At 46.1% G+C, this 71,883-nt stretch overlaps 3 protein-coding genes and 1 pseudogene across 3 annotated transcripts; 2 read left to right on the forward strand and 2 right to left on the reverse strand.

Moving 5' to 3' along the window:
• Nucleotides 1-12,584: 12,584 nt before the first annotated feature.
• Nucleotides 12,585-16,034, forward strand: LOC135897985 (uncharacterized). The gene is made up of 4 exons (XM_065426695.2): nt 12,585-12,894; nt 14,736-14,770; nt 15,575-15,649; nt 15,719-16,034. Exons 1-4 carry the CDS (start codon nt 12,729-12,731, stop codon nt 15,806-15,808), a joined length of 366 nt encoding a protein of 121 aa, XP_065282767.1. The 5' UTR covers nt 12,585-12,728; the 3' UTR covers nt 15,809-16,034.
• A 422-nt stretch (nt 16,035-16,456) lies between these two features.
• Nucleotides 16,457-21,477, forward strand: LOC139054936 (uncharacterized). Its single transcript, XM_070532665.1, has 3 exons — nt 16,457-16,479; nt 17,553-17,619; nt 19,430-21,477. Exons 1-3 carry the CDS (start codon nt 16,457-16,459, stop codon nt 20,891-20,893), a joined length of 1,554 nt encoding a protein of 517 aa, XP_070388766.1. The 3' UTR covers nt 20,894-21,477.
• Nucleotides 21,478-23,727: 2,250 nt separating this feature from the next.
• LOC139054937 (uncharacterized) lies at nt 23,728-24,735 on the reverse strand. The gene has a single exon (XM_070532666.1). It carries the CDS (start codon nt 24,733-24,735, stop codon nt 23,809-23,811), a length of 927 nt encoding a protein of 308 aa, XP_070388767.1. The 3' UTR covers nt 23,728-23,808.
• Nucleotides 24,736-60,638: 35,903 nt separating this feature from the next.
• Nucleotides 60,639-61,818, reverse strand: LOC135897995 (uncharacterized; annotated as a pseudogene).
• Nucleotides 61,819-71,883: the final 10,065 nt, after the last annotated feature.

Genomic DNA, 71,883 nt, shown 5'->3' on the forward strand with positions numbered 1-71,883 from the left:
CTGTATATAATGTATAAAGTCCCTTTTGTTATTCTCATCGACGCCAGGCTCGGAGTCTTCGCTACCAACGCTCTGTCACGAAACGGGTGACGAGCGCTACGAGACCACAAAGCCGTAATCGTGGTGCAGCGGTGCAAAGTTCGTAACACTGGCGGCACCGGTTGGATGTCGTAACACTGGTGGCACCGGTTGGAAGTTCGTAACAAAACCCAAACGGCTGAAAACCCAAAACCCATATAGCGATAAATACCAACTTAGCTGACAGAACACTCAAAGTAGTGCTTGCGTCTTCTACATCTGCGCGTGTAAAAGTGTTCCCCTTTTTCCTTCCTTTTTCTCATTTCTTCCTTTCACTCCATGGTCTTTTTTGGCCGTTTTTATCTCTTTGGCATAGATTTAGGGGACAACCCCGATTGAGTGACCAAAGTCCCGATACTTGGCAGCTAATAAACAACAGGTAAACAAACATGTGGGCACATGGTCGATGCTCTATGAGAAAAAAGCCTCATTTTTCTTCAGACAACGTTTGCTCACTACGGAAATCTTTGTAATCTGTGACCTTTTGTCAGTCAGCTGTGTTTGTAAACGCGTGTTTTTACGCGCGAAGCAAGATATTCAGTCCAAAAAGCTGCATATGGTTGGTGGCACCGATCAGAGGCACATGTTGAATTTCGTTGTTTCTGTCGTATAGGTTGTTGGCAAATACTCAGTTTACTCAGTTTGAGACGATGATGTGATTCTCATGGTGCTACAAAGTCCACAATTTCTCCTAAGCATGTTTCGTGATTGCTATTGTGTCATTGGGCTTTTACTGCTGACGTCCGGTAACATCGAACTCAATACAGGGCCTAGCTCAGACTCTGATTTTGACAGCAGGCCTATCTATGCACTATTGAAGAAGATTTTAAGGGAACAAGCAAAAACCAACAAAACTTCGAAAGAACTTGGCACATTCCTAAAGCACATTGAAAAATCGGATGATAATATGAATCTAAGAATTGAAACAATCAAAAATGAATTCGATCGACTGAAGAAGTGCGAAGACTAGATGAAATTCAGAGACTAAGCAAAAGCACGAACAGACACCTTCAGGCTACCACAGCGAAAATAAATGATTTAGAAAACAGAAGTCGGCGCAACAATTTAGTGATTTACGGTGTGGCTGAGAAACAAGAGAAAGATGCTAAATAACTTGAAGAAAATGTTAAGCAAGACATCTTTAGAGCGAAGCTGGGCCTGGGAGTGAAATCAATGGAACGAATTCACAGGATCGATAATCGTAACAGTCAAACAACACGTCCTGTCATAGTTCGGCTCTTACCAAGAACATTATATCAAAATCTAAGTTTATTTTATCGGGGGACCTTAGTCTGCCAGGGGTAAACTGGGCGGACTTCTCACATGACGGAAAAAATTTCCAAAACGCGGAATCGCTTTTATTCACAGCACTGAGTTCTCGCCTAGATCAGCTGGTTACCGACATCACCCGAGTTATCTCGGCATCCTCCTCGCTCCTTGATTTAATCTTTGTCAGCCACACACTTTCGGGGTGCTCAGTGCGCATCGAAGACGGCATATCTGACCACAAATTATTAGTACTATTATGCCCCATATCATTCACATGTAAAAGAAAGAAGCCACCGCCGACCCTTATCAGGGACTATGAATGTGCTGATCACCTTGCAATTTCAGATGCTCTTGCGTACAGCTTTGCTAAATTCAGTGCACTGAAGGATGTGCGCGAACTGTGGCCTTATCTAAGAAATATTGTACATGCTTGCGAAAATATTTTTGTTCCGCTCCGAAAAAAAGCGCATAAACAGTGAGTACCCGTGGATAATGCGCGAGATAATTCAACTTAAAAGGAAAATATTACGGCGGCGAAAGAAAAGTAGACAAGAACGACATTGGAAGTCTTGTCAACAGTTTACAGAGTAAGGTCCAAGAAGCAAAATCCTGTTTCTTTGATGTGACATTACCTTCCTTTATGGCCCCCAGCACTCAAAAGTAAGCATGGTAAAAACAGGAAGTGTCTTGTGCTGTCTTTTTTCCTTCCTGTGTCACGTCAGTATTGGCGCTTAATCTTATTGAAAGCATTCATAAGTTCTGGCGCTACTTATCAGGAGACCACTCAACCGTTTATACCATTGCAAATTCTGATGGAACTATACCGTGAACCTGACGTTGCAAGCAAATTCAAGTTTTTTCAGTCCGTCTTCACTAGAATAGCTTCCCATGCTTCGCTATCCGCACGCACAATCGAACAGCCCTTGATGGAACTCACTTTGAGTAAATCTGGGATCCTCTCTCTTTTACATAATCTTGACGCAAAAAAAATCATCTGGCCCGATTCCATCTCAAACACAATTGTAACCCGACATGCTGACTGCATGTCTAGATACTTGCATGTAATCTACACAAAGTCCTTACATACACTAGAAATACCGGATGACTGGCGCGGTGCAAAAATAATTCCAGTACATAAATCTGATTCTAAAACTGAACTGAATAACTATCGACCAATATTGTTAATTCACACAAGCTGCAAAGTGATGGAACACATTATTTTTAAAGCCATCATCTCACACTTAGAAAATAATAACCTCATTTATGAAGAACAGCATGGTTTCAGAACAGGACTTTTTACTGTGACGCAGCTTGCCGAAATTACTTATGACATCGCTAACACAAATAATGAGGGCAGTCAGATGCAATATTTTTAGACTTGTCTATGTTGTTCCTCACGATGACCTTATAACAAAATTATTAGCGTTTGGCATTGATTCTACCATAGTGTCATAGATTCCCTGCTATCTGAAGGACAACAAACAATTAGTTGAAATAAGTGAACATGTTTCACAGAACCTGGATGTGTATCCAGGTGTACCCCAGGGTTCAGTTTTTGCGCCTCTTTTGTTTCTCCTTTACATAAATGATATTCATCTCAGTGTCCCTTTGTCTATTGAACTTCGACTGTTTGCAGACGGTTGTGTCATTTACAAAACCGTGAAAAAACTTGAAGACCAAATTCTCCTTAATAACTCCATAGATAGAATTTATGCATGATGTAAGACTTGGGGAATGCAGTTAAATGCGAGCAAAACGCAAAACATCACATTCACCAATAAGAAGCATCCTCTAAATTTTTCGTACTTGATTGCCGACAGAGCTCTTAAATAATACGATCAAGTGAAGTACTTGGGGCTCACCCTAACATCTAACCTTCATTGGGAACCCCACGTCAAATCCATTTGTTCTAAGGCTGAAGGTAAACTAAATTATGTAAGGAGAAAACTGCATACCTCACCTGTCCATATTAAACTTAGTGCCTATAAAATTCTTGTTAGACCTACGTTGGAATATGTGGATATAATCTGGAGCCCCCATCAAAGAGAGAGAGAGAGAAAAGGATGCATAGAAAGGCAGGGAGGTTAACCAGCGGTAGTTCCGGTTGGCTATCCTGCACGGAGGGAATGGTTAAGGGGGATAAAAAGAGAAAGAGAGTGAAAGGGGGAAATAGAGAGAAAGAGATACGAGCATGAACAAACCGCGTACACTATAGAGCGGTAGGGGGCAGCGTTCTTAAAGTCTATTGCGAAGTCGCGTACACCACAGGAACCTTAATAACGCGAGTAAGGCCTTCAGCACGGATGCTCTTTGGGAGCACTGACCTAAAGCTCTTAGTTCTGATAGTGGACGATTGTCCAACTGCTCCAGTACTCTGCACATCACTTGTCTCTGGGCGCTATATCGCGGGCAGACACAAATAATATGTGCGAGCGACTCATCGCTGTTGCATGTGTTGCACGTGGGGCTGTTGGCCATTCCTATAAGGAAAGCATATGAGTTCGTAAATGCAACGCCTAGCCACAGACGGTACAGCATAGGCTGTCCACGTCATGGTAATCCAAGCGGTAGGTGCATCTGTATGTCCGAAGACAATGAACGCAAACGACACATGGTGAAAACGTTCGAGTCCCACAGGGGCAAAGTATAATCACGGGGCATTCTGGCAACATGTTGCATAGATGGTTCGGTAAAACTCAACATCTCTCCTGCTGCAGTCATCATCCCGGCAAAATCTGAAGAAATCAAATTAAAAACTTAATGTGTGACCGCATCGGCGGGTGCAGGACTTGCGGCACTCCGTGCTGCACTTGATTTCATTAATCAGGAACCACTACAACAATGGACAGTCTTTAGTGACTCCAATGCAGCCCTTCAGTGCATACAAAGCCCAATAGCCACGGACCCAATGAACAACTGGCTTCAGAAATTCGACACATGTATCACCGCAGCCATGACAAGGGACACAACATAATCTTTCAATGCCTTCCAGGGCATTGCAGCATGAGGGGGAATGACCAACGCCTACGAAGCCGCCCGATCTGCACATGAAAGTGGTCAACTGGTCTCGATTCCGCTGTCGCGAACAGACGCTGCGGCTAGGCCCGATCAAAAAATATTTATTAACAGGTTACAGCGCATACAGAAATTAGCTGCAAGGTTTGTTTATTTAGATTATTCACATCAAACTAGCGCTACTAGTCTCATCAACTGAGGTAATTTACAAACGCTGTCACAACGGCGAACCATATCAAGGTTAAATTTCTTGTACCTAGTGTTTCACGGTCATATTAAAATCGGAAATTCACGATACTTAAACCCTCCTTTAAAACATTCATCAAGAACTAAGCATAGTAAAATAGTTCGTCAACCAATCAGCCGTGTAAATATACACAAGTACTCCCTGTTTCCATGTGCCATTTCCTTATCAAATAAATTGCCAGAAGATGCGGTACCGTGTATGTCCGTAGATTCATTTGTTAATTTCATTCAGGAAATGAACTTTTCTGTTTACTCATCTGTTTCTTTTGTTTGTTTTTGATATGAGAACATCGACCTTATTTTCTGTATTTTCTGTTTTGAACACAATAATCCTTGTAAACACTACTGCAAGAGCCCGAAAAGGACCTGTAGAATGATTAAATAAATAAATAAAATAAATAAGAACTATACTGTAGTTCATGGGTGAAACTTGCGCCTACTATAAGCCGTCAAAAAGCAAGGAGCGAAAAGCAAAAAGGAGCTATCAAGACAATGAGAAGGGGTCATCACGTTTTCTTTAACAGGCATGCATCTATCGCAATGAGCACTCTCCAGCGAATTCTGCTAAGTAATAGCGACGTAGTGGTTACGAGAGGCCGTAGAGGGGAACTCCAAATTAATTTTGATCACTTGGATTTCTTTAACGTTCATCAGAAGCACGGTACAAACGAGCGTTTCTGCATTCCGCTCCCACTGAAATGCGGTCTGCGCAACCTGGAATTGCACCAGTAACTTCTTGCTCGGCGGCACAGCGCGATAGCCACTGATGTGGATAATTAGGTTCATGAATCTTCGTTGTGCAAAATGTGTCAGTTATCTCGCGTTTAGTAAAAGGCCAATAGTGTAGGATCGTTTGTTTCGAAACAAAACAGGTGTTGCATGCAGAATTAAGATGCACCAATGGCACTAACCTTTGTATCATCGTGCAGAGCATCTTCTGATAATCGTTTGTTAGGCGATGATATAAAGATATATTTTTCAACTGAAGAGAGACCGAACTACAAGAGCATTGAAACTGAAATAGCACGAGTAGTCACGCTTCGAAAAAACAAAAAAAGGACAATAAATGAAGCACTGACACTGAAGTTTTGTAAAACAATTGAAAAACTAAAAGAAATGAGCTGCAGTCCATGACAAAACCATTATATGCCTATGTAAATTAAGAGTTTCATATGCACTACCGACTGAGGTAGTCGGGCGGACTGCATATTGAAAGCTCGATATTTGTGGGACGGGGCGAGCTCTCAGACAGAAAAAAAAAACAACAACAACGGCGGCATTTAGAGTGTATCGTATGACACGCTAGAAAGTCATTTGAAAAATCCATTTATAGATTGACATAAAACAGCGTTCAGATGACCTGACGTCCTCGGAATAAAGGATAGGAGGCGGTGCTTGCCCTTTCTCGGCAAATGAGGAGAAAAAAATGGAATGGAAGAGGCAAGCAGACAAAAAATTAAGCAGAAAGGAGGTCTTGTAAACATGGCGAAACTTTTGGCTAAAGCGCAGAGGCACCATATGACAGCCGTTGGTTCGCCCTTTCCCGTGATGGCTTTCTCTCGCGCGGACTTGCCTGCCCCTCACATCGTCTGGCTGTAACCACGACCCAGAAGCAAAAACCCGCCAGTCGCTGCCAGGCCCGCCAGGAAGAGAAATACGGCAGCCGGCAAGTAAGAGAAAGTCCTGTTTACTACGTAGCTCGGTAGACAGCGCCGACGGTGAACGGCCTACTCGTTCACGTGAAAACAACGAACGGCTGCGGCTTTTCGTTCCTGTCTGGGGAGCGTCGGTGGGTTTGGTGTCCTGCTTCATTTATCCGCCCCGTTGTCCTCTCGGGATGCGTGCAAGATGAGTGTTCATGTCGTTAGGCGTCATCCTAACGGTAGCAGAGGCGAAAAGCAAGCCACGGGACGGACCCGGGTAAAAACAGGCGTTGTTTGACGAGCAGACGACGCAGCGCGTTGCTGCTGCAGCCGCTGCCGGCTCGTTTTTGTGCCGCCATCTCTCGCCAGTCGGTCGAATCGGGCGCGGCCCCCCTAGCCCCTCCTCCGGAGCAACGAACGGCGGCAGTTTTTGGGCCACTTGGCGCGTGTGGGGTATTGATCAGTCTGGCAGACCGGGTTAGGATCCCCCCTTGCGGGAACTGGGGCACCAGCGGAGGAGGGCTTGTCTGCTGGTGGGGGACCCTGGCGCAGACGTCTGGCCCGTATTGCTCTTGGCGCTGGTCACGTGTCTCGAGTCGATCGTCGCCGCTCGCAGCGCCGCCCCATCATTCCCCTTTAGGGAGTGCGGGAAAAGGAGGAAAAAGGCGGCCTCGCTCCTGCCAAGTAAATACCGCCAAAAGCGGCAGCTCGGGGCGCTGGCCCGGTTCAAGGCCGGTCGCTCCCAATGTCGGCCAATGTCAGGGCCGCGCCGCGGCTCCGCGCCTGCCGCTCGCGCGCGCTTGCGACAGCGCGCCGCAGGAATGCCGTGCAATGCAGGAAGCGGCAGAGGAAGAGGCGCTCGGCGCCGCAACCCTTAGCAGCACAGGTGCCGCCATGGGGACTGGACGCAGTCGCGCGACGGACGCTGTAGTGCCCTCTCCAGGGAAGACAGCCGCGTGGTCGGTTCCACTGCCGAACTCGCTATGCGATCAAGACACGGGGAAGTGGCCGAGACGAGGCGGATTTCTCCGGTTCTTGCATTAACGCAGAGTTTCGTCGCGATTGACGCCACCGTCCGCTTGCGTACAGTGCGGAAGAAGCGTAATCACGCAATTCTTTGTAGGGAGTACTATTTTGGGGCTCCCACTTTGAAAAGCACTCACACGTTTGCATACATCTGATCAGCGCTGGAAACATTTACAAATGTGCGCAAGGTTTAGCCTGAACCTAGTGTTCTGCGATTAACTATCAAGTTCCAAAGTACCTGTGATATAAAAATGATCGCCGAAAAGAAAAAAAAAGTTAATTACCCTGCTTTATGGGAATAAGTTGGGCTTTCACTGATTAACCGAAGAAAAGACAGCTTCAGAAATACTGTCTTGGTTGTAATGTTCGCGCCCTAACATACAAGTCGAAGCTTCGTCGCATCTTTCTCTCGAGTAACGCCATCGTGATTGGTTCAAGTGCTACTGAACGCCCCACACGACTAAATGCTTGATGATCTGCTCGTTACATGTATTCGTAACATTTTGACATTAAAAGGCATCTTCATTTTCTCCAGTGAGACGGCGGACTGGTTGCGAGACGGTTGTGCGTCTAGGCGGTTGGACGAGTTGATTCGTAATCGTCAAACTAAACATGGCTACAGAGCTCCATACAATCATATATGCAAGTGACACGCGAGCAGAACACGAACACAAAGAAAGTGGGAAAGTTCTATTCGTAGATGCAAACTAAAAATGCAGTTGGTTTCTCTTCAAAAGAACGAATTTTTCGCATGATGAAGTTCGCAGCAAATACACTGAACCTATGACCTTCCTGAAGCCCAATCGTCCGAGTTTGTTCTTCTCGCTCGAATTATGTCGTTCGGTTTTCACTCGTAGGTTCTTGTTGTTGTAAAGCATACTCTTAACGCTTCCTGCAGTATCGGGGCACCTAGTTTTCCGTGGTGTTGATAAAATATCGGGAATAAGGCGAGATGCTACATTGACATAGCTTTTCTGCGACATCAACGGCCTGGAACGAGAGTAGTTGGACTGAGCGTTTGTTTTAGAGCTTTAAGGTATTAAACTTGTTATGTCCTTCGCATTGGAAGGGGTGGTGGCGCGGCATGTGACATGCTTGAAATTTCAACTAAAGCGTGTTGCTGAGGAAGTACATCTGAGGCAGCTGCAGTGTGCCCATTGCAAATAGGAACCTTTATCTATTGCTGCATCGTTCTCACAGCTACACTCGGCTCATATTTCCACAGACCCCGAGCTCAGTACGCATTCCTTCCCCTTGCAAAATTTTCCTGCGAAACTTTTCGCGACACACGTGCACACAGGTCTGAATGGTAACGCGGACGCCATTTGAGCCCCGCCTCTGACGCGCTGGCATCGCAATGTTCTTGATTCGCACTTTCTTGATTATGCGACACGTGTGCTGTTACATTCCGGTGTACAGCTACAAAAGTCGACCGCTTAATCCAAATGTCAACTCACGAAGCGCAGCTATCGACGCTCCGCTCCGCGGTAAGTGCATGTTCTCATGCTGCAAAGGTTGCCATAACGGACAGAATAAAAAAAAGAAGGCTTATTAGACTCAACTGCACCAGACCACGCATCGGCACTAATTGGCGCGCGGATGCAGCAATGTCAAGAGAGAAGCCGAGTGGCAAAGCATTTCACTTCTCGGAGACGTTGTGGAGCCTCAATGTTCGGTGCTGCGGCGCGCTTACTACGCTCCGCGAGCCAGCTCCGTTTTTCTTTCGCTTATTTTTCTCTTTCTTTCTGGCCACGCGCCCTGGTGACATTGTAACACATAGTGTTCTGCGCCAGCGGCGCCGGTGTAGCACCCAAAGTACTGGGGGACGAAAGGGGGAGGGCGGGCCGCCTGGCGTCTGCACTGATCGAACACGGCGCAGCGCCGCGAGTCCCGAAAAAATCGTGCGCCCGTCGATTTGGCGAGCGGTTTCTCCGTAGCCGGACAGCTAGCGCCTCCTGGACGAGACCTTCACACTCGGCTCCACGTGGTGCAGTGGGAGCCGCTGCCGCGTTGCCATGCGAGCGCCCCGGCTAGCCGCCGCCAGCCTGCCCTGCATGCTGGCCTGCCACCCAGCTCGGCCACATTGCGCTCAAGCGTCGCAGAAAGGCCGTACCGATACACGGTGCGGGTGAAAAAGAAGAGAATTAAATGACGAGAGATATACGCAAGTAGGGGGGGAGACAAAGGGGCAGAAAAATAAAGGCGGCTAATTTTAGCTTTGAGCGCTTGATTGCTGCTGTCACTCAAATGTGTGCGTGTAGAGAAGATTTTGGCATCATCGTGGCGGTGGCCGGCTGCTCCTCATGCAATAAATGACACTACGACGTAGAGAGCATCTGTGGCGAGGTGGCCTCCACGTATTGCTTTCATAATGCATTTACTGTGCGCCTGCTTGTGCACAATTGTGAATACGCAAAACCGGGAAAGAGCCAGATCTTACGCATTGCTCGTCTCATAAAGTTGGAAACAACAAAACACTCCGCGAAACGATGTCGACAGGCGAGCTCAAAGGGCTGAAACATCCTGGTAACGCAACTGCGCAAAATATATCTCGCACTATATTTATTTTAACCTCCTGTGACACTGCTCAGTGGCGATTTTGTCACTCTCTCTTTCTCTGTATTTCATTTATTTACTCACCGGCGTATACTTGTGTGGTGCCATTTTCTTTATTGCGACGTCAGACAAACGTTCCTTAAGGTTCTCATGCAGAAAATCTTCGCATCATTGTGTAATAGTACCAGGTGAGCTCCTTTGACCTTTTATTTGTGACACGTGCGATTCGCTTGTCTCTCGCGCAATGTTATTTCGTATTTGCACACTGCGCAGCGCGATAAGCCCCGAGCGGTGTAATTTCAATTTACTTCTGCTTGCCGCAGTTACACGCCGCAGTGTGCGCCTTTTCGTTAATCTTGCTACACGTTTGTGGACGAGCGTTTTGCCCATTCCGTCCACAACGATGAGCTTCGAACTTCCTTAGGAAGTGCTGCAAACGCCACAATAAGTCGCGTATTTCGGCATGCTCTCCGTGTGCCGGAGGCTTCTGATTCCGAACCAGCGAGGCACGTCTCAATTTCGACATATTTTGTTGAGCGTTGTAAGGCGAACACTGTCTTGCAAGGCGAGCGTCACCTTCCTCTTCGCTTTCAGCTCGCTCTCCCATAAACTGACGAACGCATGTAGTATGGGAGCATGCTAAATAAGAATAATGGGACCACGTAACCAAAGGTGGTGAAGGGTTACGTCATTTGCAGGGAGTTGTGACCCCAAAAAAGCAATGTATGCGTCGAAATAACTTGTTCTTTATATATATATATATATATATATATATATATATATATATATATATATATATATATATATATATATTGGCGTCGATAGATTTTGATTACAATGTAGGATCTGCGTGCATGCCTTACAAATAAATTTCAGCGTAAGGTATCCTACATATAAATTTTTAAATATGTGGGGAAAAATGGAAAATTCGTTATATCTACTGCAGCAAAAAAAAAAAGATCAAGAAGAAATGAACAAGAAACAAATATTCATTTAGTAACCGAAGAACATGGACGACGTGAATAACGGTTTACTGTCGTCACTGCTGACGTCTTAAACACACTTCTAGAAGAAAAATGCAGAAGCATTCTCAGGCGAAGGCCGCCAGATTCCACTTTATCTCGAGCTCTCTTACCTCCCGCCCCGCGTTTATTTCTTTTTTCCCTCTAGCGTCCGACGCGCTGCGATAGATCCCAACATGCGTTTCCAGTTTATCTCGCTGCCCTTAAACGTCCCATATCGCCATGTATGTCAATTGCACGTCGACGCATGTCGTTGGCTACAACGTAATAGGGCCGTATCCTATTGTTTGACGATCCAAACCCCCAGAGGAATACGTAGTTTGTTATCAGACATTACAAACACCCCGAACGAGTGGCTGTCATGGAGATCGTGCAAAGTGGTTTAATGTCACGACGTAAAGTGTACCCTTCGCTTTTCTTCGTCCAAAGTCGCAGAGACTGCCGTTTCGCGATGCTTCCCAGTTCCTGCTGCCACCTTTTCACTGTTCTTTCTTTTTCTTCTTTTTCTTCCAGTTGTACAGAGCGCAGAAACAAAACTGTCGGAAGAAGCATCAAGTTTTGCTACCGCAGGTTTGCTTGGCCACAGTCCCTCGTTCGACAACCTAGGTCGTGCTACCGGCTTGAGGAGGTGCGCAAACAGTGAAATAAAGTAGTATGGATGTGTAATGCGAGTTCTAAGGAAAAAAGCCCTCGTGCTTCCCTTCCAGGGTTACGTGAATGTGGACGTATGTGAGGCCGTCTCTGGCAATTTCGCCTGAGTGGCCGCGAAAAAAAATCTGCAAATGAAAATTGCTGAAGTCTGCTGTTTTATTATTACTATATTTTTCTTTCTAACTGAGTATTACAAAGAACACAGATAAAGAGAGGGCAGCAGGATCGACAGAAGGCTTTGAACCTAAATGGTCAATGGCGTTACCTAACGCTCTACGACAAGTTGGTTCTATCGTAGACGAACAGACCTATATTGGCTGAGCAGACGAGCCTCCCTATAATATAGGAAGCGGTGTCCGTCTCTGCACTATCAATAGCTCGCATAATATCAGTTGTCTAGCACCCGCCTTTACTATACATAGACGCAAAACTTCCCCAATATGCAAGGCCACAAGACAGAATTAATTTTTTTATTAACCCGCTGAAAGATACACGTAAATGTTTGTGCCAGTGTTGGCAGCTTTTTCGATTGCTGCACGTCCTACCTGTACGCTACAGAGAAATATCGCGAAAAAAAGAGACGGAGAAAGGGAGAGAATGTGTTTATTTGGAAGGCAATGTCGAAATTTCAGTGTGTCGGCCCCTTTGCAACCCCCTTCCACCCCGTTTTTCTTTTCTACCATTTTATGACCCTCGCACAGTGGAAAAGCAGCCTCGAAGTCACGCTCGCTGCCGGCGCGGCGGCTTTTCTGCCGCGCTCTGAGCTTGCGGAGAGGAGCGCGCGGCCAGGCCAACGCACGAGGTTCACAGCAGCGCGTCCGCCAGCGCCATGGGAGGCGCAGCGGCATCCCGCGTTACCGCGCTGTTTGGCTTTTCTGAACAACCGCCAGATGGCGCTGGCCAAGGTTTCGGCTAAAACCCCTCCATCCGCGCGCCACCGCCGCTCTCTTAAGCATAGAGTTAGTAGAACAACTCTAGAGGAAAAGCTGGGCCGGAAAAGTGGGAACCTCTAGGGCGCCGCCCTGTTGCTACTGGTCAATGTGGCCAGCGCAATTACTATTGAAAGGGCTAAAAACAAGTACAGGTCACCTTATGCTTTGTCATCTAAAAACGCATACCTGATGGCTTTATGAAGGTGATACGTTAATATTAGGTATACAGAAAGCGATTGCTAAGTCCGTGACTTATGTAAATCACGATGTACGCATTCATGCAATAAAGGATGACACGAATTTCGGTTTCGAATCTGTTTTTTGGATGCGTAGTAGTTTCGTTTAGGTTTGACATGCGATCGCGCGTCGACATCGGACCCTATGGCACACTCGTCATAGCACTCGTGCCTTATGTGCCACCGAAGCCCCGAAGTGGTCTGGCATATACCTTCACATGTAAGTAAACGAATGTATCTCCTTGTTGAGAATATCACGCGAGTAGGCAGCTCTTGTGGTGCATCACAATCGTTTGAGAAGCGTCACAGTAGAGCATTTTTCTGCATGCGGAGTGGTGTTTTTATTTGCAGGTTTCCCTTGAGTAGGAAATTGCTGGACAGGCGGACCAGCACACCGGAATTGTAATGGCGAAGCCACAATCAACTCAAAGAATCTGTTTAATTGTTGCACTTTGAACAATCATGCTTCTACAAAGGCCACAGCAGAAAAACAGCCCGATGCCGAGTATCTCTGTGCCACGAAGTAATCAAGAGTGCCTAATGCGTATGAAATCGAGTGCATCGAGACTTAGAACGACAGAAAGCTGAGCTAGTTGGTAAGGATTCATTATGCAAAACAGAGGTGAGGCGTGCAGACAGGACACAAGAGTAGAGAAGTGGGCGGCGCTCGTGTTGGTTGCTTGTAAATACTCTACTCCTGTCTGCACGCCTCACCTCCGTTTTGCATAACGAGTACATCAACCCACATATTAATAGCGTAGGCGTTTTATTCACTGTGCAATATCTTCAACACTTCCTTGCATGCCATTCCACGTGGCATATTTTTTCTTGCAAAAAATGTGGGCAGCGAATCTATCTGCATGATCGACTCCGGGCCTGTGGGACCGTTCACTCGCACTTGATGCCGAGCCTTTTACATGTATCCTTAAACTGCAGATATGCACATCAGATCCCTGCGAGCATTTTCGAAATTCAATTATTTTAGACAACAGACACATATGCAATACTGACATAATCCCGAATACCACTAAGCAGAAAGGATCAGACAACACGAGAACGACGTCAGGACATTCAACCGTATTCGCAGCGCCGTCGCTGAACACTCTGAAGTCGCCGACCACAAAATTGCTTTCAAGGAAACTGAAATCCTTCAAACAGAAACGAACTGGCGAAAGAGACTACTACTGGAGTCATGGCACATTCAGAATACGGAGAATAACATAAACCGTGTGAAGGGCAACCTACCCTCGGTCTATGTCCATGGCCTTGGCGACATGACGAAAAGAAGAAAAGGACGCACAGCCAGATAGACTCCCGCTCGTTTCACCAACACAGAACGTCGGCGCGACCCTGTAACCTCACCCCCCCCCCCCCCCGCGGCCCATCAAGGGCACCCTCGTGAGCACTCCACCCAGCACCGGTCATCGCAGCACCTTGGAAGCGGTCAACAACACAAACCCCCCTTTCCTTTTGTTCCCCCCCACCTTTCCGTCTGTGGAGTGTCTCCCCAACTCCCGTGTTTCCCCCCCTCCTTTCTTCAAAAAAGACGCTTTAAAAGCGGCACACCGCCACCCCCCGAAGAACAACCCCCTGAAGAAGGAGCCGAATGGGCTCCGAAACGTCGGGCTAATAAAATTCAGTTATTTGGTTGGAGTCAGTCTCAAGTTCTAATCAATTTCCCAACCAGACAGGCAATTCTGTCGAAATGTTTAGCTTCACTAAGCAGCTGGGACACATTTTTTGTTGACCATACTAGCTCGCAGGTAAAATAAGTACATCATGTGGACAGCTCCAGCTTATTTTCCTAAAATCAGTGTGTACAAGGGGCATGCAAAAATAATTTTTTTCTCGCGCACCGATTATTTTGCTGTTTAAGCAAGAGAACCCACCACGTTAGTGTAAGGTATCTTGTAGTACATCACACTAATAGGTGCTTTAATTTACCAAGTGAGATGAGTTACTCTTATGGCTCATTCAGTCATATCACACTGCAAGCTGCATTCATCAATCTTCACTTGGATTTTGCAAATGTTTAATGAAACATGTTTCCCTTTTATGCAGATATGCAATGGCAAGCCCTTCCGTGTGTTCCAAAGGTAAAATTTAAGCTCTAAATTAAACAAGACATTTCTAGTCAGAAACAAGCAAAAATGGTGAATGCAGAGTATCAGAAGCCCAAGGTACAGAAATTATGAGAATTGTGTCGAATGATCTTAAGGAAAGAGTCGTATTTGAAAATGCAAGACTCTTTAGTGGAGGTCAAGCAAGTCAATATAGGTAGAATACTCTGCAAAATTATGCGAGTGAGGGAATGTCAAACAATGGGTCAGGAAATGCGTTGTTTTTTCTGCAAAACAAAAGCTGATTTCCATTACATAAGTCACTTTAGCATCATGAGACTGCTGCTTGATAAATTCAGAAATAAACCAAAAAACAAGACACGCAAAAATAAAAAAACAATTTAATCATGCTCTCTCCACACTGGGATAAATAAAAACAAACACATCACATCTACTGTGGACATATCAGACGCCTTGTGAAACACTAAAGGAAAAATTCAGTTTCGAGCTATGGCACTTGCCGCATAGATGTGGGGGGCCTTGCACTAATAGTGATAGTTACCACTGCATTTGGAAATTGAAAGCATTCGTGCAGACAAGGATGATTCTTTATATTTTTGACTACCACTTCAAATGCCTCCACCAAGTGTTACAACGCTGCACGCAGCCATACTAAGGATCTCGCAGCAACACCTCCAGGTAAAAAGCAGAAGCAGTCAAAGTGCTGGTGTGTACTGGACACTATGTTTGAAAACTTTTAGGCAAGAAGAGTGCAAGAAGCAGGTATAACTGAATTTATTTCCATAATTACCCATTTGAATGGCCTTTCCTTTTGCTTAGACAATGCCTACGCCTAGCCACAGCAGCTCCCTCATACAGACTCCGCAAGCCAAGAGGCCGTGGACGCAAATGCAGGTAAGAGGCAAGAAGCAATAGCACTGGCATCGACATTCATCTTTCTTTCTTTCTTTTTCTTTTGTTCAGGCCGCCAGCACACCCCGAACAGCCACCTTGACTGCAGGTGTCACCCTAGTCGCCAAGGAAACATTTGAGGAAAAGCGACAGGCAATGTGAGGAGCCACTTCTCCATGTAAACGATACTCTTTCTCTCGGATGACTCCTACGCCTCGCCACGCCAGCACACTTGTGCACAAAGATGCCGCGGAGGCACGTGCAGGTCAGAGGCAAGAAGCAGTGACACTGGTGTCGACATTCACACCTCGAACAGCCACCTTGACTGCGGGTGTGTCAGTAGATTCCTGTTGTACATATGCTCATAATAAACTTCAGTAAACTTGAACTTGATAATAAACTTGAAGGCAAATGGGACATTGATGCATTGTATTTTTGAACATTTATTGTACACATACAATATACGTTATACTTTGATGTGCTACAGAGCATATTTTGAAGCTTCCCCCTATATTTTGCACCTTTAATTATGCATGTGTGGTGTGGCCCTCAATGCAGTTCATGTTGTAGCAGCTGCTTTGTCTGTGTATCGCACATTGGCTTAAGCTCGTGATATCCACATACTTCTCTCACATATACAAAATAAGGTTCTATGTAGTCCTCAGTGTTACAACAAAAAATAAAAGTAAACAATCCGATCGTGGAATTGTGTTTATTACAGTGATTCCTATGACAGTTACAGGCAAGTTGACAACTTGAACTGGTCAATTCGTCCATAGCCTCCTCTATTTTTCAAAAATAAAGGAGGCTATGATCCGTCATGGCAAGAAATTGTATGTACACATAAAAAAGGGGGTATGTGTGTGTGCTTGTAGTGGGGGGTATAGGATTAGGGCGGTACACAAAAATGTACCAACACCGTCCTCTAGACCCATTCCGTTAAGGTGTAACAAAGCGTATTATGCATAAAGTTCATACAACCAACTCTAACTACACACGCCAGGCGACGCGAGCTACATTTGTCATGACGCATTCGCGACTGCACCGGATGCCCTCCATATTATTCTCGTTACTCGTGTTCACTGCACCGAGGCAAAAGAAAGATCATGGGTGCAGGTGCCTTTAAAGTATCTCGACCTTGCGAGGCACTGCTGTGCGTGCCAGGGGAGCTGTCCGTGCGAACACTCCCTGGCACACACCTGCCTCGGCGGCCCCAACCTACGTACCGTTCTGCTTCGAGCTTTGATCCCCCCACTGTCCCTTGGGTGCACTGGAGTTCCTGCGCCGCCTGCTTAATTATAATCTCAGGTGCTCTCCTGAGACTTCCGTTTGTCGGTTACATGTGCCCTGCAGCTGGATCAGTACTTATAATAATAAAAAAAACCCGATCTATCGTCGCGACGATAGATCGCGAAAGCGGGTTTTGCAACATACCGCACCCGTGCGAAGAGAATTATGGAACGCCAACGAGGAATCTGACCAAAGCTTCGAGCTCGTAACCTCGTCGAGTGACACTCCTGCATCAGGCGTGACCGCTGAAAACCGCATACCGCCGGAAACTTCAACAGGATCATCCCTCGGTTGCATAACTGCCACCTGTACGGCCAACATGGACCAGACCCACACCTTCCCGCAACACAGAATAAAGAACCAACTTATAAAGCCCAAACACACGGCGGCACGCACACACCACAACACCACAAGCGAGACGCCATGCTGCTACGGTTGCCGGATTAAAACTGACTACTGTCACCAAGTCTAGCAAGCGTCTCAAGAGCTGGCAACCTCGGCGCGTAGCAACATGGCGGCGCTCTTGCGGTTCCCGATTTCAATGCATGGGCCCTATGGGTAGCTTGTCCTCTAGAGTCAGTATAGTAACTCTATGCTCTTAAGTACCGCCACGGAGGAAGGAAACTAAGGAGAGGCCCTACCCCCTCCGCGCGCTAGGAGAAAAGTGTGGCGGAAATGACGTAGTAGGTTCTCATTTTTTTGCTGCTTTTTTATTTTTTTGTTGTATGGCCACGCCTTTTGGGCCACAATGGCGGCGTTGTTTGAGCGCTCACACGTGTTGCTCTGGTAGGTTTCGTGCCGTGGCAAAGGCGCTGTGTGGGCGGGTTTGCGTTAGTCACCGTGTCTTGTTGCGCTGTGTTACCTGCACCGTGCTCTGCCGGATGTTGCGCGAGCGCGCGCGCTCCGCGCGCGATACCACGCGCAGCGCGGCGTGGTTTCGCGAAAGATGTAAACAAGAGAGGAGGCTGGCACAAAAGGCGGAGCATCGCCATGAGCAACGCCAACTTCCGGCTTCACTTTTGCTTCACAAAGAGTGACGTCAGGGCCTCTCCTTAGTTTCCTTCCTCCGTGAGTACCGCCAACCGCCTTTTCCCCTCACACCAAATCCGGTTCCGGCATTTCCGCTTCCGGCGTTTCCGGTTCCGGCATGTCCGGTTTTAAGATTTCCGGTTCCGGCGTTTACGCTTCCCGGAGTTGCGCTGCGAGAATTTCCACTGTGGTTGCAGACGATGGTGAGACGCCCGTGCTTAGCAACCGGTGCTAATTTGAGTAGCTCGCTCTAGCCATTCCACCAAGCGTCATTCGTGTGCATCTACGTGCCTGTTTGCGTACGCTGCGCCCGCACGCTTTTCCTGTCGTCCCCTTTCTCTGACAAAGTGCGGAGAGCCATGGGCTGGGGCACAACACATGAACATAATTCGCCGTACACATCTGCTCGCGTCACAACACTAACACAATTCGCCGTACACCTTTGCACGCGTTACAACACGCGCGCACGCACCAATTCACTTATACATGGGTTGCACGTGACGTCAGTTCCGGCTTGCAAATCGCGCGTGCGCCATCTTTGAGAACGACCGCGTCTGACGCACGCTATTACCGCCTACCGCCGCGCCTGAGCTTGATGTCGTTCGGTTTATCTTTGCGACATGACGAAAGAAAATTTGCACGCGCTTTGTCCATCATACTCTGAAGAGCTCGTAGGACCGACTCGGGCACGTTACAGAGCGAAGATCGAAATGTGTGACGGCATCGACCCTTATGAACTGTGCATCGGCAAGGACGCTACGCCGAACGTCGACTTGCTGCCCACTGTGACGCACGCCGACATCGTCAATTACTTGGTGCTTTCAACAAGTCACGTTACTTTGCAACAGATGAAGGCGTACAATTTCTTAGAAGGCCATAATTATTTTACGAGCGGATGGGTCAAGAGCATCGCAGCAAAGCAGCTGGCATCAGAGCGCGTCATCGTTTTGAGCGAGGTTAGTAAATGATCGATCGTTAAGCTCCGCATTTTTTTCTTATTTCTCCAAATTTAAGCGTTGTGTTCCTGTAGACAGTCTGATTTGTTTTTGTTTTTTGTTGTTGAGCGAAACCATTTTGTTGCCTAGCACGCGTACAGCCGCAACTTGAGAACAAGTGGTTAGAAAATGGTTCATAAATTGTTAACATATGACCAGCAAAGCATCACAACTGTCATAACTGTTATAAAAATTACTTTCACAACTGCTTGCTTTAGAGCGAGCTTTTCTGAACCTTGTAAAGCGCAAGTGAAACCATGGTGCTTTTGCCACATTTTGTGGATACAGTGGCGTACAACCACACAACAAACTGTTGCTGGTGCTCAGCAAAGTGGTCGTATGAAAAAGAGTATTTACTGAGGTGATTTTATTTTGACATTTCACATTTCGAAAACAGTATTGGTGGAAATCAGTTTATTTGACATTTCAAAAACTGTATTTGCTGAAATCATTTTGTTTGACATTTCAGGTCAACCACTCTCAGCGCCTACGGGAGGTACCCCTGAAAGTGTGGATTCTTGCCAAAGCAGATGGAACTGTCAGGACAGCGCATTGCACGTGCATGGCAGGTGTAGGCGAAGCATGCTCGCATGTTGCTGCTACACTTTTTGCCGTAGAGACAGCTGTGAGGCTGAGGGACTCCGTTACTTGTACTGAAAAGAAAAATACATGGCTGCCAGCTCATAGCCGGAATGTTGAATTCCGAAGGCTAAGGGAAATCGACTTTTCTTCGGCAAAAGCAAAGAAGAAAAAGATGGACAACATTATGAACAGTACTATTACTGCACATGTAGCCCCTTCATCACATAGGGTACTGCCAATCCCAGCTGCGACAGATGCAGAGCTTGAGCAGTGCTTTTCAGCAATAGCAGATGCAGGAGTGACGCCAGCGTTGTTTACTCTGCATGAAAAATATAGCTCTCTTTTTCATCCACCACGAGCAAAAGAGCCTTTACTTCTTCGAACCCTAATGTGTGAAGAGGCCGCCTCTGAGGATTTTCCTGCTTTGGTGAGCCGAGCCGAAGAGTTTTTTAATGAAATGGTAATAACAGAAGAAATGGTGCAGCATGTCGAAGCCGTAACAAGAGAGCAGTCAAAATGTGCTAAGTGGTTTGCCTTTAGAGCTGGACGAGTAACAGCTTCCGTTATGAAGAGTGTGTGTAGGACAAATGTGGACTACCCGTCAATAAGCTTGTTGAGAAGAATCTGCTACCCAGAGAAAAACAAGTTTTCATCTGAAGCCACAGAATGGGGACTCAAGCATGAAAGTGCTGCCCTCTCCAAGTACCAAGCAAATGCGGTGCAATGCCACAACAATGTGACACTAAGAAGGGCTGGCGTTTATTTAAGTACCAAATATCCCCACCTTGCAGCATCCCCAGATGCTATTGTCAGCTGTCTATGCTGCGGTGAAGGCATTGTTGAAGTAAAATGCCCTCATTCACTTGCAGTACAAGGACTAGAAGCAGCATTGAGCAACAAAGATTTCTGTCTGGAAGCTAGTTCAGAAGGACCTCGCCTAAAGAGGACGCATGAGTATTTCTACCAAGTCCAAACACAGCTGGCAATGTGTGCGGTGAAATACTGCGACTTTGTCGTTTGGACGCCAACCTCTGTACATATTGAAAGAATAGTGGAAGATGGTGCATTCTTTCAAGGAATTCTGGAATTGGCAACACGATTTTTCACACATGTTGTGCTACCTGAAATGTTTTCACAATACTTCACCCGAAAAGATACACCAAAGGCTGGCCCTAGTGATAAAATATCTGTGTACTGTTATTGTCGAGGCCCAGAAACAGGAAAAATGGTGGCATGTGATGGGGAACACTGCCCATACAAATGGTTCCACTATTCGTGCATTGGAATGAAGCGGGCACCAAAGCAGAAGCACTGGTATTGTGCAGACTGTGCTCAACTGAAGAAATCTTAGCAGAGTCCCTGGAACAAAAGCCCCAAGCTTTCACAAATATGTTACCATGAGTTCTGTGTCAGCAATTGCAGAAGATATTTCAAATCAGACTTGTAGCTAATGAAGGATTTATCGCATGGTGACAAGCTCTCATCAGCTACATACAAATGGTATGGGAAAGATCACATGTGGAAAAGGAAGAAACTCCCAAGAAGTTTGGCCACATAACCAGCCACTGCTACAATGCTCTACTGGTGTGGCGCTATGCATTCCGAGATGGTGTCTTGTGATTGCTGTGCAATTTCTCTTGGAACACACACCGAAACAGAAGGTCATACTCATCCGTCACACATGTGGGGACCAATCAAACCATTCTATGCCCGAGTACAAGCTAGGTGAACGACAGAAGGATTGAAAGACAACTGTAACTCTAAATTTCCATGGACTTTCCCCTTCAATTTGCAACGGTGGTTTCAGCTGCATTTGTCTTTGATGTGATGCAGATTTCAGAGCTCACTAGGCAAGACTGCTTTGTCAGTGCGGTATCAAGAGAAAGCTTCAATCAGTATATCACACTGCCAACAATAAAGAGTTTATGTAGTTAACGCCCGTCCTGTGGTATGTTTCTTGTGTCCTTGTTCCTTAGTGCTGAATGAATGTTATTTATTCATACTGTCAGCATTGCCAAGACAGGAGTTGCGATTACAGAGCAATATAAGATCGAAATACAAGGTGGAATGTTAGAGGCTCGTGTACTGTACGCTGTCAGTGCCCGTTAAAAAACCCCCAGGTGGACGACGTTTCCTGAGCACTCCACTACGGCGTCTCTCATACCCTGAGTCGTTTTGGGACGTTAAACCCCATAAACAAATAAATAGTGTAAAATCAGACATTTGATAATTCAGGTCATAGAATTTAGGTTAAGAAAAGTACAACTTAACAAACATTTGAACGAAATTGGTTTCCTTGATACCATTCACAAATAAAGCCATACTTTAACCAGAAGTAAGATCCAAAACATCAACGTATCATCACATCAGTAGGAATACAAATACTGTTTCAAGCAAAGCAACTAGAAACAATAGTGCTCCCAGACAGGTGTAAACAGCAAACAAACAATTGCAAGATAGATTCGGACAAAATTGCATATTATATGGGTCACAAACATACAAATTCAAAACAGTCAATATTACGCAAGGGCGTTTTCAAAACTTCTAGGTCAAACACTGAACAATCTCTTTTGATAATTTCAGTCATTGATAGTGTGAACCAGAAAAAATTTTTTGAAATGCTCTAAAATCAAGCAGTGCGATGTTTGGAATGTTTTGTTCTGCTAAGAGAGAACTGGCAGCCTCTATGCTGAGGACAGTAAAAAAAATTACAGGTAAAAATTTTTTACAGGTAAATTGCACAGTGTATGCAAGAATTGTGATCATCAGCCTGGTTACGCCCACTGCAGGGCTAAGGCTTCTCCCATACTTCTCCAATTACCCCGGTCATGTGCTAATTGTGGCCATCTTATCCCTGCAAACTTCTTTATCTCATTCAACCACTTAACTTTCTGCCACCCCCTGCTACGCTTCCCTTCCCTTGGAATCCAGTCCGTAACCCTTAATGACCATCGGTTATCTTCCCTCCTCATTACATGTCCTGCCCATGCCCATTTCTTTTTCTTGATTTCACCTAAGATGCCATTAACTCGCGTTTGTTCCCTCACCCATTCTGCTCTTTTCTTATCCCTTAACGTTACACCCATCATTCTTCTTTCCATAGCTTGTTGCGTCGTCTTCAATTTAAGTAAAACCCTTTTCGTAAGCCTCCAGGTTTCTGCCCCGTAGGTGAGTACTGGTAAGACACAGCAATTATACACTTTACTCTTGAGGAATAATGGCAACGTGCTGTTCATAATTTGAGAATGCCTGCCAAATGCACCCCAGCCCATCCTTATTCTTCTGATTATTTCCGTCTCATGATCCGGATCCGCCGTCACTACCTGCCCTAAGTAGGTGTATTCCCTTACCACTTCCAGTGCCTCGCTACCTATTGTAAATTGCTGTTCTCTTCCGAGACTGTTAAACATTACTTCAGTTTTCTGCAGATTAATTTTTAGACCCACTCTTCTGCTTTGCCTCTCCAGGTCAGTGAGCATACATTGCAATTGGTCCCCTGGGTTACTAAGCAAGGCAATATCATCAGCGAATCGCAAGTTACTGAGGTATTCTCCATTAACTCTTATCCTCAATTTTTCCCAATCCAGGTCTCTGAATACCTCCTGTAAACACGCTGTGAATAGCATTGGAGAGATCGTATCTCCTTGCCTTATGCCTTTCTTTATTGGGATTTTGTTGCTTTCTTTATGGAGGTCTACGGTGGCTGTGGAGCCGCTATAAATCTCTTTCAGTATTTTTACATACAGCTCGTCTGTGCCCCGAGTCCGTAATGTCTGCATGACTGCCGAGGTTTTGACTGAATCAAACGCTTTCTCCTAATCAATTAAAGCTATATATAAGGGTTGGTTATCTTCCGCACATTTCTCTATCACCTGATTGATAGTGTGAATATGGTCTATTGAGTAACCTTTACGGAATCCTGCCTGGTAACGGACAGTAAGCTTATCGGTCTACAATTTTTCAAGTCTTTGGTGTCCCCTTTCTTATGGATTAGGATTATGTTATTCCAACATTCCGGTACGCTCGAGGTAATGAGGCATTGTGTATACAGGGTGGCCAGTTTTTCTAGAACAATGTGCCCACCATCCTTCAACAAATCTGCTGTTACCTGATCCTCCCCAGCTGCCTTCCCCCTTTGCATAGCTTCCAAGGCGCTCTTTACTTCTTCCGGCATTACTTGTGGGAGTTCAAATCCCTCTAGACTATTCTCTCTCACATTATCGTGCAAGAACAGCCTTTTCCAAATACCACGCATACTCGGCAAGCTTAGCTACATGGCTCTGGATTTGCAGGAACAACAGATTGACAGAAATTTGTCAGTGCACAGCAAACGTTGACGATTTTATCTAGAGGTGTGAACTGGTGTCCCTGTTTGAGAGTCGCATACTCTAGTGCCAGAACGGATTTCATTATGACATACTTGTTACGAACCAAGCCGATCACCCTCTCAACATGAATTCTGACATTTGCAATATTTCTCGTTGCCTCGACATCCACTGCTGACAATTGTCTTTTGCCTTTGGTGAATGCAGGTATGTGGAGCTTTGCACAGTACAAGCCTACACTGTCGGCAATATCAAAGCCTCTGTCGGCCAACACCACATCACCATGAGATAAATGGTCAAGAATGCCGCAGTGTTCAGTAATATGTTTGTCAGGGGTCCTGCCTCCCCAACCATCGGAAATAAAGGTGATAACTCCCTGAGGACATATTCCTATCAGGTACTTGGCTGTATTGCTAGATTTGTATTGGGACCAAGTCTGACATCTTGGTTGCAGGGATGACGGCCGTTCAAGCTTGATCTCGAAGCAGTCGACTATGACCGCTACCTTTTCTCCGAATGATTCAAAAAAGGCTTGAGGCATTGTCCTCCTTATTGCTTGCCTTGAGGGCCATGACATCAGAGGCTTCATTCTGCAAAATGCAACGTGCAGCCATTTGTCAAATATCCGGCATACGGTCGATTCCGATATATTAAAGCGGTAAGCAAGGTCTTGGTATGGCAGGTTCAACTTAAGCTTCATTAAGAACACTAAAAATTCCTGAAACTTTACCAATGAATTTTGTGGTGTGTGTTTAACAAACTTTTCTATGAGGTTGAACACAGCCATTAAAACTACAAAATTTGGAAGACCTGTGTAGAATGACACTTTGTTGGGGTCTTCACGCAACGACGCTTCCGACATTTCCATTTCCTCTTTTTGCTGTTTCACTGTGGCCAGCTCAACGGAGAGTTTGCGGTAATCTTCTTCCAGCAATTGGAGGTCTCTGCACGTGAGGTCAGTTTGTACTTCTGCCTCTGAAAAAAGAAACAGATCAGCAGAATTGCCTGTCAGTGTGAAACTCAGGACATAATAAAGTTGAGAAACCTTTAGACTAACATGCTTGGGAATCATATGCACACGAACCTGTCGTTGTAGTAGACTCCAGAATGGGGCCCATTGGAGTGAGCTCATCAGGCTCTTGTTCCGAGCCTATGGCGTGCTCAGGTGGCGTTACAGGCCTCACGGGCTGCTTGCACACTGCAGCAGCATGTGGCTTGTTCTGCTGTCGCCGTTTACACCGCATGTAGCGCGCGGACGCAACCACAGTAGTGCGGTCATAACGGCCGTGGCCCAGCCGCAGACTCGGTGCCCAGTCCGGATTTCCATCGTCCATCAAATTGGCAGGCTTCCCTTTAAAAGAACACACATGCAAATGCATTAACTGCACATGTACCGTGTATTAATTGCAATTTAAAGCGCACAGTTGGCAATCTACAGAGCTTTGACTAGCGCTTTCAGAAAAAGCTCGCGTGAACGCCGCGGGTAAACAAATTATTTTGGCAGCAGGAAAGAGAAGCGGCCAGGCGAGTTAGTGTTATAAATGGCGTAATCTGAAAATTCCTTTACCTTTGACGAAGTGAAGACCGCAAACACGGACATACTTGTCATTCTTCAAGTCCTTTCTGTTTATTCTTGTCAGCCAAACGCTCCGGCGCTGCTCAGACAAGAGCCTCGTTCGTTCACACTGGTTCTTAATAACCGCGGGCAAACTAAACAGTCCGACGTGTGGCTGTGCCTTGTCCTTGATAGCAGAAGAATCGCTTCTCGTTCTGCAGCCAAAAATGGCACAAATCGTCATCTTGAATCCGGAATTGTCGCTCTCCTACTACCGCAGAGTACGCGACCCAGCACAATCTCCGCAGCAAGTGTTCTTAAACATGGCGGTTTCCGGTTTCCTGGCTTGCGGATGTGACGTTGGTGCAACCCATGTATATCGCACAAGAAAAGCACACTTGCTTTCACCATGTCACTGAATGCCTTCCACGCAAATTTGAACTTGTTATATTTCATAGCTTCACGTCATTGCAGTTCTTCACGCAGTGCACGCACTTGGGACGTTCGTTACCTTCGATCTGCCGTACGAGACAAGTTCAACCTCAGAATCAACAGCATAAACTCTATGCGTCTGCCGTACAAATTGGCGTCGCGAACTCCTTCACTAAAGTCCCTCCATACGTGCTGGCTGAAGGGGATGTATGCTTCAAAACAAGAAGAATTCAAAGGGGACAAGCTGTTGTATTCCGCTGAAGTAGTAGTTTGCGGTCGCTGTTTTCCAAATGCACGAAAAACGGGAGCGGTCTCCAAGCACCCAGGCACTGCATTCCACTGTACGTTGTCTCTCGAGGCACAACCCGTCGCAGGTTGACGCGAAGCAGCGAACACGACCAGATCGCCGATTACAATAGGCGGTGGTTCTTGGATGGAATCGCATTAACAGTTTCAACCGCAGCTGGTGCAATTAAAGCCTCTCCGTAGACGCGAAAGTAAACAACGCTAAAAACATAGCGTCACTTCCACTCGGAACAGGAAGCTGAAGCTACGTAAGTTCCGCTTGACGCCGGAAGCTGAGGGGGTGAGTGGGAGAGGAGCGTGGAGGAGGAGGGTAGGTTGGCGGTACTTAGCTTGGTCGGCGGTGGCGCGTGGATGTAGGGGCTTTAGTTTCGGCAAGCAGCGAAAGAGGCGCGCTGTTCAACGCTTTTTGAAGAAAGCGTGACTTTTTCCCCCCGCTACGCACTAGCGGAAGGCGATAGGCAAGTTTAGCCGTTGTTGGGCTGGTTGGTTGACGTTGTACTGATAGATTATAGACTATTAAGCACGAAATAAAGACGTGTACCGAGGTAGGCACAAGTACACGGGACTCTCTAACTTGGTCCTCACCTTCATTCCGCGCTTGTTAATGTGTATCATTGAAATCGTAGTCAAGAAGGGAATTAAGGGATGAGTGGGAGGTAAAAGTGAGCAACAAGCGGAGTCTAAGGTCTGTTAGTCATCAAATTTCACCCAATGCACGTAAAGAATAACAACTATATGGTATGCCGATCGAATGTTTTTGTATTTTGAGAATAAATGAAAACGAGATTCTGACCAAAAAAAACTAAACAAGACGTAAATAGATCTTGGCTGCGTCTGTCATCATTCAGTTTCTGAAAAGATTCTTGCGTTATCTGCCCATTCAAGCTCGCACGCACATATGCCCACGTCGGTCTAATTCTACCAGAGAAGGTCGAGGAATACGTGAATGGAACCACCACTACCTTTCCACTCCCTACCCGGCCCATATGATTGACCATATTTATAGGAAAACCAACCAGCCAATTGACTGAGTGACCCAGTGATTAAAGTAGCTGTTTGCTCGCTTTAGAGGGAGGGGGCACCAATCAGCTCACGTATCGGCAAACTCACTAAAAAGCTCATTCAGCCGGGTTTATTCGGCCTTCTGATTGAAGACTTCGTGGAAGAGGGCCATATGAGGGAAATAGATTTATTACTAACGGTCGTCGATACATTGCCGTTTGACTGGGCATTCTCTTGTTCACACACTGTTGGTCACTTTGAGTTTTATGTATTCGGTTTTTTGTTTTTGAGCATTCGGTTCCTCTCTCTCTCTTTCTTTATTTATCTCTTTTGTTTTCTTCTTTATCGTTGTGTACCAAATTAGAAGTTAATAAACAATTTGATTCGAATCAATTATACGTGGATGCGGCCGTCAAAATTTCGGCATCGCACATGATGCAAACGTCTGCCACACACACACAGACGACAACTTCTTTTTAGTTTTTTCTTTGTTTCTTTTTTTCAATAAAAAGGAAGAGAGAGAAAGAAAATGGTTGGAAAAGCAGGAAGGTTATAACGAGATGCACGTCCTGTTTGCTACACTATGCAGGGGAAAATGGGTGAAAGGATGAAAAGAAAGGAAAAAGAGGAAGCACCAATGTGCCGCTTCATCCGAAGGTGCACATCGGAACTACAGTCGCTTACTGAGGTGTATCGACTTCAAGAACTGCAGTAATGCGCGTATCGTTTCTGGGCTGGGGAGGCATGGGGCCACGATTCGCACTTTTGTCACCAAGAATGATCTCAAATCTAGGTGTTCTAACTTGGTGCGGAGCATAAGGAGCTGGTCGTCATGGCAGGTGCACATGCGGAAGCGATGTTCTGTACACTAGCCACACCCGCCACTGTCGCACGAAAGTGTATCACCCATCCCAGTGAGTAACGAATAGGTATTTCTGAATGGCACACTCAGCCGCAAGCGATGCAATAATCTTGCATCGCAGCGGAGGAGGTCTTGCCGTAACTGGAGCTTCAGGGAAGGGTCGAGAATTCGCAGGTGACGTTTCAAGAGTTCTACTCAGCTAAAGTGGCGTTACGAGCCAATGATAGGAGTTTTTTTTTTTCTCGCCGCGTCTCTTCTTAACGGAGGTACCCTAACTGTCTGGGCACTGTGGTGGGCTGACTGAGCTACATCATCAGCGAGGTCATTGCCAAGGATGCCGAAATGACTCTGCAACCACTGAAAAACAATGTTGTGCAACTTTTCGAGACCACGCAGTGATGATCCTCTCGAGATCTCGGATACTAACTGGTCGTAGGTTCCGCGATGTATAGGCTTGACAGCAAGCTCTGAAAATCTCGCTTGGAATTAAAAAAGCCGGCCCGCTTTCTGGGTGACTCCTGAGCCACATTATTAACCGTGTTAATGAGGTCGGTAAGCTAGAGAAAACATCAAAAGTCTTTAGTAGTGAGATTAGTACTGAGAAATAATAGAGAAAACATGAAAAGGCTTTAGTTCTGAGAAATAGTGGAACTTTGATCTTAGCCAAAAGGCCGAGAAGCGATAATAGTGGAACCCTATGGCGAAGGTTTGTGCAATGGAATAATGTTGTAACGCCCCGCTGGGGCGTCTGCGTCAGCAGGCGTTTGGTGTGTTGCGACACCACGTACCCGAGCACGCGAGGGTTGGACCTTCCCGCGTGTAGTCGTGCGCGGCTTAGCTGTGTCTGGGGAAAGGGGGATCCTGGGAGTTGATCTGATGCTGGGTGTTTGGACCTTTAATGCCCCCCGGTGGAGGCAACACACCTCTTTGGCCTCTGCTTCACAAAGACGGCACTTCCAGGCTGACTCACCTGGGGGAAATCGGCAGTCGCCTTTTCCTGTCCTCCTCTCCAATCTTCGTCTTTTTCTCGCCTTTTCATCTTTCCTGTCTTCACTTGTTATTACTTCTGAATTTCCTGCAATTTCCGGCAAGGGTTAACCATGTGTAATATACCCAGTCTTGTGTGCGTGTGTGTGCGTGCGTGTGCGCGTGCGTGCGTGCGTGCGTGTGTGTGTGTGTGTGTGTGTGCGCGTACGTGTGCGTGTGTGTGTGTGTGTGTGTGTGTGTGCGTGCGTGCGTGTGTGTGTGTGTGCGTGCGTGCGTGCGTGCGTGCGTGTGTGTGTGTGTGTGTGTGTGTGTGTGTGTGTGTGTGTGTGTGTGTGTGTGTGTGTGTGTGTGTGTTTACATGGTTTACAAGGTTTACATGGCAAACGCTTATCCCCCCTTGAAGATCGCCCTCAAACAACGAAGGCGCAAGACACCTTCCCAAAGTACCGTGCCCTTCACAGTGGAGGCAACACAACCGTCAGAAAACTATCGCCTTTCTTAGTATCGAAATGCCTATCAAACACGATCAGAGCAGGCTACAAAGCATCAAAGATGGCAAGCGGAGACCTCGTCGAACTGACAAAGAAAGGCGAAGTCGAAAATGATAATTGAACTCGCAAGTGTCGTGAAATCAATGTCACAATCTCTCCACATCGCTCACTCAACACAAGCAGAGGAGTAATATCGGAATGGGATTTATTGAACCTCAGTGATGAAGAGCTCCTTGAGGGATTCCAGGAGCAAAACGTAATCAAGGTATAAAGAATAACACTACGACGAAACGACCAGCAGATCCCCACAAAACATGTAATACTCACATTTGGTTCGAGTGCTGTGCCCAGTTCGTTGGACGCAGGTTACCTGAAAATCAACGTCCGACCATACATACCGAACCCCAGGCGGTGCTTCAAGTACCAGAATTTCGGGCATGCGTCACAATCATGCAGAGGAAAAGAAACATGCGCGAAGTGTAGTGCCAACGACCATCCATCTGACAACAGCAATGCTCCTGCACAATGTGTCAATTGCAAGGGCGATCATCCATCTTACTCACAGAGCTGCCCTTGCTCGAAAAGAGAAAAAGAAATAATCGCAATTACTGTAAAGAAAAATCTCATTCTATGATGCGAGGAAAAGGCTAGGGCACTTACCTCAACCTCTGCCAGTGCAACGAAGCAGAGGGCAGCGCCACACCGGTTTCAGGAGTCTACAGGGTCCACGGTCGGTGCTCCTCTAGAAACTCCAACCGCCCCCTTGGTGGCTGCAGCCAGTGCTGCTCCATCATCATCGAAGACGGGCCGGCAGACCGCAGTGCTGCAGGGCCCAAAGTTGAAGCGAACTCCACGGCCCCAGACGCACGTCTCGGCGCCTGGCTCTCTATTATCCAGCGCCTCGGAGAAGGCGATGGAGGTACACCCGAAAACCCCAGCGTCATTAACGCCAAAGATCCCCGCTCCTTAGAGGACGCCATTGCAAGAAGGAGAAACTTGCTGTGAATGCGCCGAAAAAGGGACAGATAACCTCAATGGTTACCGTCCTTAATAAGAGTAATCAACTTATTAATACACGCCACCTACAACTTGTAAGCTCACATACATAAGTAAATTTTTCCAATTCCATTAAAACGGCTTTCATAATTTATTGGAATTGCAGAGACCTAATTCACAATCCAGGTGACATCAAAGACATCATAAATAAGTTATCACGAGTATCATTCTGCCTTCAAGAAACGAACCTAGGATCCAAATATACCCATTTTCCTAAAGGTTTTACTGTCGTACGAAAGGACCGCGAGCACTCCAGCCGTCTATAGGAGGGGTCACTATTGTTGTCCAAGGCGGCATACCCACTCTGAACGTTATATTAAATACTCCGTAAGAGGCAGTAGTTCTCCCCGTTTTATCGTTTAAGACTGTTACCATCTGTTTACTGTACATTCCTCCCCATACACGTTTCACTACTCGAGACCTGGAAACTTTTGTTTACCAGTTGCCGGAGCCTTTTGTTTTTGTTGGAGATTTTAATGCTTGGGGCAGCGATAACACTGACCAAAGAGGCCAGCTTATTGAAGACTTCGTTTTATCGAATAGCATTTGTGTATTAAACTCAGGTGCGTCAACCTATTTCTCACCTACATCACGGAATTTTAGTTGCCTGGATTTTGCCGTTTGCTCACTATGTGTTTTTACAGATTTTAAATGGGAAGACCTGAACACCTCATATGGCAGCGATCATCTATCTACCTGTTGTCATCAAACTCGCATCATCACTACCCATTGAAAATTTTAACCACGTCACCGGAAAATACATCTTGCTGGCTGGCCGCTTTTCGTGAAACATGCAAAACTCGAGGAAGTATTTTCAAGTGAACTAAGCGTAAACGAAATTAATGAAAAGTTCACTGCGGTTTTAATTTCGGTGGCAAAAAAGTCAATACCGCAAACCTCTAGCCTTGTGCGCAAAAAATCTATCCCTGGTGGACTCATGAGTGCACACAAGGAAAAAAGCATCGAGATAGGGCCTGGGGAATCTTGTGAAGATACCCGACCTATGCCAACTTCTTATGCTTTAAACAGGCTAAGGCCAAAGCATGATTTACTCGAAGGCAGGCGGAAGAATCATCGTGGAAGAAATATATATCCTCAACCAAGAGTTCAGTCACATATAAGCGAATGTAGGAACAGGTGGGAAAATTTCGGGGAAATTACTGATCGACGATTACCTGATTGATGACGTGGATGTGATCCATTGTAGAGTATCCCTTCCTAAAACCTGCCTGTTCCTTTAGTTGACTGAAGTCCAGTGGTGCCCTTATTCTATTGGAGATTATCTTGGTGAATAGTTTATATAATACTGGAAGTAAGCTAATGGGCCTGTACTTTTTCAATCCTTTAACGCCTCCCTTTTTGGGGATTAGTGTAATGTTCGCATTCTTCCAGTTCTCTGGGACTCTTGAAGTCGATAGGCAGTTCGTATAACGGGCCGTTAGGTTTTCAAGCAGGCACGTACCCAGGGGGGGGGGGGGGGGCGAGGGGGCCCGGGCTCCCCCCCGAAATCATGTGGCATAACCACCCCCTCCCCACCCATGCCACCACTCCTCACATATTTCTAAAGCGCCGCCAGATCAATATTGAGAGTTGGCATCTATTAATCGGTCAGCATTATGCTGCCTTTTTCACTCCTTTTAGATGGCGGTAGTTATCGGCATCTCTTGTAATGTGAAAGACAGTTTTCTCATAGATCCCGCACCCGTGCGATTAACTCGAGATGCGTTCAGTTGTCACCATCTATTCAACCGTCACGCGCATAGCTGTTGCTTTTGTTAGTTCAACCTTCATTGTTTAGGCTGATCCTGGGACCAGGAAAGGGATGCGGCTGTTACTGAGCTGGTCTGTACTCCCGTGGAACGAGTTGCGGCCGGAGATAACGCCAGTTGTGTTTAACTTATCCCTTTGCTTCATTATTTCCTTGAGTTACGGCTCGCAGCGAGGCTGGCAGATGCCCGCAACCATATACACGTGATATGGGTTAGATAAGGTGGGAAATAAAATAATGTTAAAGTGCGTCCATCATGAAATCCTGCAATAACCCTTAAACCCATAAGCAAGATGACTGTGGCCCGTTACCTCGTTTGTTTTTCCCCTAATTGTATAGCACTTTTCGTGCAAAATTGGCAACTGGAAACAAAAATCGCAAGGAATTGAGAAATTAAGCGATCTACTAAGGGAAAGAGCCAAGGCAACAACCAAACTGCAAGGAAAAGCGAAAAATAAAAAAAAATTAACCGTTGTTTATGAGAATATTTATGGATCAACATCTTTTTATTTAAAAAGGAAGTAGAGAAAACGCTGCCGGAAGTGAACAATTACTTGCTTTGAATGACGCTTCTACAGTTATCGGTCGAACCGCCTCACGTAGCCACTTCTCTGCTATGCTTATGTGGGTGTTTTTCTAACCTTTCGCGGTAAGCACAGTACATCTAGAATCGCAGAGTCCTGCGCTCTACGCGATTGTGTGGGACAGGCAGCCGCACAGCATTACGCAATTCGCGGAACTGTCAAAACTGATCCACATGGCGAAAATAACTGATATTCGAAACTATAACATGTGAAAGACAGAAGAAGCCGTAAAAAAATGAACGCAGCCTGAAATAAGTAAAAAAGAAACCTGGCATAGGACAAACCTTGATGTATGCACTAAAAGATAATGTCATCAGCAATCTCGAAGATACAGTAATAGCAGCGGAAAAATTCTAAGCTGACCTGTATACAGTACTCAGAGGAGTCACGATACATCACTTAGAAACACTAATGAACAGGATACAGAAACTCTCCTATAACTAGCGATGAGGTAAGAAGGGCCCTGCAAGAAATGAAACGATGAAGAGCGCGGGAGGAGAAGGTGGAATAACAGTCGATTTAATCAAAAATGGAGGAGACATAATGCTTGGAAAACTGGCGGCTCTTTATACGAAGTGTCTATCGACTGAAAGGGTCCCAGAAAACTGGATGAATGTAGACATCATACTAATCCACAAAAAAGGAGACGTTAAAGAATGAAAAAAGTATAGGACCATTAGCTTGCTCCCAGTATTATATAAAATATTTACCAAAATAATCTCCAATAGAATAAGGGCAACACTGGATTTTGTCAACCAAGGGAACAGGCTGGCTTCAGGAAGAGATACTTTACAATGGATCACATCCATGTCATCACTCAGGTTATCGCGAAATCCGCAGAGTACAATAAGCCTCTCTACGTGGCTTATATAGATTACGAAAAAGCATTTGATTCAGTAGAGATACCAGCAGTCATAGAGGCATTACGCAATCAAGGGGTACAGAACGCTCACGTAAAAAGCTTGGAAAAAATTGCTACATGCGTGTGGTATTTGTTTGAACGAGGCGCGTGGGCGCCATCACTCCAGAAAAGAGGAGGAAGAACGAACTGGGCTCGCGGTGTGAATCTAACCGGTCAGTGCTGCAACCGTTGTTGTAAAAAATTAGAATTATGGGGTTTTACGTGCCAAAACCACTTTCTGATTATGAGGCACGCCGTAGTGGAGGACTCCGGAAATTTCGACCACCTGGGGTTCTTTAACGTGCACCTAGATCTAAGTACACGGGTGTTTTCGCATTTCGCCCCCATCGAAATGCGGCCGCCGTGGCCGGGATTCGATCCCGCGACCATGTGCTCAGCAGCCTAACGCCATAGCCACTGAGCAACCACGGCGGGTAACCGTTGTTGTAAATATAATCTGTAAATAGTTTCTCGTCTTACTGACTCGTCCTTCGCGTAAGAATGTCTACAGAGGTTCTACAGCTACCTTAATTCTACACAAGAAAAGCAGGGAGATACCTATGGAGAAAGGGGACATACAGGGAGGCACAATTTCTCCAAAGCTGTTCACTGCGTGCTTAGAAGAATTCAAGCTATTAAACTGGGAAGGCTTAGGAGTTAAGATCGACGGCAAATATCTCAGCAACCTTCGGTTTGCCGATGACATTGTTCTATTCAACAACAATGCAGACTAGTTACAACAAATGATTGGAGACCTTAACTGAGAGAGTGTAAGAGTGGGTTTGAATATTAATATGCAGAAGGTGAAGATAATGATAAATAGTCGGGCAAAGGAACAAGATATCAGGATCTCCAGTCGGCCACTAGAGACTGTGAAGGAGCTCGTTTACCTAGGTCAGTTAATCACAGGGAACCCTGATCATGAGAAGGAAATTCACAGAAGAATAAAAATAGGTTGGATCGCATACGGCAGACATTGGAAGCTCCTGACTGGAAGCTTACCATTATTGTCGAAAAGTAAGGTGTCCACTCAGTGCATTTTGCCAGTGCTGACATATGGGGCAGAGACTTGAGATCAAGTTAAGAAATGCGCAAAAAGCGATCGAACAAAGATTGCTAGGCATAACGTTAAGAGAGAGAAAGAGAGCGGTTTGGATCAGAGAGTGAACGGGTATAGACGATATGCTGATTGACATCAAGAGGGGAAAATGTAGCTGGGCAGGTCATGTAATGCGCAGATTAGATAAGCGTTGGACCATTAGAGTTACAGAATGGGTACCAAGAGAAGGACTTGAGTGTGGCCTGATCCCGGTGACCAGAACCGGTAACGCACTCCCTCACCAGAACAGGATTGGCCACCCTGGTGCAGTACTTGGCCACAACCTCCTATATGAACAACTACGGGGCAGAAACCTGGAGGCTTACGAAAAGGGTTCTACTCAAATTGACGACGACGCAACGAGCTATGGAAAGAAGAATGACAGGTGTAACGTTAAGGGATAAGAAAAGAGCAGATTGGGTGAGGGAACAAACGCGAGTTAATGACATCTTAGTTGAAATCAAGAAAAAGAAATGGGCATGGGCAGGACATGTAATGAGAAGGAAAGATAACCGATGGTCATTAAGGGTTACGGACTGGATTCCAAGGGAAGGGAAGCGTAGCAGGGGGCGGCAGAAAGTTAGGTGGGCGGATGAGATTAAGAAGTTTGCAGGGACGGCATGGCCACAATTAGTACATGACCGGGGTTGTTGGAGAAACATGGGAGAGGCCTTTGCCCTGCAGTGGGCGTAACCAGGCTGATGATGATTATGATGATGATGATGATGATGATGACGGAGGCGGTAGGCCCCCCCCCCCCGAAAAAAAATCCTGGGTACGTGCCTGTTTTCAAGCATTATGTCTCGACCATATTTGATTAAATCTACTGGTAGTCCATCTTCTACTGCCGCTGTTCCCCGTTTCATGTCTTGCAGGGCCCTTCTGACCTCATGGTTAGTTATAGTAAGTTTCTGTATCCTGTTCGTTACTGTTTCGAATAGAGGTATACTGGCTCCTCTGGGTACTGTACAGGTCAGTATAAAATTATTCCGCTGCTTTTACTATACCTTCGAGATTGCTGACCATATTACCCTGCTTCTCTTTCAGTGCATACATCTTGGTTTGTCCTATGCCAAGTTTCCTTCTCACTGATTTCAGGCTGCGTCCATCTTTTACTGCTTCCTCAGTCTTTCTCACGTTATAATTTCGAATATCACCTATTTTCACCTTGTTGATCAGTTTTGACAGTTCTGCAAATTGTATCTGATCTCTTCAGTTGGACACGTTCATTCTTTGTCCTTTCTTTATTAGGCCCTTTTTTACTTGGGAGAGCTTGCCTACTGGTTGCGTTGGGGCCTTGCCTCCCACTTCAACTGGTGCCTCTGAAGCCAGCCTAGTTACGGTTTCAATCATTACCTCTATGTCATCTTCATCTCCCTGTTCTAAGGCTACATATTCGTTTGCAAGTACCAGTCTGAATTTGTATGCTTTTATCCTTACTGCCTCTAGGTTGACCTGTTTCTTCTCGGCCAACTCTTTCTCTCGTCCAACTAAGGTGAATCCTAGCCCTCACTAACCTATGATCACAGAACTTTACCTTCACTCACTTCTGCATCCTGCACTATGCTGGAATCGGCAGAAAGTTTGAAATCAATTTCATTTCTTGTTTCACCATTAGGGCTTTTCCAGGTCCACTTTCTGCTGCTACGCTTCCTGAAAAACGTGTTCATTTTTCGCAGCTTATTCCTTTCTGCGAATTCTACCAGCATTTCTCCTCTAGCGTTCCTTGAATCGACGCCGTAATTCCTGCAGTTGTTTCTTATAATTAAAGTTTCTTATAATTAAATTAGGTAACATGGTAATTAAGAAGCCATGGTTTTAAATGCGAATCATACAATGAAAGTTGTTATACGAAATTTTGTATGAAGGGACACTTTCACTTAAAGGGATTCTAGAGCAAAATACTAAATCCATTTAAACAGATAAAGCGTTCTTTGAAAACTCTGTTGTCATTAATTTCAAAATGATAGCTTGATTATTAGAAAAGTAAATGAATGTAAATGTTTCAGTTATAGAATTTCGCGCCGAATCTCCCACACTGGTGCGTCTCTGTGACGTCACGGATTTCAAAGTAGTTTCTCATATTTAGGCCTCGTTGGCACAGCAAAAGTTCCCGAAACTCACCATGTTCAATCTTTCGCTCCATTAGAATACAATGCCGTCTATCTTTACCGTTAAAGAATGACCTAGGTCCTGAAGGACGTTCTCAAATTTCGTGACGTCACAGCGAGCTTTTGCGGCAACTTGAAGATGGCGAAGATTAAGCGGTTGTACTGATTAAATGTAGTGGCATGCCTGCTGCTAATTATTTCGAAACTGAAACATTCCAGATATCATGCACTGTTTCAAGTAGAAGGTATCCTAGGCTTTAGGCATGGATATCTCATAAAAACTGCTTGAATGCATCAGAAGCAAAAATAAACAAAATAATACAAAAGCTGCACTTCAGCGCATGCAAAAAGTGTTCATTCTGGTTGTCTACGCAAGCCACTTTTGTCCCTACAAAAGTGACTCAGAGCTCGAGCATTGTTCTTTAATAAAATGACACCTTAAAACCAATGTGGACGAACTTGAGCCATTACATATTTGTTAGAACTTGAGACTGACTCCAACCAAATAACTGAATTTTATTAGCCCGACGTTTCGGAGCCCATTCGGCTCCTTCTTCAGGGGGTTGTTCTTCGGGGGGTGGCGGTGTGCCTCTTTTAAAGCTTTAAAAGAGGCACACCGCCACCCCCCGAAGAACAACCCCCTGAAGAAGGAGCCGAATGGGCTCCGAAACGTCGGGCTAATAAAATTCAGTTATTTGGTTGGAGTCAGTCTCAAGTTCTAATCAATTTCCCAACCAGACAGGCAATTCTGTCGAAATGTTTAGCTTCAAGTCATTACATATTTGTGCACTCAGACCGGCACATTATTTGTAATTGACAATATGTGCAAACCTTATTACGCTCATATGCAGGATGTCCGCCAACGTTCCACTAGTGCCCCAATCGAGTGAGGAGGGAAGCGCTGCGGGGATCTTAACGAAGATGTGTCGGTTTTCTGAACTGGCAATGCTTGAAGTACCGTCACTGTCAGGTGAAGAGTCACAAGCGCCAGCATCGACTAATGTGTTTGGCGTCGCGCGATTCTGTGGAGTCTCGGGACATTTTGGAATCTCTTTAATCACCGGTGCTTCAAGAAGTGCTGGTTCCTGAGGCTTCTGAGGCACACCACAGCAGGCCGTAGTCACAAGCATCGCTGGCTTGAGCAGGCACTCACAAGCCGGACACGTTGGGAAGCATTGCTTCTGAAGCCAAACAATGTCAAGAGGGAGGAAAACGAAAAAGAAAGATGAGAGTCAGTTAATATAGGAGGAATTAGGCAATGTTTCAAGTGCAATCGAAAGATGCAAACCCCAGGACCACCTCGAACTTTTGCTGTCTCTCTGCTCAAACACATGAGAGAGGTCAGTGAGGATAAGCATCTCGGTATGAAAATTAAATTGATGCAAGTAGTAAAGTAATTCAAAGATTAATGTTTTTTAATGTACACCTTTTCAAGTTTCTAGTTTATTGCTTCTTTCATTAGTGGTACATATATGCAGTAGAAGTTACACAGAAATAGGTCCCACAGTTAAAAACTGCAGCGAGACCTCTTGTTCTTAGTTACCTAATACATATATAAAAAGGCGTCAGTTGCAGTTATAAACAAAGAACGGATTACACAATTTCTACAGTATTAAAGTAATAAAACCTATGGCAACACATCACAACATAAAAAATTAACATAACAAGCAACATAATACATACTTCGAAGAATAGATTCAATTTACAAGGTACAGTGAACGTTCGTATGACGATAATGTAGGTGAGGATTTCACGTGAGCAGGTAAATTATTCCACATTTTCACACTAGCAAAACCAACAGTTAGTTTGCCATAGTTGCTGCGTGATTTTGGAAGTAAAAGGTTATTTTGTGAAGAGAACCTGGTAGTGTTAAGATTAGCAAGACTATTTCTGCCAATGATATAATGTAATTGTGGGTTTTTAAGAAGGTGGTCAAAAACGATGCTGTGGTTGTTCCAGATAATTCTATTTATTGGAAGGATACTCAACTCAGTGAAGATGGGGGTAACCGGAGCGTTATAAGGAGTTGAAGCACAGAAAATACGGACAGCGTTATTTTGAATATGCTGCAAGGGCGCTAAGCTATATGACAGCGATATGTAAGACCCCAAGAACTGATACAGTAACTCAAATGGCTATAAATGAAGGCATAATACAATATCAGGAGAGTGTGCTTTTGAAAGTACTGTCTGGCCTTTAAAAGCACCCTGATACCACAGGCAGCTTTCTTTTTTATGAAGCTGAGATGCAAATTAAACTTACGAAAGGAGTCTACTTGAACACCTAAAAATGAGCACTCATTAGATGGTAATATTGGGTGAGAAGCTATGTACAGTGGTGGAAGGTTAGATCGAGGTTTACTGTGTGAACTAAAAACCATAAACTTTGTTTTCTGATGGTTAATTAGCAATTTATTTTTTTGCACCAACTACTGACATTATTTAGTTCATCATTGAAACGCTCAGTTAACGTAAATAGGGGTGTCGTCCGCGTACAAAAGACATTCTGTAGAAGTTAGGCAGTTTGGGTAATCATTAATGAAGATAAGAAATAAGAGGGGACCGAGTATGGACCCCTGTGGAACGCCAGTATTAATTATTTTTGTGTCAGACAGCACTCCTTAAATGCAAACCTGTTGCTGTCTGTCGTGTAAATAGCTTCGCAGTAGCTCCAAAGATGGACCTGTTATGCCATATGCGCTGAGTTTAGTAAAGAGAATGTTGTGATTAAGGGAATTGAATGCTTTCGAGTAATCGATAAATACAGATCCCACGAATCTGCCCCCATAAATTTCCGCTTTGATCTTGTCAGTGAGGGTGATTAAAGCTACATTAGTAAAATATCCAGCACGAAAACCAAACTGTCTTGGCGTTAATAATTGGAACTTGTCCAAGTAGTTAGACAGGCGCTGTGCTATTAGTTTTTCTATTGCTTTACTGAAACACGGCAAGATGGATATGGGCCTGTAGTTTGCTAGTAAGGTGACGTCTCCTTTTTTGGGCACAGGAATTAGTTTTGATCTTTTCAAGTCACTAGGAAAAACGGCAGCTTTAAAGATTAAATTGACAATGTGACTGGAAGCTTCACATATGCTGTCAACAATTTCTTTGATATGATACGAGCATATGGAGTCTAAACCAGGACTGCAATTTTTAAAATTCATAATTGCTGCGCGAACTTCACTGGGTGTAGTTGGGAAGAGATAAAATGATTGTTGTGACAAGCGCGACATGCGACTGTCATTACCGCCAGGGATATCAGGCACAGTAGCCAAAAAGTTGCTGAATGCGCATGCAATATCCTCAGGGTTTGTAAGTTGGCAGTCTTTTTCTTGAATTTTCGTTATTCTATTCCTAGTAGGATTCTTATTCAGAAACGCATTAAGTATCTGGCATTGTTTCCGGGAATTGTTCCCGGTTTGATTTATTACATTTTCATGGTAAGTTTTCTTCGCTTAAGTAGATATGTCAGTAAGGTGCCAAACTTTTTGTAGTGAAGCTTAAGAGATTGGTTAAATGGTCTATTTTTGCATTTACGATATAGAATTTTTCTTTCTTGCGCATGCTCTTCAACAATCCTGGTGTAAGCCAAGGGTTTGAAGAGGAGGAAAAATGTTTACGGCACTTAACTATTGTTGTTGCTGAGGATATACAAGCTTTAATTACGCCAGATAACTCATTATAAGAGGCTTCAGCGTCATTTAATGATGTTACGCGGGAGCAATGTGAACTGTTAACTAGCTCCATGAAATGTTCTTTGTCAAGCCTGGGTTTCGTGTACAGAGTTTCCAAGGCGTGATTAAGACGTGGGAAACAGAGCACAATTGGAAAGTGGTTGGTTATGTTGCTTCGTAAGATAAAAGCCTTAGGGGGATAAAGCAGGTTTGTTAGTGCATGATCGATGAGAGTAATCGAGTTAGAGATGCACCTAGTAGGTAGTTGTAACGAAGACTCGATACCGTGTCCATGACAGATGCTAATGTATTCTCTGCTGTAAGCGCAGTCCTCATCCAGAAGATTTATATTTATGTCTCTCATGATAACCATGTCCTTGTTTTCATTCGAAACAGTGTGTAAAATTTCATCTAGAGCGCAGCAAAACGTGTTTATACCTTTTGTATAGTAAAGCCAAGGGACAATGAAACAGAGGAAATCATTGAAAAATTTAATTACTTCATATTGAAATGGTGAAATAAGGAGGAAAATGAAAGTGGATGAAAAGATAACTTCCCACTGATGGGAGACGAACCCACAACCTTTGAATTATGCTTGTATTGCTTTACTACACTCTAAGAACAGTTTACACCCTTTGGCTTGCCCCTTCTGCCACACAAAAATAATCGTCATCTGCCTTGATGCGTTTCCTTTCTTTATCGCTGCAAGCCAAGAACTTTCCAGTGACGAACGGCACGCGCGTTATCAGAAGAGGCACTCCGAAGGGTGTAAACTGTTCTATGCTGATAACGCGCGTGCTGTTCGTTACTGGAAAGTTCCGGGCTCGCAGCGATAAAGAAAGGAAACGCATCAAGGCAGATGACGATTATTTTTGTGTGGCAGAAGGGGCAAGCCAAAGGGTGTAAACTGTTCTTAGAGTGTAATAGAGCTGCAGCAATGGTTATCCCTCTGCAAACTTTCTTGAGCATATATGCGCATGTACAAGGTCTCGCCCTGGTAGTGTTAGCCAGTGCTACTTGTGCAACAGCACTCGTAGAGCCTAATCTACTACACGTAAACATTCTAGGAAATTGATGGTGCAATGACCTCCACTGTAGGTCGATTTGTTTTGGGTTCAGCTCCCTCCAGTTGCAAGTTTACGTTTTGTCCACTTTTATTTCCGTTCTCCTTGTGACCTCGACATTAGAAATAAAACTAAACTAAAACTTCCTCTATGCTTTACTACGTTTCCTTGTCTATTGGTGTCGTATCAAAGCCCATCAGTTATTCTTTGTTCATTTTACATTGTGTTGTATTTGTATTTTTGTGCGTAATTATTTAAGAATTTCTTAAAGGGATATCTGTGGGCCTGGTTGGTTGGCCATTGCTGCTGTAGAGATGTACGAATATGTTTTAGCAACACACCTATGAGAGAGAAACAAGCACTGACTTGCAACTAAAGGTTTGTTGTTACAAGACAGGTGTTCATCGCTTTCATCTGTCCTTACTCATTGAACCTGTCTTGCAGCAATGAACCTTTTTGAGTTCACCACCTGTGAATGTAGAGTTCGTGCATGCATCTACGGGTCTCTGTACATGCCTGTAAAGAAAAAGAAATGTAATGGACCTTCAACCAGTCCCACCGGAAATTTCGGTTATATGCTGCAAGTTGTAAAGCATTGTCTCGGGGTGTTCTAACACCGCAAGCATTTTTCAGCTTGTTTTATTATTAGAAGAGATAGCAGAAAGTGAGAAGTCTTACCACCATCTAGCCAGAAAGCGAGGTTCACTGCCAACATAGACAACCACAGGCCATATTTCTTGTTCTTTCTTTTTTTTTGCTGTTGTATGGCCAACTTCCAGAGTTAATTTTGCATGTTCTGCATTTTATGTTTGGCCAGTCTTTGTACGTAATCAGGGACTTTAAAGGCAATGCATAAATGAGGCATTTGTACATATCACCTTGCTTCTCTGGCAGGTAGCAGGGCTACTTGACAGGAGCCGTGAAGAGCATGTGAGCTTTAAAAAATTCTTAAGCTTAAAAAAAATTTCAGAAATTTCTGTTGCTGTCGTGTTGTGCAGCAGTTTAATACTTTGCAGACACGATCGTCGCAATATGACCTACACACCATTGCGAAGTCTAGCCGTCTCAATTCCCACACGGTAAGCAAAGGCAATGTCTTTTATGTCTTTCCCGAATGCCAAATAGCTGGAAGGCAAGTTGGAAAAAAATTTGTACCAATGTCTCAATTGTTGTTTGCACATTATGATGACATGACTTTTTTGACAATGATTTCCATGGTGGTGGGGGCACTTCTTGGGTGATATTTGTGTAGGTTAGCTACCACCTTTGTTTAATGCTACATGTGCAAGCATTCATCAGTGCATGTTTTACAAGTTGCGCAAGGTCAAAAGCACTGAGGTAGCTTTCGTGCGATGCCACTCGATGGCAATGCTTTTTCATTAAGTTAGCCATAACTGCTACACTGGTGATGCATTAAGTGCAAACTTTCAGTCTCTGTGATCATGTGACAATTTTTTTTCAGGTTTATTTTTTCACGCGCATTGTCAGTAGCTTCATTACTATTTCTCTTGTTTTGTAACAGTGTTTCGTGTCCCATCCTTTATGTTTTTATGAGTTAATAAATGTTTAGTTGTGTATAATGAACTAGATTACGTATTAGTATTTTTTATGCATGCTCATTATCAGTGGCTTCCTTTTTTCTTTTGTTTTGCTTCAATGTTTTGTGACTCCTCCCTGCTTTGACCGCCAGAAGGCGGCGGGCCGTATTATGTAAATAAAATAAAATAAAATAAAATAAATGATACATTAAATGACAAAGAAACGGTGTTCTTTTGTATTCCTCCAATCGCACATATTACTGTAGGGGCAACTATCCTTTACCAACCTCAATGCTATAGAAAGTCGTTCTCCATCCTCCAGGGGTTTCTCGAATGTGGTGCTGCCGTGTGAGGTCCTCTGCGACGAAGCTCAATAGCTCGTCAAAGAGCTGCGGCATCATGCGAAAGAACTTCTAGAAAAATCCGTGGTCATCCTGACGCATCCGGTGCATCTGTAGAAAATGGTGCATTATTACTTGACAGAAGGCCCGTGCTCTACCCACAAACATGCACAGGTGTCAGGAGCTGTACCCTTTTCACTGACACACACTCATAGTCACTAGCCATGATTAACTTTACCCCCTGCTTTGTTCATATGCTTGAATACAAGCCCTGTGTCGGCAAAACAGGAGAGCCAGTCAACGTTATATTAAACAAAATCCGTGCGGTCACTGCGAAAAATCTTCCGAAAGCAGTCGCACAGCATTTTAACCCGCCCCCAGATCACAAATTAATTACATTACACTCCATATTCTACAATCACACTTCCGAGAGACAGAAATTATAGGAACTCGTATCTCGTCCGCATACTTCATATATGACAACCAAAACGTATAAAAAGGTGTTCTCGAATCCATGTGTTACACTAATGGCACAAATATAACTATCAGTCATTAACTTTTTTTGTAGGGGTAGTGCTAATAGCGAATAGTAGATATAGAATCGAATATCGCATCAAATGAAGAAAAAATAAGCAGGATATCCAATAAAATATTGAATATAGTACAACATTTATTACAAAACCTAATTCTTACACATTTTGTGCAAGAGGGTGCTACACAAGCTCTATATAAACAGTATGGTCTATTGTTAATAATGAAGGGAGCTCCAAATTAGTATTCCAGCACTGGTTACACCTCTGTTCGAGTATATGAAGGTTTGGTAAACTTCTTTTATTAACAGATTGTCTGTTGAATGGAATCAAGTGCTTCTTCCCCTCCGAATCTGAAGAATTAGTGGCGGTATGTTCACTCTAAGAACAGTTTACACCCTTTGGCTTGCCCCTTCTGCCACACAAAAATAATCGTCATCTGCCTTGATGCGTTTCCTTTCTTTATCGCTGCAAGCCCGGAACTTTCCAGTGACGAACGGCACGCGCGTTATCAGAAGAGGCACTCCAAAGGGTGTAAACTGTTCTATGCTGATAACGCGCGTGCCGTTCGTTACTGGAAAGTTCCGGGCTCGTAGCGATAAAGAAAGGAAACGCATCAAGGCAGATGACGATTATTTTTGTGTGGCAGAAGGGGCAAGCCAAAGGGTGTAAACTGTTCTTAGAGTGTTGTACTGCATACACGGGTTAGAGAGACGGCTGTTGAAACGGCGTGAAGTATCGTCACCACGTATCCAATATGCGATCTGTGTGCCTCCGGCGGCTAATCAGCCCGATCTTCGCCTATGCTTTCGCGCTTTCCGAACTACACCCTGCTCTTGTCGTTCCCTCTGTTGGCGTTCGTCACGTGATCGTTTAGATCGGTGCTGTCAACCTGGACGGACCACCGACGACGCGGTGCCGTTCTGGGAATTGTGGCGTTCGCGCGCTGCGAGTACGATCCCCGCATTACTATTTTAACCCTTTAGCTTATGTCTCCTATATTTGTGCACTTAAAAACGCTGATAAGTAATTGCTGTAATTCCAAACACCGGCTCCTAGTTCTACCACTGTAGATCATCGAAAGGAAGGAAGTTACTCACAGCTGTAAAGTCCTTCTTTACGCCGTTGAAAGCCGGGCCGGACCCACCAACGTCGCTGCAGACGCCTTCTGCACTCCCACTGTCTTTGCAAGAGCAACAGCAGCAAAAGCTTCTTTCTCATGCGGTACATTGCGGGCTGAGAACGCTGAAGCCGGGGAAGATAAGCGGCTAAGCAAAAGCTCGACCGCAGCGTCGTGCGAGGTCGCGCGCAGATGTCAACTGCAGTCGTGGGCAAGCAGACGCTATTGCGCGTGATGTTGGTCATTGATGTTGCTTTGCTTGCCATAAGGATGCGTAGATATAAAAGGCGCGCATTTCTCGACTTGAAAACAATATACTAGCTCGAACATTGAAAAATTAAATATAAAACGCTAGCTATAATGAAATTAAGGATGAACTTTTCTCAAACCCAAAGACAAACGTTCCCGCCATCGCTGGTCCACTGGTCTGCCAGCCCTGTGCTACGCGCAGTGAAGCACGCATTAAAAAAAAATGGGGGGTTTTACGCGCCAAAACCACTTTCTGATTATGAGGCACGCCGTAGTGGATGACTCCGGGAATTTCGATCACCTGGGTTGTTTAACGTGCACCTAAATGTAAGCACACGGGTGTTTTCGCCCCCATCGAAATGCGGCCGCCGTGGCCGGGATTCAATCCCGCGACCTCGTGTTCAGCAGCCCAACACCGTAGCCACTGAGCAACCACGGCGGGTAGGGTGCGCGAATCGTACGGCGGGCCGTCCTTCCCTTCGTCACCTGCGTACGCACTCGGAGACGCGTACGCGTTGCGAGACGCGTATCCCGTGCTACGTGTGGTTGGGCCTTTATAAGCGCTTACCGTAAAAACCGGACTATAGGTGGGACCAGAATATAGGTCGATCCCCCAACTAACGAATTCTAAAGACGAAAAAAATCTTTTTCAATGGCAAAAGTACCGAAAGACATGACATCCTTACCTTGATACAAATGCGACTCAGCGGGTTGCACAATGGTAACAGTATTTATTTAAACGCTGCTCGCATGTGCACCTGGCCAAGTTTTTAACAGTAACGCGCGACCATCGGCGGCAGCTGCGACGTCAACAGCAGCGTCAACATCGCGACCCGCGTGCTTGTCAGCACCTTATTAACGGCGCTGAGTGGCGAAACAAACGATATACGCGCATGTGTACACATGCCCGCACTTTCGCTATTTCTCCGCTCCGTGCCGTGATGATAAGGTGCTGACAAATACGCGGGTCGATGGTCGCGCGATACTGTTAAAAATTGGCCGGGTGTACAGTACACAGAAGGGCACAAAGTGCGCAAGCGCTACTCCGAATCAGAGCAACGCCTTTGATCAGAGTCGTCCGAACTAGAGTCGGATGACGAGTGCTACTCGCTGCCCAGTCCCTAGGCGCGCGCGCGATTTCTACCGCTTTCAAACGGATGCATTCGGCAGTCACAGGCAGCGATCTTACACGCAGCTCCCGGACGGCCTCCGCAACCTTGCCTTCCAGTTCTGCGGTCCGCTGCGATCCGCCCACGAAATGACGTTTTCTTTGGGCTGCTGCAAGTTGTAATACGCCGCTGTTGCCTCCGCCACTACCGAATGCTCTTTTCGGATAGTCCAAGTTCGTGCTGTGCCGCCAGGTTTCCGTGGGCTTCCATGTACTCAATCGCCTTTTTTTTTTTATGCGAAGCATATTACGAGAGCTCAACCCAGCTCCTCAGGCGCGGCGGTGTCGCCTTCAATACCACGTGACACCGTGACGTCACGACAGCGGAGAAACGGCGCTCCAACTGGCGCCGTCGCTCGCGGCGTCGCCCCCCGCATCGGACGCGGTGAGCGTCGAGCAACGCAGCGTTCGGCGCGACAACGAAATGTGCGCCTGAGCAAGCGCCGCACGCCTGAGCCGACGCCGACGACACCGGCTTTTCTGCGACACGAGCTCCTTAACGCTGTCGCGTTAAAATAAAGGCTTATATGCTTCGCATCCTGGGCTTAACCTTAGCTAAGCCACAGCCATTTTTTTTTTTGAAAGCGACGGTAAATTGACGTCGGCTTCCGCTCATTTTGAAACAATATGTGAAAACGCAGCCTTTAACCAATATAACTTTGCGACAATGGACTCGCAAAATGCCGGTGCCACAATGTCGCCACGCCGCGCTGCTGCTGATGGCGATGGCGAAGGCGGCTGTTTACTTCATCCGCCCATTGTGGCAAGACATCCGTAGTTTTTCCGCCAATGTCCGGTATATAAGACGAGGGTCGACTTTTCGCAATGGTTTTTTGAAAAGAAGTTCGACCTATATTCCGGTTTTTACGTAGGTGAAATGTTTTCGATTGATGTTTTCGACATGCATTAACGTTCTTTCTGCTGAATCGGTGTGTGTTTCCGTATACGTTGGCCACATGCAGGAAATATTCGCGCCATTTTTCTTCAGAATGCTTAATTTTATTTTATGCCTAATGGTAGGTCTGTTGTGACTATATCTTCTTTTGTGTTCCCTTGCTTGGTCTTCTGAGGCGTGCTTCCGTGAGCGACCACGTCTCACAACTGTCGCTGAGGTAGGCGGTTAGCAGTGCATCGCAGTAGACACAGAACCGATGAAATCCAAAGAGCAAGTTACGCGCGGAAGATAGTGACGGAGGCAGTGATGTGACTTGTGCAGTCACGTACGCGCTAGGCATAACTTTGTCAACCATAATCATGGAGCCACCGTGCCAACGGGGAAGTGGGCTACTCTCGCACACGGAGACCGAAATTTGCCTGATGTCCTTTTATAAGGCATTAATTTATTTCATTTACAGATACCTGCATGAATAATTTGCCGTCAATCCGAACATTTTTTGACGTATTCTTACTCTTCGCGCCATCGGCCATTTTTGGTACCATCTTTCGGCTACGCCACCGACAACAACGCTGCACTTTCGCGTAATGGGACATATAATATTTTCGCATTAAAACACGCTCAATCGCGAGCCGAATTTTGTCGCTTTCCGAGAAGATGCTAACAACAGCATTGCTATCACAAATCCTTACCGAAAACTAATTATCTTATCTGCCCGACCTCTGCATGCCTATTATATTTATTCGTGATGTGTTTTTTACAATAGAAAACCTTGTATTCAATAAGTGCTGTCTCAAGATACAAAAGTTTAATGATAAGAAATGTTTAGTAGGATGTCTCTGGTCTGATATGCCACAACTGGGGTAAAGGATTAGGAAGAGCCAGGTAAAGAAACTGGGGACAATGAGGTGACAAAGGTGCGTGCACGGCAGAGCCTGAAGTATTTGAACGGCCGGAAAGCCGTTCAAATACTTCATTCGGAAGGCTCGTAAGATAACGAAGATTCATGTACGCGTTGTAAGGGCTCCACTTCTGCACTGCGATCTCGTGACAGCAGAGAAAGCCACAAAGCAGAGTCGTCCCCGAAACACGTGATTCAGCCGAAGGTTGCTTCCGAGGTGATAAAAAACGCCTCACAACATATTTGCTGTTCGTCTGAATGCAAGGGGATGGAATGATTGCACAAAAGCTTGTTCTGAATTTTCAGGCAGTACCGGCCATCTTGTTTAACGCTGCACCTTGACAGTGTTTTTGTGAATGCAGTCTGCGGCGTCATACTGCGGTTGCTGTCTCCCTACGAGTAAAGCGGTTTCATAGGTCAAAAACATGTCAAAAACACATTCCTCCAAAAGCGAGGAATATGTATAGGCTTGGCTGTAGCTCCGATTCTTTGTGACGTGTTTTTGGCCCATGTCGGGACGCGCATCCACTCGCATGTGCAGGATCCTCGCGTTGTTAACCCTTTACTGCACCTTGTTGCATTTACGCAACATTCTGATGAACGGCGTTAAAAACCGAAGCAAAGTCAGTTTGGAGCTGCCTGCACATGCTGTTGCATATCCGCAACATTGGTCTATAAAATGTGCCACCTAGTGCTGCAATCTGTGCTAATCCTTCGCATCTTCTACCAAAACAAACATGGCGGAGGCTGCACGCGCCCGCGAGCAGTGATATAGGTAAGTTTTACAAATTGTAAATGTATTTCTCCATCAGACAAAGCGCAAAAAAAATTCTTACGCCATGCTCCACATCTTTCTGACTCTGTAGGTACAAAAGAACATTGTCATTTCGAAATAGTTTGTTCCTGGCGACAGAACATTGCTATGTTGCACAAATGCAACAACGTGTACATAGTTTATTTTCTTCGGAAAAGTGAACTAGCTCCGAAACGCTGGTATGGCCCAGCAATTCCTCCTGATAGTGAAGGCAGTGAATATTCAATTAGTCCCGACAGCCAGGAGTGTAAGTCCGTTTCGATTTAATATGTGGACAAGATGTTCTCTGGCTGAATTTCTTTTTTGTCTTTTCAAAAATACGCTGTGCCTCCGCACGTTGCCGTGTCACGTCGTCACGGGCACAGCTTTACGTCTCTGCTTCGATGTTCTACATATTGACAATAACCCGACAACACTGCATTGTTTCCTGGCTGCACGGGAATCTGCGTGACGTACTGCATGAAGTGTGGGCACCACCTGTGCTGCACAAGCATGTACAAGTGCTTCTTTTTGTTCCACACTAAATCATAGGTGCACCAAGGATTGTCTCGTGCAAATAAGCATCTGAGTATGAATCGCACTAAATCTATTTTTGACTTCAACTTCTTCTTTATTTGCACATTGTTGCAAATATGCAACATACCCTTTTTCTGCAAACTGAAACCAGAGACATTCGCTAAAGTAAGCTTCGATGGGATTACAGGTACTGTTATGCTTCCCTACAACTCCATGAATAATATTTTGAGGAAGCAAAAAATTGTGCAGTAAAGGGTTAAAATATGACGGTATGTAGATGATTTTCTCGCAATTTTAAGAAGTGTTTCAAACGATGATCCGGAGGCTGTTGTTCATGAAACTATTAAGATGTTCTCATCCGACAGTGCAGGGCTTATCTTCACTTGAGAAACTTCAAAAAATTGCCAACTATATATGTATACAGTTCATGGACCTATCGTTGTTATTTAGAGATGACCATACATGCTGGCAATATAGCCCGAGGTCTAAGAAGGGGCTACTGCCTTTTAACAGTGCCCATTCCAAACTTGTCAAAGATGAACTGTAATGAATTGCCTTCAATCACCCCTAACGAAAACATCTTTCCACGTAATGAGCGAAAGCTTCGGCCTCTAGGTGACGCGGCTGAAAGAAGCCGGATACCCATCGGTTTTAGTTACTGGGGTTTGAGAAGCGTTGCTTCGCAAGATTAAGAACCCTAATCTAAAAAAAGTAAGCATGGTAAGCAAGAAAGATCAGTGCACCGATATACGGTGATTCCGTATATTCATTAACTGTCACACAGCATCAAGAAGATTGCTTCGAAGCCTGAGGTTCCGATTGTGTTTTCTGCGCCGTGTAAGTTGTGAAAAATTTGTGCCATGACAAACAAAGTGAAGTTGCCGCAATGCACTGCTCAGCGCAGAAATAAATTCACAGACTGTATGGAAAATGTTGTTTATGAAATTCTTCGGTATATACGAAATTCCGCCGGTATATATGCCAAACGGGGACATGTTTCAAAGAGCGGGCCAGGGAGCATAATCTTAATGTTCGTAATAAGACAGATGGCTTTCTGGCTGAACATTACAAGCTGTGCGGTTGCAAGCCAAAGTTTCACGACACTAAGTTTCTGAGGAAAGAAAGGGACACGACCGAACGAGAAATCGTAGAAGCTTTTTTGTTTTTATTAAAAGAACGGCCGACAACTGCGTCAGCAAGCCATCCATATTCTTGAATGACGCTGAGATCCAGTTTCTTAAAGGTTTTGCTTAGGTCTTAAATGTTTCAGCCCCTTTTAAAGGTGTTTTTTTTCGTCACAGAAGACTGCTCAAGCCACAAGGTATCCACAAGTTTGTGGATACCTTGTTATGTGCGCATGTTCCTTGTTTTCATTGTCATTTTTTCCGCATAGTGACTTCGCCTTAGCCCTAAGCAATGAGATACGTGGCGATTGGAAACTATGTTAGTTGAACATATCTTGTTCTTACTATTTCTGTGGATTTAGCAATGTGTTCTTAAACGTTTGTGGTATCTTCTTTTTGGGTCATCATGTGTGACCATATCTGTGTTAACTGCGTTGTTACATCGCAAGCCTTTTGCGTATAAATATGCCGGTTATGACGTAAGTTTTCGCGTCAATTGGGGTGGATATGTGCAGATAACGTGCGAGAAACTTACTATGCAAGTAAGCGGCGCTACTCCCTTTGAATGCGCGTCGCCAGGATTCTTTTTACGGGGAGGGGGGCTAAATTTTAATTTGGGGGAGGGGGGATGTTAAGGTGCCATCATTCTATGTTAAGTTTCCCATGCTTGGTTGATAATAAAGAAACTATTACCTTATTTCGGAATACTGTCAATCTCTCCTTGGGATTTTTACAGGAGAAGGCAAAACATACAAATACAGGTTCAGTGCTAATATATATATGTGCGTGTGTGTGTTTTAACAGTCAAAAATAAAGGCAAAACATGCAGTACACATGACAATAAAAACTGATGATGGCACTTGAATACAATAAATACACTGAGAGGAACACTGTAATGCAATATTATGAACAAGGGTATGCTGAGAGGAATGTAAGCACAGAGCTCTCGGCGAGGGTAATAAATTTGTCTATGGTGCGCTGGGCCGTGAGTGATGGATGCAAGCGATTCCAATCTCGGACAACTTGTGGAAAAAAAAAGAATATCGGAAAGTATTACTGTGACAGAAATACTCTTCGAGGGTGAGTGCATGCTTGTGACGTGTTAGTCTTGTAGTGTTTATACGAACAAAGTCCGTGGGAGACATCTTTAATGCATTATTAAGCAGTAAATAGAAAAACTTTAGACAGTGTAATTTAGCCTGGCTGGACAACGTGTGAAGCACAGCCGTGCGTAAAATATCTGTGGCTGAATACATGCGTCCATAGCAGTTGAAGATAAAGCGCACGGCTTTCCTTTGAGCCATTTAAAGTGTTCTAACGTTGTTTTTATTGGGGGGGGGGGGGGGGGAACCAAGCTATGTTAGCGTATTCTAAGACCTGATGGATAAAGGTGACGTAAGCTAGAAGTTTGGTATCACATGTAGAATGACGAAGGGCTGTTTTAAGAAAAATAACTTGTTCATTGCTTTGCTAGCTATGCTTTGAACATGTGTAGTCCAGTTTAAGTCAGAAGTGATGACTATACCCAACTATGGATATTCAGTCACACTACTGATATTCATGTTATTGCAAGAGTATACATAATCTAATATACACTTTTTCCTTGTAATGGACATAGAGACCGTTTTTTCGAAATAATTACCATCTGCCATTTATTACACCACTCTGCAATTTTTCCTAGAGCATTGTTAAGTTTTTCCTGGTCATTAGAGTCTTTTATTTCTTGGTATAGCATGCAGTAATCCGCGAATAGTCGCATTTTTACATCAGTTTCATTTGATATTGACACGTGTATTTATATTTATCGGGCGACCAGGTTTCACCGCCTAAGAAATCGTATCGCAGAGCGCGGGACGCGCTTGAATGTATCCGAAGTTTCTGGAAAGTTATCGATGCTTCTATCCGCAGTCTGTTGTTGCCGAACCTTGTGTTATCTGATTTATTCGCCTGACGCGAATGATGTAGAACTTTGTGGAAGGCACGCGGGTGCCAACGATTAGTCTGGAACATTCGACGATTGTGTATAAAAGCTGACGCGCTTGAACCGCTGTTCAGATTTTCGACGATCGCCGACCGTGTTCGCCGCTATCGTTGTGCTATAAGTGTAGCCTGTTTTGTGGGCACAGGTTCGCCCAATAAAAGTTAGTTTTGTCTATCACAGTATTGTTACTGTGTTCTTAACGTCACCACCACGTGACATCTGGTGGAGGTGCTTTTGGTCCATGTACCGGACGCCCCCGACAAGCCGTGATCCAAGCCCGGAACGCAAAGACAACACCAACGCAGTCCCGGACCATCGAGCAAGCCGCCGTCTTCAACAACTGCCCCCGGAGCACGGACTTTTGCCTGAGACGACCAGAAATATTGCCACCAAGTCCACCCCAATGGCAGCCCCGGCATCGCCCATCGTGCTACAGCAGCCCAGGGAGCCTCCGACGTTCCGTGGTTCAACTTTCGAGGACCCGGAAGGCTGGCTTGAGACGTACGAGAGAGTCGCTACGTTTAACAACTGGAACAGCGACGACAAACTGCGATATGTCTTCTTCGCACTGGAAGACGCGGCCAGGACGTGGTTCGAGAACCGAGAAGCCACCCTAACGACCTGGGCACTTTTCCGAAGCAGCTTCCTGAAGACATTCGCAAGCGTCGTACGCCGAGAACGAGCCCAAGCGCTATTGGAAACCCGGGTGCAGCTACCTAATGAGACGACCGCGATCTACACGGAACAAATGAGCCGTCTCTTCCGCCACGCCGACCCTGAAATGCCCGAGGAGAAGAAAGTGCGCCTGCTGATGCGCGGTGTGAAGGAGGAACTTTTTGCCGGAATGGTACGAAGCCCACCGAAGACCGTCGACGAGTTTCTTCACGAGGCCACCAGCATCGAGAAGACACTCGAGATGCGAAACCGGCAATTCGACCGCCGCACGACCTCGACAAACATCGCCGGAGTTCAGTCACTGGCCGCCGACGACCTACGCGAGACTATCCGAGCTGTCGTGCGGGAGGAGCTACAAAAGCTGTTCCCATCATCACAGCCTCAAGCGGCTTCGATTGCCGACGCCGTGCGTGAGGAACTCCAACAACAACTTGGAGTAGCCCCTGAATCGCCGCAGCGTGAGCCGCAAGCGATGACCTACGCCGCCGTCGCACGCCGTCAAGGACCCCCTCCGCGACCACGCCAGGGCCCTGTCACGCCACAGTTTCGTCGTCCGCCGCCGCCGCCGCCAGCACGACCACCCGTCGCCCAGCGCGCCTACGCGAGGAAGACGGACATCTGGCGTGCTCCTGACCACCGCCCGCTCTGCTACCACTGCGGAGAAGCGGGTCACGTCTACCGACGATGTCCGTACAGGGAGATGGGACTGCGAGGTTTCGCCGTCAACGCGCCGCGTCCACAGCTTGGCGAGCGCCCACGTGACATCGCCGATTACCTCGCCGCTACTCAGTGGAGCCCTCGACGGCCGTCCCGTTCGCCATCACCAGGCCGCTACCTGTCGCCGCAGCGCCGACCATACACTGGCCCAGCCCGGGGCCGGTCAGCGAGCCCATATCCGGAAAACTAAAAGCAGCAACCGATGGAGGTGCGGTTGCTGTTCGTCGAACTGACGAAGATCCTCCGCCGCCGACGAAGACGAAACGATCTCGACGACATAACAACGACACGCCGCCGTCCCGACGAAGTCAGGAAGGCAAGACTACACCGACGAACGACGACTTGACGACGCGACGTTCCAACTTGAGTTCAACACGACGCAGCCGTGATCCGACGCCACGACCTAACTGCAACGCCAGACAAAGAACCACCGACCTCGACGTGCTTCTCGACGGACACGCAGTCACTGCCTTAGTCGACACAGGGGCTGATTACTCTGTCATGAGCGGACACATCGCCGCCCAGTTGAAGAAAGTTAAGACTACGTGGGAAGGCCCTCAAATTCGAACCGCTGGAGGACACCTCATCACGCCGTCTGGAGTCTGCACGGCAAGAATTACCGTTCATGACCGGACTTACCCTGCCACCTTCGTTATCCTCCAACAGTGTTCACGAGACGTCATTCTCGGCATGGACTTCCTGAACCAACACGGCGCAATCATCGACCTAAAGTCGAAGTCAATAACGCTGTCGGAAGATCAAGCGATACCGCCGGAGAGCCCTCGTAGTCACCACGCCTTGAGGGTGCTCGAAGATCAAGTGAGCATCCCACCTCGCTCCAGCATTGTCATTTCGGTCGGCCCCGAAACACCCGTTGACGTAGAAGGCGTCATCGAAGGCGACCAACGTCTACTGCTCGACCGTGAAATTTGCGTCGCAAGAGGGATCGCTCGACTGCACGGAGGAAACACGAAGGTGTTGCTGACAAACTTCAGCCAGGAATTCAAGCACATCAACAAGGGCACGACGATCGCATACGTCGAGGAATTTCAGGAAACCAGCGATGCGTTTGTCCTCTCGGATTCTGTTGCATCTATCCCGACGACCGTAGTTCCCGAGCCAGACTTCGACATAAATCCAAGTCTCCCCGTGATTAAGAAGCAACAGCTCAGAAGTCTGCTTCGACGATACAAAGACTGCTTTTCGACGTCATCGAGGATTCGACAAACCCCAGTCGCAAAGCATCGCATAATAACCGAAGAGTGCGCTCGACCACTCCGCCAGAGCCCTTACCGAGTTTCGACGCGAGAACGCGAAGCTATAAGACACCAAGTCGACGAAATGCTGCGCGACGACATCATCCAGCCGTCGAAAAGCCCGTGGGCGTCTCCAGTTGTTTTAGTGAAGAAAAAGGACGGAACCCTACGTTTCTGCGTCGATTATCGTCGATTGAACAAAATCACGAAGAAAGACGTATACCCCCTCCCACGGATAGACGACGCATTGGATCGGCTCTGCAATGCTAAATACTTCTCATCGATGGACCTCAAGTCTGGCTACTGGCAAATAGAGGTCGACGAAAGGGATCGCGAAAAGACCGCCTTCATCACGCCAGACGGCCTCTACGAGTTCAAGGTTATGCCATTCGGACTGTGTTCGGCACCTGCAACGTTCCAGCGCGTCATGGACACAGTATTAGCAGGACTGAAGTGGAAGACCTGTCTCGTTTACTTGGATGACGTCGTCGTCTTCGCCGGGAATTTCGACGATCACCTCAAGCGGCTTGCGACAGTACTAGAAGCCATCAAGTCGTCAGGGCTTACTCTGAAGCCGGAAAAATGCCGCTTCGCTTACGATGAGCTTCTATTCCTAGGCCACGTCATCAGCAAATCGGGACTACGTCTCGACTCGCAGGAGACAGCTGCCATCGCAGTTCCCGCAACCCATCAACAAGAAGGCAGTGCGTAGGTTCCTTGGCATGTGTGCCTACTATAGGCGCTTTGTCAAGGACTTTTCACGCATCGCTGAGCCGCTGACGCAGCTAACTAAATGGGACGTCGAGTTCAAGTGGGAAACGCCGCAGGCCGAGGCGTTTCAAGAACTCAAACGACGCATGCAGTCCCCGCCCGTACTTGCGCACTTCGACGATCACGCCGATACCGAAATCCACACTGACGCCAGTAGCCTAGGCCTCGGCGCCATCCTGGTCCAGAGAAAAGATGGACATGAACACGTGATAGCTTACGCTAGCCGGTCGCTGTCAAAAGCGGAAGGCAACTATTCTACGACCGAAAAGGAATGCCTCGCCATCGTTTGGGCTACAGCTAAATTTCGCCCTTATCTTTATGGCAGGCCATTCAAAGTCGTCAGTGACCATCACGCGTTGTGTTGGCTAGCGAATATAAAGGATCCTTCAGGACGACTCGCGCGGTGGAGTCTCAGACTACAAGAATACGACATCACTGTCACCTACAAGTCCGGACGAAAACACTCCGATGCCGATTGCCTATCACGCGCCCCCATTGACCCGCCGCCGCAAGACGACGAGAATGACGACGCCTTCCTCGGAATGATAAGCGCGGAAGACTTCGCTGCACAGCAACGGGCAGACGCGGAGCTAAAAGGCCTCGTCGAATATTTGGAAGGGCACACCGACGCTCTCCCCAGGGCATTTAAGCGCGGATTATCTGCCTTCACGCTTCAAAACAATCTACTCGTGAAGAAGAACTTCTCCCCAGTCCGCGCCAACTACCTTCTTGTTGTCCCGTCAGGGCTTCGTCCAGAAGTATTGCACGCCCTACATGGCGATCCGACCGCTGGACACCTAGGATTTTCCCGGACACTATCAAGGATACAAGAAAAGTATTATTGGCCGCACCTGACCGCCGACGTCGCCCGTTATGTCAGAACATGCCGAGACTGTCAGCGACGCAAGACACCGCCGACAAGGCCAGCCGGATTACTACAGCCAATCGAGCCTCCTTGCCGACCATTCCAGCAGATCGGAATGGACTTGTTGGGACCCTTTCCGACGTCAACAACCGGAAATAAATGGATCGTCGTGGCGACAGACTACCTCACCCGCTTCGCTGAAACTAAAGCACTGCCGAAAGGTAGCGCAGCCGAAGTGGCGAAATTCTTTGTCGAAAACATCCTGCTGCGACATGGTGCCCCAGAAGTCCTCATCACCGACAGAGGAACGACCTTTACAGCGGAGCTCACCCAAGCCATTCTGAACTACAGTAAGACAAGGCACAGGAGGACAACGGCCTACCACCCGCAGACGAATGGTCTTACGGAGCGGCTGAATAAGACCCTCGCCGACATGCTAGCGATGTACGTGGACGTCGAACACAAGACGTGGGATGCGGTCCTGCCGTACGTAACATTCGCTTACAACACGGCGGTGCAAGAAACAACACAGATCACTCCGTTTAAGCTGGTTTACGGCAGGAATCCGACGACGACGCTCGACGCCATGCTGCCCCACGTCACTGACGAGGAAAATCTCGACGTCGCTAGCTATCTCCAGCGCGCCGAAGAAGCCCGACAGCTCGCCCGCCTGCGGATAAAGAACCAGCAGAGGACCGACAGCCGACACTACAACCTCCGACGACGCTTTGTTGAGTACCAGCCCGGTGACCGTGTTTGGGTTTGGACCCCTATACGCCGACGAGGACTGAGCGAGAAGCTTTTGCGTCGCTATTTTGGACCGTACAAGATCATCCGACGTATTGGTGCACTGGACTACGAGGTCGTGCCAGACGGCATTTCGCTGTCACAGCGGCGCCGCTCACGACCTGAAATTGTCCACGTTGTGCGGCTCAAGCCGTACCACCAGCGTTGACGAACTTTGGCACTTCGCGTAACTGACCTTTGGACTTTATTTCTTTTTGTTGTTTTGTTACTTATGTTTAATAAGTGTCCCTTTGTGTTTCGCTCTCTTTGTAGCATCGGGACGATGCTTTTTAAGAGGGGGGTATTGACACGTGTATTTATATTTATCGGGCGACCAGGTTTCACCGCCTAAGAAATCGTATCGCAGAGCGCGGGACGCGCTTGAATGTATCCGAAGTTTCTGGAAAGTTATCGATGCTTCTATCCGCAGTCTGTTGTTGCCGAACCTTGTGTTATCTGATTTATTCGCCTGACGCGAATGATGTAGAACTTTGTGGAAGGCACGCGGGTGCCAACGATTAGTCTGGAACATTCGACGATTGTGTATAAAAGCTGACGCGGTTGAACCGCTGTTCAGATTTTCGACGATCGCCGACAGTGTTCGCCGCTATCGTTGTGCTATAAGTGTAGCCTGTTTTGTGGGCACAGGTTCGCCCAATAAAAGTTAGTTTTGTCTATCACAGTATTGTTACTGTGTTCTTAACGTCACCACCACGTGACAATATGTCGTTACTAAAAAGTAGAAACAACAGCGGGGCTAAAACTGTACCTTGAGGTACTCCTGAAAGAACAGGTACTAACTTGGAGGCATGATGGTCGTATTGCACAAATAGATAACGATCAGAGAGGTAATTATAAATCCATCGTACCAGTGGTCCATCGCCAAATATCGTTTTAATTTTAAAGTGGAGTTTAGTATGAGAGACTCGGTCAAAAGCCTTCGATAGATCCAGGAAAAGGGCATCGATTTGCGACTGATTGTCGAGGCTTTGTGCAAAATCATGCATAATTTCTACTAGTTGCGTAGCGGTTGACAAGCCACTACGAAATCCATTTTGGTTTCTGTGGAGTATGTTACTGACTTCGACAAAATTTGTCAGAAATTTCAAAATGATGTGCTACAGTAATTTGCAGCATGTACATGTCAGTGATATTGGTCGATAATTAGCTGCCGATAAAACATTGCCAGATTTATGCACCGGAATTATTTTCGCTAGTTTCAACTCAGCAGGAAGGCTACACTCATCGATTGATTTTTGATATATCAGGCAGAGGTACTTACTTACAGGCTCGGCATACCGCTTGAGAAATTTGTTCGAGATTCCATCTGGTCCTTCACATTTCTTATCATCCATGTTTAACAACATCATAAGCACTCCCGTCTCGGATATTTATGGAGTACCTGTCAGCGTGGTCTTACATTCGAATTCGAGGGCAAGGTCAGAGCAGCCGTTGTCATGTGTGAACACTGACTGAAAGCGAGTGTTAAAGGTGTCGGCGTCAATTCCTTCGGTGGATTTTGTCTTGCTGTTTGTGCGTTGGGAACTTAGGTATCTCCAGAATTTGCTGGGTGCTGTTTTAATGAAACCATTAGGTGTTCTATTACAATAAGTCAGTTTAGCAGTCTTAATTTTACTTTTTAATAGGCTAGTTAGAGAGTGAAGGCGAGTAAGGTAGTTTGGAACCGGGCGCATTTTGTCTGATTTTCTCAGTCTTTCGTCTTTTGATTTTACGCTTGGGGTGAATAGCATCGCGTGTTATCCATGGATTCTTTTTCTTTGTGCATTTTGTTAGTGGGAATGAAATTGTCAATGCAGTGCCTGACATTAACCTTAAAACATGCCCATAACTTATTAATGGTTGACGAATCATCCATACACAGTTCAAGAAAATTGGCGTATTCATGAACAAGATATGTTATAATGGCTGCGTCATTTGCCTTTCCAAATGCTAATATCGGCGAACTATCTTTTTTGACAGCCATAGGAACAGGGAAAGGCAGAGTGCACAACACAAGCTTATGGTCTGACAAACGCTGTAGTATTTCAGTGTCTATTGCGGTTGATGAAAAATAATCACTAACGAAAACCAAATCGAGTATCGAGCTGAACGACCCTCGAATGCGAGTAGGTGTGCGGACAAGTTGATTCAAGTTGCAAATAAAATGTCCGAGAGAACATTATTATAAAGTGATCACGGGATTCGAGAGCTCCAGTCTGATTCCGAAATATTAAAGTCCCCAGCCAAAATAATTTTTTCACCTGATATGTGCTGGTGCATGTAATCGAATAAGGAAACCAGGTACTCTGGATCAGCGTTTGGTGGCCTATAGACAGCGCCTACGTGCAGGACGTATCCTATATTTAGTTTGCACCAAATACTTTCGACGTTCGGTACATCAGGCATAGGCATGAAAGATAAATCATCCCTCAAGATGATAGCCACACCCCCGCCTCTCGATGCTCTATCTTTGTGCACAGTAGCATAACCTGGCGGAACAACTTCATTATCTGAGACGTTAGAGTGCAGCCACGTTTCGGATATAGTGACCACATCCGGACTCGGTGCTATCAATAAAGCTTCCAGACTTTCCACTTTGTTGACAAGACTTCGCACGTTGAAGTTCAGAAGGGTTACTTTTGATAGCATCGCGTTGATCTGCGGTCTGAGCTGGATGTTTCGTCGTTTTTTTTTGGTTTTATCTCAACCATATCGTCGCTATCTGCGTCCCATGTAAAAAGGCGGCCAGCTATGCGAACTTTATCGTAAGTTAGCATTACCTTCTCTTTCCGGTCCCGATTTTCTTTAGTTTTGTTCCAAAGCTTATTCCTTATGTCACGAACGTTGCGTGAAAAATCTTCACCAATACCGTATCTAGTATTTTTCAGCTTCTTGCAATTTTGAAGGATTTTCGCTTTGTCTCTGCAGTCATGCAACTTAAAAATGACCGGTCTAATATAAGTCGCGTCATCTGGTTTTGGTCTACCAAGTCGATGAATTCTATTCCCGCAATGTCAACATCAAGAATGTCTTTCAGAATTCCATCTACGACTGCCTCCTGAAGAGTTTCAAAGGATTCTTCCTCAGGTTCACTCAAGCCGTAAACAATCAGATTGCACCGACGACTCCTATTTTCAAGATCATCAAGTTTCTTGGTCACAGTGTCCACGCGTTGCTCAAGTTCGGTCACCACCTTCACGCACTCTGAGACTTGTTTTTCAAGTACACCAATCCTCTCAAGTTTTTTTTATCTATCGCGGATAGTTTTTGGTTGGTTACTGTTTTGCCCTTTTTAATTCCTTGTGTGTCAGCTGCGATTGCTTTCAATTGGGCTTCTAGCGAAGTGTCCAGCGGACCCGATTCGACATCTCCTCCGAGCAGCAGTAAAAACCGCAGGTCACAAAACATTTCAAAAACAGGCCGTGGGCACGGCAGCACGAGCAGGTAAACATCATTACTGCGGTAACACTTTCCATGTCGTCTGCTCACCTGGACGAAGAACAGAAATGGATTTTAGACCATGATCCTGGCGCTGCCGCCATGCCCAATGCCGAAAGACACTTGGAAGCCGTCTTTTATACTGGTTGCTGTCGTTGGCAATCGGGCTTGCAGTTCCAAAGTTGAAAAATTGGTACCGCTGAAAACGCTGGTTTGTCTTTCGATAACAGGCATCAGAATGATCGGACGAGTCATCCAGTCGCCGTCGGAAGCCGTGAAGTGGATCAGCGGTGTGGCATGCTCCGTTGTCGGTCCTGGTATCAGCAACAACCAAGCAAAAACCTGGACGAAGAACAGAAACGGATTTGAGGCCATGATCCTGGCGCTGCCACCGTGCCTTGAGCAGGCCCTTGGTCAACCTGAAGGCGAGTGCCATCCTGTACTTGTCTGGGGTATCTGGGGCGGATGTTTGAAGGATATGCGCCTTTGTTCATAGGCGATGTGCCAGGCATAAAAGGGAGCAGGGCGCTAGCCAGAAAAATTTCGGGGTAGGGGCGTGTTGAAGCCCGGTAAGTGCCCCCCTCTACCCCCGTGCTACTGGTTAGGCCACTGTCCCTTTGTCACTGTGTAACGACTGGTACTCATTCTTGTCGACATTCCGGGGTGGAAGTACTTTCTTTGGAGGTTAGCGAAAAGACGCTGGCTGATAAGGGAAATTCTCATCCTCGAGGAAAGCCGTGTATCGCGAAAGGTCGGCAACACGGGCTGTTCTTGTGTAGCAGCGGTCCGTGAACTTGCCTTCACAGACTCATTCCATTCCTTGATTAGCCAGTCACTATTATTGCAGCTAATTATAGTGCAAACGCCTTCCCTTTACCTCTCCATATTTTGCAACATGAAAGGAGCACAGTACGTTAGCGAACACCCAGACGCTCTTCCGACAGCTGATCGCAATGTAGCAGGGCAGAAGCAGTAATGGTTTCGTATTCGTGTGCTTTCGCTGAGGCAACGTACGGCGCGCCGCCGAAATCGCCATCTCGTTCCCTTAGAGCTAATTGTTCCACGAAAAGGGTCTATATCAGCAGTGGCGTAGCCAGAAATTTTGTTCGGGGGGGGCTACGCCACTGGCCCCATGTATATATATGTATATATATATATATATATATATATATATATATATATATATATATATATATATATATATATATATATATATATATATATATATATATGGGGCCAGTGGCGTGGCCAGGCATTTTGTTCGAGGAAGCTTTAGCTCGGGTGCTCCTATTTAAATACATGTAGAAGGGGAATTCGTTTTTCCCTGCAACCACTTCACCAAATTTGAGGAGGTTTGTTGCATTTAAAAGAAAAAGTTTAATTCTAGTGACTACTGGTTTCGAATTTTTCATTTAGGTGGTCAATTATTTATTAAAAATTGGCCAAATCGAAAATTTTCAGAAAACGAAACTATCAAGTTTAAAACTCCGTGACTAAACAATGAAAAATGATATCACAATTCTGTGAATTGCACCTAATAGTACATCTACAGCGGACAAAATAGATATGTTACACATCAATCTCAAAAAAATTTAGTATTGTGGAAATACGGCTTTTGCAGAACCCTTGTACACAACGTAACCAATTCACGCAAGATACAAATTGACATAGCAAACTTGTCCGCTTTGACTGTTATAATAGATGCCGTTTACAGAACCACAATGTCTGTTTTTCATGCATAGCTATTAGTTTGTAAACGTCGTGCTTCTATTTTTTCAAACTTTCGAATTTTTCAAAATATTTTAAACAAAATTCAGGCCCTAAATCGAAGTTGTGTTTCCAACAGAACTAGGATTTAACTTTCTCTCTCAAATGCAACCAATTTAAATAAAAGCGATTAGCAGGATTATCTAAGAATAGCGTTTCTGCGTTTTACAAGTATTTGAATAGGCCGCGTCGGACTGGGCCCGAGCTAAAGCTTCTTCTTAAACAATTTGTCAATGGATCAAATCCACGAATAATAACTGCATTGTCATTGCCAAAGATGCTGCAAACGAATTCTTGAACCCTACGCGCAGTCAAAACAATGAAATATGTATTTTTTCATAAAAGAATATACTCGTATGTGCCAAAAATATTGCCCAAAATAACTGATATCAATGCTTCTATATTTTTGTCTATTTATTAAGTAAAGAAAATATCACACGAACTTTAGAACTATATGAGTTCGAAACCAGGAAAGCAGTGCATGCCACTGTTATAAAAAATTAAAAGGCAATGAACTGAACAAGTTGAGGACAAATATGTTAATGAAACTTTGTCATTCAAGAACCGTACTTACATTCTTGTATATATGCAATGGCCAATGAAAAATCTCAATGACGCTGTAATTTGTTTTAATGTATTACGCAGGAGCAGCTGTCACCGGTCGTGTATCGTGGGTAATTGCACCGAAATTATAGTCGCAACAGAGGGCACGTATAAAAAGCAGGAATTCTGCAAGATATACGAGGGCAAGTCAAATGAATGTGAGCCAACAACGGGGTACTTTATTTAAAAGTAGTCTTCATGAAAATTTAGACATTTGTCCCATTGACTAACGAGTCGCGTGATTCCCGTCTTATAAAACTCCTTGGGTTGCTGTTTCAAAAAGTCTGTATCTGGTTCCCTTGAGCTGTTTTTTCGGTTGCCCCAAAATGTAGAAGTCGCAAGGTGACAGGTCTGAGCTGTATGGCGGATGCTGCAGCGTTTCCCACTTGAACTTTGCCAGTTTTGTATTAACCACATAAGCGACGTGGGGACAGGCATTGTCGTGGAACAAGATGACCCCATTCGTCAATTTTCCACGTTGTTCGTTCTTGATTGCGACACGCTGCCGTTCTGGCGTTTCACAATATCGGAAACAATTGATAGCCTCTCAAGATTTAGCAAATTCTATCAGTAATGGACCCTGACGACCGAAAAAAAAGTCAACAACACCTTTCCAGTGGAAATGATGGCCTTTGCGTTCTTTGGGCATGGTAAATTCCAACGTTTCCACTGTATACTGTAAGCTTTGCCGTCGTGTTTCAGGCTCGTGGTAGTGGCACCAAGGTTCGTCCCCGATCACAATTGCAAACAAGAAGTCGTCATCCTCATTGTGATACCGGATCAGATGAGTCAAGGCAGCGCGAAACTTCTCCGTCTTCTCGCGATGGATCAAAATCTTGGGGATCCATAGCGCACCAAAGAGCCGATAACCGAGAAGCTCATGAATTATGGCGTGAACCGAACCGTGACTGATGTTCAGACCGTCTGCCAGATGCTTATCCTCCGTTCTTGTTTCATCAGCTCATGAACCTTTGAAATTGTGTGGGGGGTGATTGCACGATGGTTTTGGCCCGGTCTTGGAATGTCTTTACAACGTCCTTTAAACCGTTTGCTCCAACGCTTCACAGTGGTCAATGAAATGCCGTGTTCAACGTAAACGGCAGCCATATGGCGATTAATTTCTGTTTTGGAAACACCTTTAGCTGTCAAAAACTTCGCGACACCGAGCTGTTCAACTTTTGAAGTGTCCATTATGTGACGCAACCATATTCAACCCAGTGTATGAGAGCATTAAAGAACATTTATCTTCACACCTGCGTGTCACTTTTGTAAATGAGACATGCCGTTCTCCTACGCGCATGCCTCGCAGATAATGAACCGAACCATTATTGCGCGGTTCGGGTAGGCTCACTTTCATTTGACTCGCTCTCGTACATTAGAAATGCAAAGATACAATGGGATATACAAATGCGAAAATACGGCTTGATAAAGGACAAAAAGTGTCACTGGAAACAAAGTTCACTGCATGTATACACAAAACCTCGCAACAAGATATTTAAGTATACGTATAAGTCTCCAATGAGTCAATGTATGTAAGAAAAAGTAGCTGTAAATAATGCGTCAAACAAGGCAAATAAACATGTTGCACAATCATAGATTCGCATAATCCTAGATTCCGCCCCCATGCCATCCACTCCCCCCGATGTATTGCGCGCGACGGAAGGCGGCGCGCTTGCTCCCCGCTTTTCTCCTTTGCGCACACAGGACTCAGCCACCATCGTAGGATCACCCATTCCACCTCCCCCCCTACGCTTTCACTCGCACATACAGCATGCAGCGCGTGGTCACGATTTTATCATCCTTGGACTTTATACGAAACATGAGGGCGACGGCGACGGCAGGAATGCGCCTTGAGTGTCCATATAATTGCTTTCGGAATAATATAATAAACGTATCCGGCAACTGAAGCGTCCCGTCGCCCATTATTTTCCGCAAAAGAAGTATCAAAATCGAACTTTCACCATGTGACAATTCGCTGCGCCGCAACAATGTATTTTTTTTTTTCGGTGGGGCGGAGGCACCGAAATGAAAAAAAAAACGCATAGGATAGTATGTTGGCCAGAATCGAATGCCTACATCGGGCACCTAATGGGGCTACGGAATTAATACCGAAGAAAACATGAGACGCTTGGCCCACTGAGAACCATACGCATACTCCTCAGTATCCTACACCGCCGAAACAAGACTTTCCGGAAATGTTCCGCTCAAGGAACGCGGTGCAATCCTTTGAGTCCCCACAGTGATGGCGGCGAGCGATCATTCTTTTTTTTTTCTCGTCTGCTAGCCAGAAAGCTTCCCAAACTCTGTCAGGCGAAAATCCACTCGGCCAAATCAAACCGAACGCCCACCAAAGTGCACCGCGTGGTGGTCGGGGCCATACGAGAAAAACATATGCGCTCTGGCTTGCTCTGGCAGCCCGCGGGTAGGGTAGCGAGAACAAAAAAAAAATTGAAGGGGCTCAATGTGTCCTCGGCGAATAAAAGTCAAAGTAGAAAAAATAAATAAGAACGTAGTTACTTTGGCTGGCTTTAGTGTCTTGACATGGATGTTCTGGTGTAGGTTAAAAAGAAGTTTGATATTTTTTTATATGACATGACGGCACAAATGAACCACCCCAATGCATCGTCTCATTGGACTTCACTGCGTGCTTTGTCAACTCGTCTGCTAGTGTGTTGATTTGGCTTGTCTCGTTGTATGTTCCGATGTAAGACTTTAGAAAAGTCAATGGACCTTTGGCGTCAAATGTTTATAACAACATTAAACCCACAAAGTTCCGCAATTGAAAATTTAAAGCACAACTTTGGAAAAGTCAATGCACGTTTCACATCAAGAGCTTATGACATTTATACCCATAAGGTATAAATTCGCAATTGATATCCATGCGCTCCATAGATTCCGTGGCCTCAGTGAGATGCCGCCGCGAGCCCACTCACCATCAAAGCGCCCTTGAAACTTTGTGCTCGGATGGCACTGCTTGGCGTTATGTTACTGCCGGTGTATGGGCGTTGCCACGAAATCCAGCCCGAGTTCGCAATCTTCGCGGTTAAATGTCTTTTCGAGCGTCAAAAAGACATTCTAGACAAAATCCAGAGTGATTTCCGGCGCCGGGGGTCACTTTGGTCGGCGGTGCATGGACAGCACGAAAAATTTTCGGGGGGGGGCTGAAGCCCCATAAGCCCCCCCCCCCCCTGGCTACGCCCCTGTATATCAGTGGTGACGGTAGACTACGTTTTCTGAGATCACATATACCTTAACAGGGCTTGTGTGTATCACGTCTAGAGAGAAAATTGTAGTGCTTAATATCATGCTTTATCTTTAGCGACTGAGCGCTTGAAAACAGCAGAGTGAAATTAATAATCCGGCCAATTTTTGGGGGGGATTGGTTATGTAGAAGCTGCTTCCAAGCTGCCTTCCGTCGTCAAGGATCAAGCATGCAATTTGAATTACACCATAGACTGAAGGAACCACTCTAAGTTTTGCCAGAAGATTGTGCTCTTTCAAAGAACCTTGTAATAATGCACAGTCTCCTCACTTTTATATTATCGCGCTCATCGAAATGAGAAGCCAGAGCCTATTGTAAATCATTCTTAGATTTATTGTAGTTCACAAATGCCCGCACACAAGAGTCTAATTATCGGGCAATTCTTCTCTAGGGAGGTAGTAACTGTTAGTAGCCCACTCCAAGACAGACAAGGGTGAAATAGAAAAAGAAGAGCTCGAAAAAGTTAGGTCTAAGGCTGAGCGATACTGATATCGAACAAACGTGGCAATCCCAAAATTTGGACGCGAAAGATTATTATCCGTTGTGATCATCCGTTGTGATCCGCTATCACCGCAGTTATGAAGTCGCCGCCAGGGTGTCTCGCTGCGTCTGTGTAAACCACTCCATCTCGCGAGCCGTAGCGTCGTCAAATGGCTTCACTACGGGCCTGCCGGTGGCCCTGATGGAACTCGGAGTCCATGTTGCAGGGTAGAGGCGGGGCATAAATACGCCCCCTAACCTTTCGCGGAATCGTCATGTACTCTTAACCTCGGGGATGGCCTCGAGATTGAACTTCCGGAGGACTGTGCATCCAGCCGGGGTTGGCGAGAGACGACGGACTTGCGCTGTGTGGTGAGCGTCTAAGAGCTCCTCGATCGTGTTGTGCTTGTCTAAGACCTCTAGCCTTGCGGTAGCCGCGTGGTCCGGAAGGCCCAGGGCTGCCTTTGTGGTTCCTCTGATCATTGTGTTCAATTTCGCTAAGTCTGTGGCTGCGAGTTTGACATATGGTGTGGAGTACATGGTTCTGCTGGTTATGTATGCCTGCACAAGTCGAAGCAGCTCGCCCTCGTCCATGCCGTGCCGCTGATTAGCCACCCGGCGAACGAATTGTAGTGTGTTGTTGGTCGCCCTCTGGAGTTTCTTTAACATGAGCCCGCAGCGCAGCGTGTTCTGAAAAATCTAGCCCCAATATCTTGATACTGGGGCGCTCCGGGATGAGAAGTCCCCGACCTTAAGTTCAAGGAAGCGCCTCCCCCGTGGTATTCCCCCGGGACAGCTATTTCTGCCGGGCTTGATCAGGAGGTATTCGGATTTTTCCGGTGAGCGCGTCAGGTCCCTTGACTCCGCATAAGCTTGTACGACGTCGACGCCGCGTTGCATGATCTCTCGAAGAGTTTGTGGATCGTCCGCCGCCGCCCACAACTTCACGTCGTCAGCGTAGCGGCTGTGGTGAAGCCCGGGGATAGAGCACAGCAAGTCCGGGAGCCCGCGCATCACCGCGTTAAAGAAAAAAGGGGGGATGACTTATCCTTGCGGCGTGCCTCGGCTCCCCAGCTCTATAATGTCAGTTTATATGTTCGCCGACTTTGATCCGGCACTTACGGTCAGTGAGAAAGTTTCGAACGTATTAGTATGCTCGGTTTCCGGCACCCAGTTGGGTCAGACCCTCAAGCACCGCTGCATGGGTGACATTGTCGAAGGCCTTCTTCAGGTCGAGGCCTAGGAGGCACCGGAATCGGCGAGCGTCCACGGGACTTTCGGGTTGCGTCACCTGCCTTACCCGCCGCTAAAAGGATAAACAAGCACATGTGCAATTCCCCCTTCTTAAAAAACATCGTCCCCATGCTACGGGCATAATACGAGAGCAAAACAACTAAAGCACAAGTAGTAAAGAAAAATAACGAAGCAACAAAGAATTAAAGTCCCAGAGTTCGTTATCGCTATAGTAGAAAGGCTTAAGGCGCAGAAGATGCATCTATTTCAGGTCAGCGGCGCCGCTTTGATTGCGTAACGCCGTCTCGCACGACCTCATAGTTCAGTTCCAATACGCCGGATGATCTTGTAGGGTCCGAGATAGCATCGCAAAAGTTTCTCACTAAGTTATCGTCGGCGAATCAGGGTCCAAACCCAAATGCGGGTGGCGGCCCGGTATCCTACCTAGAGTCGTCGAAAATTGTCGGCTCTCCATCTTGATGCGTAGGCCGGCAAGTTATGCTCCTTCAGCACACTTCAGTTAGGCGGAGACGTCGAGATTCTCTTCGTCGGTGACATGCGGAAGCATGGCGTCGAGAGTCGTCAGGTTCCTTCAATAAACCAGCTTGAACGGTGCGATCTGCGTTGTTTCTTGCACTGCCGTGTTGTAAGCGAAGGTTACGTGCGGAAGGACGACATCTCACGCCTTGTGTTCGACGTCGACATACATCACCAACGCGTTGGCGAGCGTCTTGTTCAGACGTTATGTTACACCATTAGAGTGCGGGTGGTAAGCAGTTGTCTTCCAGCGACTTGTCTGGTTATAGTGCAGGATGGCTTGAGTAATCTCAGCTGTAAAAGCCATTCCGCTGTCGGTAATGAGTACTTCTGTCACTCCATGTCGAAGCATGCAGGGTGTTCTCGACAAAGAATTTTGCTACATCCACCGCACTACCTTTGGGCAAGGTTTTCGTTTCGGCGTATCGGTAAAGCAGTCGGCGGCCGCGATGATCCAGTTGTTTCCGAATGTTGACGTCGGAAAGGGCCCCAGCAAGTCCATCCCGTTCTACTGAAACGGTCGGCAAGGCGGCTCGGTCTGCTGTAGCAATCCCGCTGGCCTTGTCCGTTGTTTCTTGCGTCGCTGGCAGCCTCGGCACGTCTTGACGTAATGGATGTTGTCGGCGTTTAACCGTGGCCAATAATACTTCTGAATCCTCGCGAGCGTACGGGATAATCCAAGATGCCCTGCAATTGGGTGATCATGAAGGGCGTGTGGGTCCTCTGGCCGCAATACTGAAGGCATAACCAGAAGGTAGTTGGCACGAACTGGCGAGAAGTTTTTCTTTAAGAGGACGTCGTTTTGCAATGAAAACGAAGACAATACTCTTGGTATTGTCTTCGTTTAAGTACCCTTGGGACAAAGTCGGTCATTCCGTCCAAGAACTCGGCAAGGCTTCTTGGCTTCTAGTCTGCTCACTGCTGTTTGGCGAAGATGTCGGCACTTATTGTCCCTATAGAAAGAGTTGTCCTCCTGGTCGTCTTGCGGCGGTGGGTCAATAGGAGCGCGAGAGAGGCAGTCGGCATCAGAGTTTTCATCCGAACTTGTATATCATGGTGATGTCGAATTCTTGGCGTCGGACGCTCCGCTATACTAGGCGTCCTGAAGGGTCCTTTGAATTGTCTAGCCTACACCGTCCATGATGGTCGCTTATGACTTTGAACGGCCTGCCATATAGGTAAGGGCGAAATTTCATGGTAGCTCAAATTATGGCAAGGCATTCCTTTCCGTCGTTGAATAATAGGATTCCGCTTTCGACAGCAACTCGCTGGCTTAAGATAGGACCATCTCAAGTCCATGTTTCCTCTGGACTAGGACAGCGCCAAGGGCTACGCCGCTTGCATCGGTGTGGATCGGTGTGAGCCCCTTCGTCGAAGCGGCAGAGTACTAGTGGTGATTGCAGGCGTCGTTTTAATTCCTCAAATGCCTAGACTTGCGTTGTTGCCCATTTAAATTCGACGTCGTATTTCGTGAGAAGAGTCAAGGGCGCGGCGATAGGAGAGACTTTCTTGACAAAGCGCCTGTTGTAGGTACACAGGCCAAGAAACATGCGCACTGCCTTCTTGTCCACGAGCAGCGGAAAGTTTTCACTTGCGTGTCATTATTTAGCTTTTGCGCCTGTATCTGGTCATGTTCAACGGATGGCCCTGCAACTGCGACTACTTAGGGCGTGAGAACGGGTGCTCCATTTTCATTTGCTGAGTGCGGGCGTTATGAATTCTTGCATGGAATACTAGCAGTAATTGGTGTGGGTGGGGGTAAAACATCTGCGCCATCCGATTCAAAATTACTTGCTCCAGGGACTCACTAAGGTTTGAATCAAGAAGGTCGATAGCCTTTTCCGTGGTTCTTCCGACCACCTCAACAATGGACAGAGAAAGTGACGCGTCTATTGATGCGGGATGACGTTCTGTCGCTAGCGTATACATGAGTTTTTGTCTGCAGGTTTTTCATATATAGCTTCCCTACGTGAGCAGCATCTGCGTTCAATTATTTTGTGAATTTGTAGTTCGCGCTCCTTTGCAGGATATTGGGATAATTTGCAGGCTTGACTTGCAGTTGCTAGACTTATAATCATCGCCACAAGTTCGGCACCGCGAAGCAGATCTATAACTTTTTATGGAATGTGCATACCGCCAGCACTTTAGGCACTGAAGAGAAAGAGTGTATTAATTATGGGGTTTTACGTGCCAAAAACACGATTTGATTATGAAGCACGCCGTAGGGGGGGACGGCGGATTAATTTTGAAATGCACCGGACAGGGGCCTTTTTGCATTTCGCCCCCATCGAAATGCGTCCACCGTGGCCGGGACTTGATGCCGAGACCTCGTGTTTAGCAGCGCAACGCCATAGCCGCTAAGCCACCGCGGCGAGTAGGCATTGAAGAGGACACGGTAAAAAAGATAAACTTTGTATATCAGGGGCCATGCCTTGCTTTCTGTTGGTTGAAATGAACGAAGTGAAGGTAGCTATGGCAGACCGCATAGGACTTTTCTTGTCATCTACACTACGTGCACATCGAAAGACCGAGATTGCACCTGCCACTTAAAACATATA

This window comes from Dermacentor albipictus, chromosome 1 (assembly GCF_038994185.2).
Source record: "Dermacentor albipictus isolate Rhodes 1998 colony chromosome 1, USDA_Dalb.pri_finalv2, whole genome shotgun sequence".
NCBI lineage: Eukaryota > Metazoa > Arthropoda > Arachnida > Ixodida > Ixodidae > Dermacentor > Dermacentor albipictus.

Coding starts and splice junctions, on each gene's coding strand:
- LOC135897985 (XM_065426695.2), top strand. CDS start 12,729: ATGACACGAATTTCGGTTTCGAATCTGTTTTTTGGATGCGTAGTAGTT. Junction 12,895..14,735: donor TCTGGCATATACCTTCACAT/GTAAGTAAACGA, acceptor CCTTTTATGCAG/ATATGCAATGGCAAGCCCTT. Junction 15,650..15,718: donor GGCCGTGGACGCAAATGCAG/GTAAGAGGCAAG, acceptor TCTTTTGTTCAG/GCCGCCAGCACACCCCGAAC.
- LOC139054936 (XM_070532665.1), top strand. CDS start 16,457: ATGATCCGTCATGGCAAGAAATT. Junction 16,480..17,552: donor ATCCGTCATGGCAAGAAATT/GTATGTACACAT, acceptor ACCGCCACGGAG/GAAGGAAACTAAGGAGAGGC. Junction 17,620..19,429: donor AGTGTGGCGGAAATGACGTA/GTAGGTTCTCAT, acceptor TTGACATTTCAG/GTCAACCACTCTCAGCGCCT.
- LOC139054937 (XM_070532666.1), bottom strand. CDS start 24,735: ATGGAAATGTCGGAAGCGTCGTTGCGTGAAGACCCCAACAAAGTGTCA.